This window comes from Vicia villosa, linkage group LG1, assembly GCF_029867415.1.
Source record: "Vicia villosa cultivar HV-30 ecotype Madison, WI linkage group LG1, Vvil1.0, whole genome shotgun sequence".
Lineage (NCBI taxonomy): Eukaryota > Viridiplantae > Streptophyta > Magnoliopsida > Fabales > Fabaceae > Vicia > Vicia villosa.
In genome coordinates this window covers 146,098,936-146,171,024 of record NC_081180.1, presented here as the reverse complement: position 1 = coordinate 146,171,024, position 72,089 = coordinate 146,098,936, and the positions used below count along the sequence as shown (strand labels likewise).

The 72,089-nt window shown below is 33.7% G+C and overlaps 2 protein-coding genes and 2 long non-coding RNA genes across 4 annotated transcripts in view; 2 read left to right on the top strand and 2 right to left on the bottom strand.

Moving 5' to 3' along the window:
• The first annotated feature begins 13,280 nt into the window (after nt 1-13,280).
• LOC131644432 (sulfate transporter 3.1-like) lies at nt 13,281-17,951 on the top strand. The gene is made up of 11 exons (XM_058914929.1): nt 13,281-13,839; nt 14,153-14,360; nt 14,828-15,065; nt 15,216-15,329; nt 15,708-15,824; nt 16,261-16,387; nt 16,467-16,753; nt 16,841-17,031; nt 17,132-17,217; nt 17,312-17,388; nt 17,488-17,951. Exons 1-11 carry the CDS (start codon nt 13,479-13,481, stop codon nt 17,671-17,673), a joined length of 1,992 nt encoding a protein of 663 aa, XP_058770912.1. The 5' UTR covers nt 13,281-13,478; the 3' UTR covers nt 17,674-17,951.
• A 26,212-nt stretch (nt 17,952-44,163) lies between these two features.
• Nucleotides 44,164-46,195, bottom strand: LOC131618804 (uncharacterized). Its single transcript, XR_009288918.1, has 3 exons — nt 45,960-46,195; nt 45,802-45,881; nt 44,164-44,320 (listed from the first exon to the last, which is right to left on the bottom strand). It is a non-coding gene; the product is annotated as an uncharacterized LOC131618804 (long non-coding RNA).
• A 2,836-nt stretch (nt 46,196-49,031) lies between these two features.
• LOC131618798 (uncharacterized) lies at nt 49,032-51,093 on the bottom strand. Its single transcript, XR_009288917.1, has 3 exons — nt 50,949-51,093; nt 50,791-50,870; nt 49,032-49,309 (listed from the first exon to the last, which is right to left on the bottom strand). It is a non-coding gene; the product is annotated as an uncharacterized LOC131618798 (long non-coding RNA).
• Nucleotides 51,094-68,827: 17,734 nt separating this feature from the next.
• The window catches only part of LOC131618793 (sulfate transporter 3.1-like), a 6,861-nt gene continuing 3,599 nt past the window's right edge, over nt 68,828-72,089 (top strand). The window contains exons 1-3 of the mRNA XM_058889951.1: nt 68,828-69,291; nt 69,466-69,673; nt 69,809-70,046. Of these exons, the coding sequence (XP_058745934.1) occupies nt 68,973-69,291; nt 69,466-69,673; nt 69,809-70,046 (765 nt within the window). The 5' untranslated portion in view covers nt 68,828-68,972. The remainder of the gene's footprint in view (nt 69,292-69,465; nt 69,674-69,808; nt 70,047-72,089) is intronic.

The following is a 72,089-nucleotide window of genomic DNA, read 5'->3' as shown; positions in this document are numbered from 1 at the left end:
TCATCCTTTTTCTTCTGTGTGTTTCTTTTTGTTTTTTATCTGAATCTTTTATGTTTTTGATGATATGACAAAAAGGGGGAGAAATATGTGATAAATGATTTGATTTAATCAGTTGCTTTAATAACAGAACTTGCAAAGTTCTATGTTTTTAAGTTGTGTTGTTGCAGGAATCGAAGATTCAAGATCAACATAAGAAGCAACAAAATGAATAAAGCTCTTGGATTCTTGAAGCAAGCTGAGTGCTAGGAAGCTTCAGAATCAGAAGCAAGAAGGAAGAATGATCAGAAATAGCTCTTGGATTCTTGAAGCAAGCTGAGTGCTAGGAAGCTTCAGAATCAGAAGCAAGAAGGAAGAATGATCAGAAATTCTGATAATAGAATATGATCCAAATCATTGTCTATTTGCTCTGATACATTGTCTATTGGATCTAATATATTCTATATGGCTTATATGGCTCTGATACATATTTTGTGTTCTGATACACATTTTATGTTCTAACTCATTCATGCTGACTTTTGTCGTTTAGTTTTGTTCTGTAACATTTCAGGATGTAGAGATGCTCTGATGATGCTCTGGTACATTCAACAATGTTCTGATACAATCTAGCATGAAGTGATGTAAGAAGAAATTCAAAGCTCTGAAGCTATCCGAGGGAAGCAGAAATCAGAAGCTGTGAATGTTCTAAAGATCCAGAAAACTCAAGTTCTGAAGCTGTCCTAAATGGAAGCATGAATCAGAAGCTGTGAATGTTCTGAAGATCAAAGAAATTCAAGTTCTGAAGCTGTCCTAAATGGAAGCAGGAATCAGAAGCTGTGAATGTTCTGAAGATCAAAGAAATTCAAGTTCTGAAGCTGTCCTAAATGGAAGCAGGAATCAGAAGCTGTGAGTGTTCTAGGGATCTAAAGAAATTCAAGTTCTGAAGCTGTCCAATGGAAGCAGAAGTCAGAAGCTATGAATTATCAGAAGACAGAAGCTTATGTGATCGTCTCTACCGAAATAATCAGGGAAGTCTTTTATTATTAAAGTTCTTCGAGTATTTATTTCAGGGGGAGATTATTCATCTCAGGGGGAGATTGTTAATCTCAGGGGGAGACATATTCACATGCTTATGCTATAGCTGTGTAATTTGTCTTTAGCCGTCTGCTCTTTCTGATCGCAAATTCATATCATTTATATATGTTTTTGTCATCATCAAAAAGGGGGAGATTGTTAGAACAAGATTTGTTCTGATCAATATTCTTAGTTTTGATGATAACAAGGATATGAATTTTGTGTGAGATAATGTGGTACTCCTATACATTGCAATTTCCATTTCAGGAAATATATTAAGAGTATGCACAAATCAACGCTCAGAAGCTTTGTTTCAGAAGGTTCAACATGCAACATCAGAACATGGTCTGGCAAGACATTAGAAGATGGTCAAGGCAGAATCAGAACATGGGTCTATGGAAGCATCAGAAGAACTTGAGATCAGAAGCAGAAGCACTGAAGTTCTCATGGTATCACGCTCAGAAGCACTTCAAGGTCAGAAGACAAGAAGATGCTATGCACCAAGTTGTTTGACTCTGATGATATTCAAATATTTTATTCACAAACATCAGATCAGAAGAAAGTACAAGTGGCAGGCTACGCTGACTGACAAAAGGAACGTTGGAAGCTATTAAAGGCAACGTCAGTAGACACAACGTGAACAAGGCTCGAGGTAGTTGACAAAAGCGTGAAACATTAAATGCAAAGCTGTACGGAACACGCAAAGCATTAAATGCTCCCAACGGTCATCTTCTCAAGTGCCTATAAATATGAAGTTCTGATGAGAAGCAAGGTTGACGATTTTAAAAGAACCAATTCTGAAAAACTTGCTGAAACGCTGTTCAAACTCAATGCTCAGAAACTTCATCTTCATCAAAGCTCACTACATTGCTGTTGTAATATATTAGTGAGATTAAGCTTAAACGTTAAGAGAAATATCACTGTTGTGATTATAGCTTTTCAGAAGCATTTGTAATACTCTTAATTGATTACATTAATTTGTAAGTAACTAGAGTGATCAAGTGTTGATCAGGATACTCTAGGAAGTCTTAGCTTGTGTCTAAGCAGTTGTAATTAGAGTGATCACGTGGTGGTCAGGATACTCAAAGAAAGTCTTAGCTTGTGTCTAAGCATTTGTTCCTGGAGTGATCAGGTTGTGATCAGGATACTCTAGAAGACTTAGTCGTGGACTAAGTGGAAAACCATTGTAATCTGTTGCGATTAGTGGATTAAATCCTCAGGTGAGGTAAATCACTCCGTGGGGGTGGACTGGAGTAGTTTAGTTAACAACGAACCAGGATAAAAATAACTGTGCATATTGTTTTTATCGTTCAAGTTTTTAGACTACACTTATTCAAACCCCCCCCCCCCCTTTCTAAGTGTTTTTCTATCCTTCAAATGGTAGTCCAACTCAAGAATTTTCGGTTTCTCGAGGGTTAAGGCAAGGAGATCCCTTTTCTCCTTTCCTTTTCTTGTTGGTTGTTAAGGGTTTGACGGGTATGGTGAAGGTGGCTTCTTCTCTAGGTGAATTTAAAGGTTTTAGTTTGGATGATCATAATCATTTTGAGATATTCCAATTTGCCGATGATACTATTTTAATTGGTGAGGACTCTTGGAGGTTTTGAACTTGTGTCCGGGTTGCGTGTTAACTTGAACAAGAGTCGGCTTTTTGGTGTGAATCTTGATCCGAGTTTTATTCAAACCGTGTCCTCTTTTCTTAATGACGAGATTTGTTTGTCGTCTTTTGTGTTTCTTGGTATTTCGGTTGGTATTATTCCTAGAAGATATGATTTGTGGAGGTCGATAGTTTCGAGATTAGGAAGACGAATTGGAAGACGACATAATAAACATCTTTTGATTGGTGGGAGGGTTCTACTTTTGAACTCTATTTTGTCTAACATTCCAATTTTTTCTTCTCCTTTTATAAGGCTACGAATACCATTATCAAGGAGATCATTTCGATTTAACGGTCCTTCCTTTGGGGTGGTGAACAAAACAATAAGAAGATTAGTTGGATTAGTTGAGATAAAGTGTGTCTTTCAAAAGGAGAATGGGGCTTGGTGTGAAGCATTGTGGGAAGTTCAATTTAGCGCATCTTAGCAAGTGGAAGTGGCGCATTTGAACAAAGAGAACTCTTTATGGACTAACTTTCTTTCTTGCAGGTATGGTGACATTCAAAGAGAAATGCTTACAGCTCTATCTTTTCAGTCGAGAAGTAGAGTTTTTCTTTGGTGGAAGGACCTTTTTTTGGTCGGTTGTGCAGATTCGGGATCACCGTCAAATTAGTTTAAATCTTCTATCTCTTCAAACTTGGAATAAGATTATTTTTTAAATTTTGGTTTGATGTTTGGATAGGTACAACACCGGTTGGAATTATTTTTCCATATTTATTCCTTTTGACAGATGCTCCTCATTCGAAGGTGGCGGATATGGGTAGTTGGAATGGTGACAATTGGGTTTGGTCTTTTGATTTTTCTGTGGATCAGAGGACCGAAAAACCGTGTCACAACGGAGTAATTTATTGAATCTTCTTCTCCCGGTTCATCCTTGCCGCTTACTCGAAGACCCCTTTGTGTGGTGGAGGAATATCTTTGTTATCACGGTGAGTAATGTCTATGATGCGATAATGTTGTGTGAGTTACCGAGGCCGCCTTTGGATGAATCTCTTTCTTTAGCCTTTTCTCGTTTATGGAAGTCTAAGGTTCCTAGTAGAATCCATCTTTTTGGTTGGAGGTTGATTTGGAATATTCCTACGAAATGAGAGTTTGCAAAACATGGAATCTTAATCGCCTCTCACTTGTTGGTGTCTCCTTTGTGTTGTCGGGTTGAAGAGGACTCATATCACCTTTTCCTTCATCGTGATATTGCTAGAGTTTGGTGGAGTAAGTTATCTATTTGGCTTCGGATGGATGATGCTTTTTCGGCCGAAACTATTTGGGAGTGACTTTCTTTATTGAATATTTCTTATAAGTTATCTTTTCAAATGGATTTGGGTTGGTTCTTTGGGTTGATTTTTTGTTGGGTTCTTTGGAAGTGTTAGAATGAAATCATTTTTTAAAGGCACTATTTTGTCTAAATGGGATGGGGTTGATTATATTCATCTCTTGGAAATGTTTTATGACTTTATTTAAGGTTGATTCTAGCTTAGCGTGACCGCATTGGTGTGTCGATCCGAGACCTTTCTTTGGTTATGGGCTTGTTGGTTTGTTGACCGGTTTTATCCGGGTGGGGTGTTTTGCCCTCTTTTTTATCTTCTTTTTTTCTTATGTAACTTTAGGGTTAAGCACCCCTAGTGCTTTTTAATATATCCCTTTGATTATAAAAAAAAAATCTTTAAATGTTCTATCTTCAATTAATGTGAGTAGGGATGACAATGGTCAGGGTTTGGGCAGGGTACTATAGTACCCGTCCCCATACCCCTGGTATGAAAAATCCTCGTACCCGAACCCAAACCCGTGTGGGCACCAATGTTCATATTCGTACCCATATACTATGGATAACTCAATACCCGTACCTGTATCCGTTTACCCGCATTTGAAGTGAAATTAAATCAATTAATTACAAAATATCATATAATTTGAAATTTTTTTAACAATATTAAAAAAAACTTATATTATTGTTAACCTAAGAAATAAATAAACTACTTTATTAAAATGTGTAATAGTTTAATAGGGATATATTTTATTAAAAATTGATAATTGTGCGCATTTTTATATAATAAAAAAATGAAATTATATAAATATGTAGTGCGGGTATCGGGCGGGGTCGGTAGTAAGGTTCCTGTGCCCGCACCCATATCCAGTTATTTTAATGAGTAATTACTCGTACCTGTACCAATTTTGTGGGTTTTTACTCTGTCCGTTGTGGGTATTTTTCGAGGGTACCCATAGGATATGGGCCAAATTGCCATCTCTAAATGTGAGACTTTTGGATTTTTTTAATACACCTCCTCGCGCCTAATATTCTTTTTGGACTTGGTGTCTGAATATAAATAGTGAATAACCCATAGTCCGATCAAAAAGACTTTGATACCATATTAAGGTTTTGACCTAACTCGTTCTTATAAAACCAACTTGTAAATTAAAAAATACCACTCTATATAAACTCTTACAAATACTTTATCTCAAACCAATATAAGACTTTGAAATTTTTTCAATAATTATATCCTTAGAATTAACACAAACTTCTTTTTTTTTTTATAAACAATGATATATATGTATATATTAAGAAAGAGAGTACCAACAGTACTCAGAATTACAGAAAAAGGAGTTTGTCTCCAAACAGCACCAACTCAATATAAGACAAAATATAATCCTAGACGAAATCTAGAGGACTATGATTCCATTCATAAAAATTACAATACACTTTATGTTTTGTTCCCAAAGTTAGCCACCACCAAGAGTACATCTTCACACCATGCACAATTTCCTCAATATCTCCAACAGCACTATTGAAGATGTCTGTTTCCAAACACTCCAACATAAAGCCATCCAAAAGACTTCTGCTCTCCGAATTGAACAGGAGCTCCTCATATTTTCCATCATCTGCATAAAATGACTGGGACAGTCTGTGCCTGTTACAACATTCATACCAAGCCACACCAGAATTTTCTCCCACACTTTTCTTACAATTGGGCAGTTTAGGAACAAATGTGGAGTATCTTCTATTTGTCCACACCCAAAAGCACACAAACTTACATCATTAGGCTCTATTATGCCTCTTTTGATCAGCTGTTGTTTCGTTGCTAGTCTATCCTTCAACAATCTTCAACCGAAAATTTTGACTTTCGACGCCATCCATGACCGCCATAACACATTCAGCGCTTCCTTCACGTCTGGCTGACCCTCCTCCTCCGTAACCTCCCTCAGAAGTTTGTTATAATACTCTCTGTTGGAGCGGTAAAGCGGTAAGCAACAAAAGTTTTGGAAATATTTATCCGAGAATTTATCGTGTCCACAGAGATTAGTGATATCAAACTGCCATTCAATAGTTTCCGCAGTTATGAGTTTAAATTAAATGGGTTTTAAGTAAAAATGGAAAATATAACATATGAACATAAAATAAATACATTCTTGATAGAGAATAGCTTATCTGGTTTGAATCTAAACTAATCCTCACAAATTTAGATTTATTACTCCGTTGAAGTCAATCTACAATACTCATCAGAATCACCACATACCTCTCACATCAATATCCATTTCTGCAACACCGACGAGAGTTCAACTATATTGCTCTTTCGACGATGTCTCAACCGATCGAACAACACAGAAGCATTAAACTCCGATATTATGTGGATGTTAACCCCAAATCCTATGTCTAGAATCTAGAACTAACAGGTATTCTCCTAATCAAGATTCACGAAGCATATTTCTAATACAACATAAATCCGAAGCGATTAAGCAAAAAGATCAGAAAAGCACCGATTAAGATTTGTAAAGCAAACTTTATACAACTAGTAGAAAGAGTAACAAACATCCATGTGTTTAGAGTAATTTACATACAAACTCAACAAAAGAGAAATACAAAGAAAAGAAAAGAAAAGAAGAAAACCCAACATCTCACGGTTTATCATCGTCGATTGATGAGAAATCAACTCCCGAATCATCCATTTGCAAGTCCCAAATGTTGTTTCCAAGCTAAATCTACCAAAAATGGAAGGTTGATGAGTTGGGGTTCAAAAATACCCAAAACATAACCTAAAAATTGTGTTTTTGGTCCTTAAAACGTGTTTCTGTCAGCACCGTTTCGCCCGACGGAAAAACGGCTTCGCCCGGCGGAACACACCAGAAACAGCAAAAATTTCTGCACTGTTTCGGCCATAACTTGAGAACCGTAACTCCGATTTGCGTCCGGTTCGAAGCGTTGGAAAGCTTATTCAATGATATATCTAACTATGAATAAATATCAATGCTTGAATACCTACAAAAATGAGATGAAAATAATTAAACTCAATGATATTTACACGATAACGCAATATATACACTATAACGTAAACTATACCAAATATTGGCTAAAGTTGAGGTTTATTGATGTAAAACAAATGAATTAAGTCGATGAGTGCTAATTATTCACACTCAAATTTACAACAATTTAGCACTCATCAAACTCACCCCAACTTAAACTTGTTTGTCCCTAAACAATAATTAATCAACTCAAAGAAACAAAAGCGAAAATCCAAAAATCAACAAGTTTTGAAAAAAATAGAACAAATGTATGGCTCAAATGAAAAACGGTACACACAAAGAAAATATACTTACCACTAATTACGACGACAACATAAACATTACACAAATTCTAAATACAAAGAATATGCCAAACATTCCAAAACAACACTAGTTCGCAAATAAATCACACCTAGCACACAATCATCGGTAGATGAAAAACACAAAAGTGGGGTATTTTCACTCATCCAACAATCTTGCAAACAAAAAACTAAATTATGTAACCATCCAAAAATCATGTTGAAAACATAAAAACAAGAATCACAAGGACTTTTCAAGGTTGTAATGTGGTCGGATGAACAAACAAGGGATAATTCCTAAGGCTAATCGAAACAAAAACTTGCCCAAACCTAAGGGAGTGATCAACTCACAAAAGTTCAAACATAAAATTTCAATGAAACTTCTTCATAATCCCAAATTTCTCAAACCAATCACCTACTTATTAACACAACATTATTCCATACTCTTTTTATTTTTTTCTTTCAAAACTTTTCTCTTTTTTTCTTTCTTTTTCTTTTCACTTCTTTTTCACATTTTTTTCTTTTCTCTTTTCTTTTCACGACCTCATAATCAGTCAACCAAAAAGCAAGTAAACATTCTCTCCCTAACTTGAATTCAACCATATTATCAAAGTGTGAATACTCCCTACTTTCTAAGGCAAGGCAAAAATTCAAACCAAAAATCATGGTTGAGGGTTCAAGAAAACAAAGAATCAATGTCCATACAAAAAATGAGAACCAAACACTCATAGACAAGCATTTTGCAAAAAAAAAACATGGACATTGACAAAAAAGGGTCAAAAGGGATACTAATGATCACACACTCACAAGGTGAATTGATTATTTGGCCAAGGTAGTTGTGCTCAAAATGGAACAAAAATGCCTTGATCACTTTCTTGCATTTAAATAGTCAACACAAACAAAAGATTAAGCATAATAAAATCCAGTTAGAACAAGACTTGTGGTCTCCAGCATATGTGAACAATGGAAAGCTACCTCGCAAAAAGGGTAGGAACTAAAGTGATCCACAAACGAACAAGTATACAAAAGAATGAATGGCATAAAAGTTGTAAAAAGCCTAAGTATCAAGAATATGCTAAAGTCTAGAAAGCGATAAAAACATACCTTGAATGTGTACAAAACTTAAACAAAATCATTACCATACACTCGCAAGTCAAAACGATCAAACTTGGAAAATCACCTCAAATTCCTCAAGCTACTCAAAACAAGCTCAAAGACAAACACACAACTATTAATATACACAAACTAAAAGACCATATGAAATTGTCTAAACAAATTTAAAAGTGAAGATTTGAAATTTAAGAACCGGTCCGATCTAAATTTGTTTAGACAATTGCATCACACTACCTAAACTAAACAAAAACTAAAAAGAATACACATGCTTGTTTTACGTCGTAAGCTCGACGCCTGTTATTAAAGAAAGTTCCTTCAAGTTACTTCCGTCCGGCTATTCCTAACCATACAGAAGCAAACATGAAAAAAACAAACAATGATATAAAAAATTCACAACTATAAGTATAAATATAAACAAGAAAGACTATACAATATGTGCGATATATACAAAACTCAAAACAAAAGAAACTATTGCGATGCAAGTTCAATATAACACCAGTCCCCGGCAACGGCGCCATTTTGTTAGAGCGGTAAAGCGACAAGCAACAAAAGTTTTGGAAATATTTATCCGGGAATTTATCGTGTCCACAAAGATTAGTGATATCAAACTGCCATTCAATAGTTTTCGCAGTTATGAGTTTAAATTAAATGGGTTTTAAGTAAAAATGGAAAATATAACATATGAACATAAAATAAATACGTTCTTGATAGAGAATAACTTATCTGGTTTGAATCTAAACTAATTCTCACAAATTTAGATTTATCACTCCGTTGAAGTCAATATACAATACTCATCAGAATCACCACATACCTCTCACATCAATATCCATTTCTGCAACACCGATGAGAGTTCAACTATATTGCTCTTTCGACGATGTCTCAACCGATCGAACAACACATAAGCATTAAACTCCGATATTATGTGGATGTTAACCCCAAATCCTATGTCTAGAATCTAGAACTAACAGGTATTCTCCTAATCAAGATTCACGAAGCATATTTCTAATACAACATAAATTCGAAGCGATTAAGCAAAAAGATCAGAAAAACACCGATTAAGATTTGTAAAGCAAACTTTATACAACTAGTAGAAAGAGTAACTAACATCCATGTGTTTAGAGTAATTTACATACAAACTCAACAAAAGAGAAATACAAAGAAAAGAAAAGAAGAAAACTAAACATCTCACGGTTTATCATCGCCGATTGATAAGAAATCAACTCCCGAATCATCCATTTGCAAGTCCCAAATGTTGTTTCCAAGCTAAATCTACCAAAAATGGAAGGTTGATGAGTTGGGGTTCAAAAATACCCAAAACATAACCTAAAAATTGTGTTTTTGGCCCTTAAAACGTGTTTCTGTCAGCACCGTTTCGCCCGACGGAAAAACGGCTTCGCCCGGCGGAACACACCAGAAACAGCAAAAATTTCTGCACTGTTTCGGCCATAACTTGAGAACCGTAACTCCGATTTGCGCCCGGTTCGAAGCGTTGGGAAGCTTATTCAATTCCCTATCTAACTATGAATAAATATCAATGCTTGAATACCTACAAAAATGAGATGAGAGTAATTAAACTCAATGATATTTACACGATAACACAATATATACACTATAACGTAAACTATACCAAATATTGGCTAAAGTTGAGGTTTATTGATGTAAAACAAATGAATTAAGTCGATGAGTGCTAATTATTCACACTCAAATTTACAACAATTTAGCACTCATCACTCTCCCGCCACATACACACCCGAATTCCCACCAGGCCAAACAAACTTATCCTCACCGTTTCTAAGCGGAGCAACTTCTGTTAGAATACAACATAGTTCCTGCAGCTCCCCCTTTGCCTCTTGGTCATGTTGTATGTTATACTCGTGCAGCCCCCACAACCAATTGTTTGCCTCCCACCTGCCCATTTCTAAAACGCTCGAATTTTTATTCTCGATCACCTAGTACAAAGAAGGAAAACTGCTGCGCAGGGGTCTATGCCCAATCCACCTGCCAATCCAAAAAGGAATTTTAATTCCCTCACCCAACTTAGTTGTAATTGTTTCCACAAAGCATACTTCCCCCTCATTATCTACCATTTTCATTAAATCTCTCCACCATATAGATTTAGATGCCAAATTTCCCTTTTTTTATCTTAAACATGATCTTCTCATACAATAGCCCATATCTTCCCTCGAGTATACCTTTCCATATTGAGTCTTCATCATTCAAAAATCTCCATAACCACTTTGTCAAAAGAGCTTTGTTAAACAACTCAAAATCTTTAACACCAAGTCCTCCATCTTCTTGTTTCTTGCATATCATATTCCAACTTATCCAAGCCACACCCTTTTTCTCCGCGCATTATGCCATACAACTTGCTCTTCCACATATTCACTCTTAGTCCTGATACCATCTCAAATCCACGCAAAATCACTTTTATAGCCCACAAATTACTCCATGTAGGCACCAAGGCAGCCATACCTTCCGCGACAATCGTATACAAAAATGGAGAGAGTGGATCCCCTTGGCGCAAACCGCGACCAGCTTTGAACTCATCCGTGGGGCTGCCATTCACCAGGATTGACATGTTGCTACTAAACACCCCCGCTCTCATCCAGTTCATCCATCTCACCCCAAAACCTAATTTGACCAGCATTTCTTTTAGGAAATCCCATTTAACACAATCATACGCCTGAGCAAAATCTACTTTAAACAATAGGCAACTCTTTTTCCTTCTTCGAGCATAATCTACAATCTTGTTTGTAATCACCACTCCATCTAAAATCTGTCTACCCGAGACAAAAGCCGTTTGAGTTTTTGAAATCAAACTTCTTTAATTTACTTATTTTTCATAGAAGAGTCTTGGACATAAAATTGACAAATCTACCTAACCCTATCGTCAACACATTTCTTATAAACTTCCCATCCATATCTCATAATTGACAAGTAAATAGTTCAATGATTGCAAGGATTCAAGAAATGAGAGTTGGCAAAATGTGGAATCTTAATCGCCTCTCACTTGTTGGTGTCTCCTTTGTGTTGTCGGGTTGAAGAATACTTGGATCACCTTTTCCTTCATCGTGATATTGCTAGAGTTTGGTGGAGTAAGTTGTCTATTTGGCTTCGGATGGATGATGCTTTTTCGTCCGGAACCTATTTTGGAGTGGCTTTCTTTATTGGATATTTCTTATAAGTCATCTTTTCAAATGGACTTGGGTTGTTTCTTCGGGTTGATTTTTTGTTGGGTTCTTTGTAAGTGTTAGAAGGAAATCATTTTTTAAAGGCACTATTTTATTTAAATGGGATGAGGTTGATTCTAGCTTAGCGTGGCCGGATTGGTGTGTCGATCCGAGACCTTTCTTTAGTTGAGGGCTTATTGGTTTGTTGACTGGTTTTATCCGGGTGGGTTTTTTGCCCTCTTTTTTATCTTTTTTTTCTTATGTAACTTTTGGGTTAAGCACCCCTAGTGCTTTTTAATATATCTCTTTCATTATAAAAAAAATTCTTTAAATGTTCTATCTCCAACTAATGTGAGTAAAGATGCCAATGGTCAGTGTTTGGGCATGGTACTATAGTACCCATCCCCATACCCCTGGTATGAAAAAATCTCCGTACCCAAGCCCAAACCCGCGTGGGCACCAATGTTCATATTCGTGCCCATACTCTATGGGTACCTTAATACCCGTACCCGTGCCCGTTTACCCGCATTTGAAGTGAAATTAAATCAATAAATTACAAAATATCATATAATTTGAATTTTCTTTAACAATATTAAAAAAAATTATGGATATTATTGTTGACTTAAGAAGTAAATAAACATCTTTATTAAAATGTGTAATAGTTTAATAGGGATATATTTTTAAAAAAATTGATAAATGTGTGCATTTTTATATAATAATACAAATGATATTAAATAAATATGTAGTGCGGGTATGAAGCGGGGTGGGTAGTAAGGTTCCCGTGCCCGCAGTCATACCCACTTATTTTAATGTGTAATTACCCGTGTCTGTATTCATTTTGCGGGTTTTTTCCCTGCCCGTTGTGGGCATTTTTTGCGGGTACCCATGGGGTATGGGCCAAATTGTCATCCCTAAATGTGAGATTTTTGGATTTTTTCAATACACCCCCTCGCGCCTAACATCCTTTTCGGATTTGGTGTCTGAATATAAATAATGATTAACCCATAGTCCGATCAATAGACTTTAATATCATATTAGAGTTTTGACCTAACTCATTCTTACAAAATCAACTTATAAAATAAAAAATATCACTCTATATAAACTCGTTCAAATACTTTATCTCAAACCGATATAAGACTTAGAAATTTTTTCATCAATAATTATATTGTTAGAATTAACACAAACTTCTTTAATTTACTTATTTTTCATAGAAGAGTCTTGGACATAAAATTGACAAATCTACCTAACCCTATCGTCAACACATTTCTTATAAACTTCCCATCCATATCTCATAATTGACAAGTAAATAGTTCAATGATTGCAAGGATTCAATTGAAATGAAATGAAACCATAGTATTCCAAACAAGCTCAAATCAAGATACGTGAGCTTCATTGATTTTGCTTCCACATGTAATTCGGTAGACAAATCATAAAACTTTATCTGACTCATTCATATTACAAAGAACAAAATAAAATTAATATAGCACAAGGTGGCAGATCCAAAATTTCCATTACTATTCAAAGAATACAAATGTGGGATGTTTGGGTATCCTCCCCACTAACCACCCTTACTCCATGACTTTTTTGGGACCCCCACACGCACTCAAAATTTCAACACACAAATAAATTAAATAAAAAAATATATTTACATAATATTATTAGAATATAATAAATAAATAAATAAAATATTTCCAATGCTAATAAAAACCATTATATAAAGCCATGTTATGAAGAACAACCAAAGTGTCTCAAACTCTCAACACCACCTTCATCTTTTTCATTAGCTTCTCTCTATTCCTTTTTCCGTATCAGTTCTCATTCACTTCAACATTGTTCACAAAAACACCATCTGCAACCTATAGATACAAACTATATCATATTTTTCACAGCTATTTTAATTGTGCATATAGTTGTTTGAGAAGATTATGGGTAACGTGGACTATGATTACCCTCGTTCAGGTATGAACATGAACAACGTTGGTGAGAACCATGTTCAACACCGTGTGGAAATTCCACCTCCACAACCATTTTTGAAGTCTATGAAATATGCAATGAAAGAGACTTTCTTTCCAGATGATCCATTGAGAAAGTTTAAGAATCAACCAGCTTCAAGAAAGTTGGTGCTTGGTTTTCAATATTTATTTCCAATATTTGAATGGGCACCAAGTTACACTTTTCAGTTCTTGAAATCTGATATCATAGCTGGAATCACTATTGCTAGTTTGGCTATTCCTCAAGGCATTAGCTATGCCAAACTTGCCAACCTCCCTCCAATTCTTGGATTATGTGAGTATCACAAGTATTAATTTCTTACTTTATAGTAGTCAATATATAATTTATTTCATTTTAATAAATAAATAAATTAATTAATCACTAAAATTAATAACATGTTATGAAAATCAAATCCATCATCATATGATCAGCATGTTTAAACTACTTGAACCAAAGTGAAAGTTGCATGATTAAAATTTTCAAATAACTAAATCATAGATATGCTTATACCACTAGCTTAACCAGAAGTTCTGTATTCGAACCTAACCTGAGCACGTAACAGTGTTAAATTATTTATCAGTAAAATTTATTGTTAATTTTTGTGTAGATTCGAGCTTTATACCGCCATTGATTTATGCTATGATGGGAAGTTCAAGAGATTTGGCAGTTGGGACAGTGGCAGTTGGATCTCTTCTGATGGGTTCCATGTTGGCCAGTGAAGTTAATCCAAACCAAAATCCAAGTCTTTATCTCCACCTTGCTTTCACAGCAACATTCTTTGCCGGTGTTTTGCAAGCTTCGTTGGGCTTCTTCAGGTAAAAAATTCTAATCATTAACAACTAATTACTCCTCTAATAATAAATAGTAATATGTTGAAAAGTGTACCATGTTGTCATAAAGTAAACTACAACTAGTGAAATGATACGTTAGTATATAAGATACTAGATACGGAAAAAAAATAAAATAATAGGAATATCATAAAAGTAAGAATATATATATACTATCCTAAGCATGACCATATCTTCTGCCATTCTTTGTGTTTTGTCTTGTACAAAGATATTTGCCATTTTGCACTATGCAATAAGATTCGCCTCGTTTCACAATCAATTATCCAATGTTTTTGTACAACTACCAACTGAGCTGGTTTATTTGAAACTATCACAGATTAAATGTAGCAAAATTTTGTCGAATTTGTACATTTTTATGAATGATGTTGACAAAGATGAATTAAAATATTTTGTTTAATAATTTATTAATGCTAATACATGAGGTGGTGGTGCAGGTTAGGGTTTATTGTGGATTTTCTGTCGCATGCGGCGATTGTAGGGTTCATGAGCGGAGCAGCCACGGTGGTTTGTCTGCAGCAACTGAAACCAATGCTAGGTCTTGAACATTTCACCCATGGTGCTGATCTGATATCAGTTTTGCGTTCTGTTTTTACGCAAGTTCATCAATGGAGATGGGAAAGCGCTGTTTTAGGATGTGTCTTCATTTTCTTTCTCCTTATCACAAGATACTTCGTAAGTCAAATCTTAACATATATTCATAAAAAAAATTAACATATTTATTTCTATGAACTATAATAAATGCTAGGTAGTGTTAAATAATAAATAATTTTAATTAATTAATTGTTATCTTGGTTAATTTGTGATGTTAATTGATTAATGCAGAGCAAAAGACAACCAAAATTCTTTTGGGTATCAGCAATGACGCCGTTAGCGTCCGTTATATTGGGAAGTTTACTGGTTTATTTCACACATGCAGAAAATCACGGCGTTCAAGTGGTGAGTCACTATTCCTTCAATTATATTGCATATTATATTATGACTTTATTCATATTTTTCTTCAATTATCAACTGAATTTAATTATGATTTTATCAAATAAAAATAATTAAATAGTATATATTTCGTCACAACGCACTCACAGGAAAGAGCCAAACACTGTGAAATGCTGTTGGGTCGAAAACGATACCATCCATATTCAATGAGTACTTTTTACATGGTAGGACCTGCCAATGAATCATTCATTTTTCTAAAATCATGACTACATATATACGGTTCACATTTTTTATTGCATCAAATTATATATGGAATTATAAAATCTTTATTTGAAGTAAAATGCTACTATTAATTGGCAATTGCCAAATTGACACATTTTTCAGATTGGAGAATTGAAGAAAGGACTAAATCCAATCTCAGTCACAGAATTGGTATTCGTGTCTCCTTATATGACCACATCTATCAAGACAGGACTTATTGTTGGCATCATAGCTCTTGCGGTAACTAACTCAATGTTTTCTTCCTTTATTGCCTAATAGTAATAAAGACACAACCCAACTCTTAAATGTCACATCCTTGAGTAAAGAACAATGAAAATAAACTAGACAAGGGGTTGAGGAAATAACTTTATTATTGGTGTATTTGCATTTTTTGTCAAATAATACATATATTTGGATATAAGTCAAATTCTGTCTTCAAGAGACAAAATTACTTTAATGCACACCAGATCACATGTCCTTCACCAAAAGCATTATAAGCATAAGTTAATATTTAGTGCATAAAGAAAAATTATTGGTAGTGAAAAGACATGTACATCATGGGATGGCTGTTACTTTTTACTATAAGATTTAAGTATAAAGAGTTGCACTTATTATACTTTTTTACAATATCAACATGATCTTGAATGTTAGATATTTATGATATAATATTGTTCAGGAAGGAATAGCTGTGGGAAGAAGCTTTGCAATGTTTAAAAATTACCATATAGATGGCAACAAAGAGATGATAGCTATTGGAACCATGAACATAGTTGGTTCTTTCACCTCTTGTTACCTCACAACAGGTAAACTAAACATCATCATCAAATGTATACCAAAATGTCTATGTACCTTTTCTTAATCAATTAATGATGACTCTTTCAGGACCATTTTCGCGTTCGGCCGTGAACTATAACGCTGGATGCAAAACAGCAGCATCAAACATTGTGATGGCAATTGCTGTCATGTTAACTTTGTTATTTTTAACACCTTTGTTCTACTACACTCCTCTGGTCGTACTAGCTGCCATAATTGTATCTGCAATGCTTGGACTTATCGATTATCAAGCAGCCATCCATCTTTGGAAGATTGACAAATTCGACTTTGTCGTCTGCATTAGCGCATATTTCGGTGTTGTCTTTGGCAGTGTTCAAATGGGCTTAGTCATAGCAGTATGTATCAATAACCACTTTGATCTCACATTTCTGACTCTGATAAACAAGTTTACAAAATTAATATGTTCTTTTATGAATATTTAGATTGTGATATCAGTACTTCGGTTACTGCTATTTATCGCACGGCCAAGGACATCTGTTTTAGGAAACATTCCAAACTCTGCAATATACAGAAACATTGAGCATTATTCAAATGCAAATCGAGTTCCGGGAATTCTAATTCTAAAGATTGACGCACCGATTTACTTTGCAAATGCAAGCTATTTAAGAGAAAGGTGAGCTACCTGATATTATATGGATTTTTGCCCTTTTTAGTATGTAAAAAATTTTGGTTGAGAATAACTTGTCATACAAGAAAACTTTTATTGTTTATAGGATCTCAAGATGGATTGATGAAGAGGAAGACAGAATTAAATCTACAGGAGAGACAAGTTTGAAGTATATTATAATGGATATGAGTGGTGAGTAATACAAGATCATATTTACAACATGTAATTACTCAAAACATGGTTATTAGAATTTCTAGTCTAACTTGCAAAGCAATTTTATTTGCAGCTGTTGGGAATATTGATACAAGTGGAATAAGTATGCTTGAAGAGATTAACAAGATTTCTCAAAGAAAAGAACAGCAAGTAATTATTTCTCTCATGTCATTTTCTAATCATGAACCAAAATTTTGTTGTAGCACTTTTTTTTTCAACCTTGAAATATTTTCATTCCTGTGATTGCAGCTTGTGTTGGTGAACCCTGGAAGTGAGGTGATGAAGAAACTAAACAAGTCCCACTTTCAGAAGGATATGGGAGGAAATTGGATCTATCTGACAGTAGAAGAGGCTGTTAGAGCATGTAACTTCGTGCTCCATGCATGCAAAACGAATCCCAAAAGAGATGAATCAGAGGGTTGGAACAATGTGTGAGCTATAGATCAATGCATAATTTCAAGAGCTTGGAAGACTACTTGTTTTCTTTTCAGTTGTGTAATTAGCATTACAACGTGACATGAGAGTTTGTGAATCATGCCACTAAATATTTAGAGCCATAGGAAAATGAAAGATGTATGAGTCTTCAACTTTCATTTTACTTGCATCCTAATCCATAAGTTGGAAGAAATCTCCTACATAGGTTGTTGAATCTTTGTGCTACATGTACAATATGCTTGTTAATCTCTTCAAATGCGAAACATTTACCATGAGAACTAATATTGCAATTTGAAGATTTAAGAAAGAAAGGATATGAAGAAATTCTTTTTATTAATCAGATAATATCTAGGGAAAAGATGGATTACTTCACTAATACATAAAAGACTACTATCGTCCAAATAAGATGTACTTGTGAAATAGAATAAAAGAGGAAGAATATGCTTGGTTGAAATAGACACAATAGACTAGAGTTTGACGAAATTAATGAATGAATATCTAAGTTTTGAGGTTGGAGTATTTATTGATGATTCCTTGGGTCGAGCACTAAGGAGAGAGACAATATCCCTAACTTCCTAGTGGATACGCGGGAGTTGGGGATGATAGGTTTTTCCTCAAATCTTGGAGGGACTGTTACCTTCTCTTCTACCATGACTTAAGTCAATTTCATCTAAACACCTCATACGCCACGTTGAAGGTGCGAGAAACACAAAAAATGGGAGTTTGAATTGGATAGCACCAAATATAATATTTTCGCAACTTAAACACAAAGTTAACAAGTGAATAAAAATAAACGAACCATTATTTTTATCCTGGTTCACTGTTAACTAAGTTACTCTAGTCCACCCTGCAAGGTGATTTGCCTTATCCACAAGGACTTAATCCACTATAATCAACTAATTACAGAAAACCATATTAAGTGTGATCAACCTTGTTGACAACTCCAACAAGTCCGTCGATCCTTATTGCCAAGCCACAGACAACCACAATTAGTCTGATCAACCTTGTTGATAACTCCAACAAGATTGCGATCCTTATTGTCAAGCTGCAGACAACCACAATAAGTTTGATCAACCTTGTTGACAAGCCCAACAAGTCATTTGATCCTTATTGCCAAACCACGATGACCGCAGGAAAAGTCTTCTTGAGAATCCTGACTACACCTAGTCTCTCAAGGAACCTATCAACAACCGTTGAATACAAAGATGTGTATACAAAGATGCTTCTAACAAGCAGATTACACAATGTTTAAGTACAACAACACAAAAGTGTAGATAGCAAGATATGAACAAAAGCTCCTTTCTAAAAATACAAAACTATACAAAGAATATCTAAAAATAGTTGGTGTAGCGCTTTAGCGTAATTTTGAAAACCGGTATATTGATTTCAAATTCTTCCAAGTTCTCCTCTTATAGCTGAGAAATAGATCCGTTGGAGGGTAGAGTAGGAAATATAAAACCAATTGTTTTGTCCCCAACGGTCATGGTGGAAATGGTAGACAACAAGTACCAAAAGGATTGTCCTTACGCCACCTTATTAGAGTAGAGGTCACAGTGTACTTCATACTTTTATACTCACCATCTCACGCAAGCCAGTCTTGTTTTTTATCTTCAATTTTTCCAAATGCTTCTGATGTATGTTGATTGAAGTATGTTGTAGAAGGATCAGAATTTGAGTCTTCTTAACCTAAATTTGGAGTCTTCAGAACTTGTTCAGCAGAACCTTGTCTTCAGAGTCTTCAGTACTTGGTCTTCAGAAGTAATGTTTTCAGATCTTCAGAACTCGTTTAGGAGAAACTTGCCTTCAATATCTTCAAAACTTTGGGCAACAGAAGGAAAGCTTTAGAAAGCCTCCAAAGCTTCCTTGCAAAGTCACGATCAGAAGCTCTTGTACTAACATTCCTTAGAACCGTTGCATAAGAAGAATTCTAGTATCTTGACTTAAATTTGTAACACACCAAAGGTATTCTTCCAGAGTGTTGAGTTCAGAATCTAATGACATCACACGCCTTCTTACCAGAGTCAAAACCTGTTTAGCAAAAGCTGCACACCAGACAAAAACCAATAGAGTACACAGTTGTTCTCTAAGATACCATGTAAATTTATCATCAAAACTCAAGGCCATATGTAGAACCAGTCTTGTTCTTACAATATCCCCCTTTTTTATTATGACAAAACCATGTATTTTCAGAAAAGACAACTGTCTTAATTTGAATCACTAACCTTTCACTTTCCTGACAACTCATTTAATGAAGTAAACTCTTCAGTTCCCAACGGACAGAGGAATTTTCAAGAGAATATTTTGACCATGGATACTTCTGATTAGGGATGGCAACGGGGTGGGTCGGGGACGGTTATTACCTCCCCCAAACCTGAATCCCCAAATGGAGATGGAGAATTAAAACCCAAACCCGATCCAAACGGGTTCGGGTATCCCCGCCCCACCACCATCCATTTAGTAAAATCAATTTTTTTAATACAAATAATTATTTTTTCCCCATAATTAAATTACTTTATAAATAATAAAATGAAATAGTTTCAAAAAAATTCATACATACATTTCAAATATTTGAAATAATAAATACGAATTAAAATAGCAAAACTTTGGCCACATATATAATATTCTAAATGAACAAAAATATATAATAATATACACAATGAAATAAATGGGACGAGTTCGGGGTGGGTAGTAGTATCTCCATTACCCGACCCGTCCCCATATTTTGTAATCGGAGAAAACCCGAACCCATACCCAGTCAAAATAGGTTTTCTCCGTCAACTTCGGGGTGGGTTCGGGTGGATACCCGCAGGTACGAGTTTTGTTGTCATGCCTACTTCTGATATATGAGAACTTCACTAGTATGAAGTATCACAATCCATAAGCCAACGAAAAGAAAGATACGTACCATAGACATTCATACATCAGTTTGAAGGGCTACACGCTGAGAACACGTCTTTTCCATACAAGCCATCATTTTTTGAGAAGTGATTGAGTTCTTCTTGAATAGCCAGAATCCAATCTTTGTCCAGGAGCTCTTTAACAATAGATGTAGCCTCTTTTAGAGACACCAAGCCCATAAGAATTGCTTCATATGGTTTAAAAGACTATTAGGTTCTTGCTGGTTCAGTCTTGTCACCCAGAATCAGTTCCTCAGAATGTCATGATCCTTGTCTTTGCTTCCTTAGATGTGTTTGTGCTTCAACAGCGTCTGGTTAACCATCTTCTGAGTCCATGACCTCTTATTCTTTTGTAGCAGCTTCATTACCTTCAACGCCTTAATAGGTAATCTCAGATCTGCAAATTTTCAATTAGTTTTGACTTTTCAAGGTCAAGCTTATCATCAAATCTAACATTGGTTGATTCTTAAACAATAAGTGTTTCATTGTTGTATACTTTAAATCTTTTTGAGCTTTTAGAATATCCTAACATGATACAACTTTGAGCTTTAGAATCAAGCTTGTTAAGATTCTCTTTAGTGATCAAGATAAAACAGGAGCATAAAAAATGAGGGTAAGAAAAATAGATTTCTTGTTCTTCCACAATTCATATGGAGTCTTTTGTATAGACTCTGTTTTGAATGTAATGCAAAGTATGACTCATCCTTGTAACCAAGAAACTTCACCCATTACCAACTGTTCTAGAGCCTATGATCTTTCACTTCTTATAACCTCGGAAAACCACGGCGCCTCCAGGCTTAAGTTCCAGAATTTAGAATATATGCCTTCTTCCCGTCATGTGTTGCAAGCAACCAAAGTCTAGGTACCATGACTGGTGTTTCAACTGTGCTGCTAAGAATATATGCAACATAGATTATTTGTTTCTTGTGTACCCACAACTTCTTGGGTCCTCTCTTGTTAGTTCTCCCAGGGTTCTTAATAACTTTGGGTTTAGCAACAGAATAATCATATTTACAAGTATTAAAGCGAGAAGGTTTTGCCTTAGGTTTAGAAGCATATTTCTCTTTTTTTCCTTTATCTTTAGGCACAAACCCAACAGAGACAAAATAGGAATGAAGAGTATTATATTTTTCTTCCTTATCAAAATTATATTTGCCATAGGAACTATAGCCAACACCATTTGTCCCATTTGTGCTCACACCATAGATCATAAAATCCATCACGCTTCTCCATATGCTTCTGGCTCGAAACTTTTGAAAAGCTTTGTCATATTTCATAATGACATCATCAATACTCTCAAAAGCTTATGGAAAAGTTCTCGTTGAAGGATAGAAAAACACTTAGAAAGGGGGGGGTTTGAATAAGTGTAGCTTTAAAACTCTTAAGATAAAAACAATTTGCACAATGATTTTTATCCTGGTTCGTTGTTAACTAAACTACTCCAGTCCACCCCCTTGGAGTGATTTACCTCACCTGAGGATTTAATCCACTAATCACACAAGATTACAATGGTTTTCCACTTAGATAACCTCTAAGTCTTCTAGAGTATTCTGATCACAACCTGATCACTCTAGGAACACAATGCTTAGATACCCTCTAAAACTTTCTAGAGAATCCGATCACAACTTGATCTCCTCTAGTTCTTTACAAATGAATGTAAACAAATTCTTACAAGAGTATTACAATGCTTCTTAAAAGCTATAATCACAACTGTGATATTTCTCTTAAAGTTTAAGCTTAATCTCACTAAGATATTACAACAGTAATGAAGTGAGGTTGAAGATGAAGTTTGAGAGCTTTTGAATTTGACAGCGTTTCTGTGTCTTTGCGCAAAGAGTTGTATTCAGCTTCTCATCAGAACTTCTATTTATAGGCGTTTGAGAAGATGACCGTTGGGAGCATTTAATGCGTTGCGTGATCCGTACAACATTGCATTTAATGTTTCACTCTTTTGTCAACTACCTCGAGCCTTGCTTTTCCTGCTTTAACTGACGTTGCCTTTAATAGCTTCTAACGTTCCTTTTGTCAGTCAGCGTAGCCTGCCATCTTGTACTTGCTTCTGATCTGATGTTTGTATAAACAACGTTTGAATATAATCAGAGTCAAACAGCTTGGTGCAGAGCAGCTTCTTGTCTTCTGACCTTGAAGTGCTTCTAGCGTGATACCATGAGAACTTCAGTGCTTCTGCTTCTGATCTCAAGTTCTTCTGATGCTTCAATAGACCATGTTCTGATTCTGCTTGACCATCTTCTGATGTCTTGCGAGAGCATGTTCTGATGTTGCATACTTGAACCTTCTGAGTCAGTGCTTCTTGCGCTGATTTTGTGCATATTCTTTATATATTTCCTGAAATGGAAATTGCATAGGATTAGAGTACCACATTATCTCAAGCAAAATTCATATACATTGTTATCATCAAAACTAAGAATATTGATCAGAACAAATCTTGTTCTAACAATCTCCCCCTTTTTGATGATGACAAAAACATATATAAATGATATGAATTTGCAATCAGAATATCAGACGGCTAAGACAATTACACAGTTATAGCATAAGCATATAAACATAGTGTGTGAATATGTCTCCCCCTGGGATTAACAATCTCCCCCTGGAATAAATACTGGAAGAAATTTATAATTAAAAGACTTCCCTGAGTATTTTCCATTTCAGTTGAGACGATCACATATGCTTAGAACTTCACAACATTCAGAGCTTCTGCTTCTTGCTTCCATAGGACAGCTTCAGAGCTTTGAATTTCTTCTTGAATCATTGCATGCTAGATTGTATCAAAACATTGTTGAATGTACCAGAGCATCATCAGAGCATCCCTACATCCTGAAATGTTTCAGAACAAACTAAACAACAAAAGTCAAGGCATGAATGAATCAGAACATAAAATATGTATCAGAACAGATAGTATGTATCAGAGCACAAAAAAATGTATCAGAACATATAAGGGATAAGAATGTGTTGGAGCATATTCTATCACAAGAATATCAGAAGATTCTTCCTTCTTGCTTCTGATCTTGAAGCTTCACAGCACTAAGCTTGTTTCAAATCCCATGAGCATGTTTCTATATAGAATTGCTTTTCCCCATGTCTTTGCTTCTCATGTTGAGCTTTTTTCAGAATGTCTTCAATCCTGCAAAAATCTCAAAGACATAGAACTTGCAAATTCTGTTAGAAATGTGGAGACTTACTCCCAGCAACTGATAATATAAATCAGATCATTTATCACATTTTCTCCCCCTTTTTGTCATAACATCAAAAAACATAAAAGATTCAGATGAAAAAAACAAACAATATGAGAGAAGAAGAAAATTTTCATTGATTTCATTAGAAGAATTATCAGAAGATACAAGAAACAATGCAAGAAGACAGATGCAATAACAAGAGACGACTAAGACTCAAAAGACTACGACTAGCCTAGCTTAGACATGATCTTGGCCAGCATGTCGTGAATCCCTGCAGTGCTTTCATTCTGTTTCTTCATGAAGGCTCTGAATTCTTCATGTGCTTCATCATGTTTATCCAGGTGAGAAGCAATGACAGCTTGATTCTGTTGAAGAGCCTCCAAAGTCTTCTCCAGTTGAGAGGATTCACCAGAAGTTTCACCACCATCATTCAGTGGAATAGCATGTCCAACAGAGGCATCCAATGTAAGAACATCTTCTTGAGTTTCCGGAACAGGACTTTTCTCAGAAGAATGATTCTCAACATCTTGTTTCTCAGCATCAGCTTCTTCCATAGAAGCATCTTCATCATATTCTGGGGTAGGAAGATCAGAATCTCCATTCTCTAGAGCTTGAAGAATCTCAGCCAGATTCTTTGGAGGAATGGGAGCAGTAACGACTGGATGATAGACAACCTCAGGAACAGCCATGGTAGGTGCCTGCTCAGAAGAATTCGCCCTAAGCCAATGGAATAGCCATTGGGAATCTTCAGTCAGAACATGAAACTTAGGCTTCCACACAACAATCTCCCAAGAGTGTGCTTCTTGTTCAGCTTCTGAAGCTTCTGCCAGTTCATCAACAAAAGCTTTCTCTTCAAAACAGTACCTGCCTCCAAGGGGACTGTAAACTCGGTTTTTGCGAACTGACTCCTTGCTCTTTTTATTTTTATTTTTTAATTAATTTTTTTTTATTTTTTGCAAGAGTCGCCACCGACTTTTATTTTATCCAAAAAGGAAAGGCATAAAAGAACAGGAAAGACCTTTTGACAGATTTTGGGTTCGGGGGGTTGGTTATACAAAGGGAAGGTTTTAAGCACCCTTTGTATCCATGGTTATCCATGGGCTCTTAGTTTTGCTTAGATCACTTTTGCTCTTGTTTGATTTTTAAAATAAGCTCGGCAAGACATTAAGCCTTGTGCCTACATACCTCCTCGGTGCAATGGAGAAGTCAGAGCTAATGTAGTTCCGCTTTTAAAAAACGTTTGAAAAAAAACATAAACACGTTTACCATCGTCGGAGCGAATACTCAGCCATTGATCTTGATCATGAGAACAAATAGATTCTTTGCATCACAAATGAAAGAAGGGCTCCAACTCGGATGAAAATCAACGAGTATGACACTATCTCTTTCACGTGGAAAAGATTCCATTATATCAATCAATCTCAAAATCGTGGGGTATCTCAACTCACTACAACACTTAATCGTGTCTAAACTTTGAAAGAAAAGCCACTAAGGGCAAAAGGTATTTTATAAGAAAAGATTTTTAAAAGAGGTTTTACAAACATAAGAAGATTTTGGAAAAAGGGAGAAGATTTTGAAAATTTAAGAAGTGGGAGGAGATGAAGAGGCTATCCTAGTGCTTAAAATAAAAGTTTAAGGAGAGAATGATCTAACCAAAATAAGAAACCAACAGTTGGCCGACGCATTACCACTTGGGGATCCAGATGAACTTATTATCTTTAGCACCACTTTGCATTAAGCACATTAAAATTCTGATGAAAATCGGGCAGAGTAACGGCTGTTTTCGGGTAAAATTCTTATCTCAATGCCTTGGAATTAACCATCAAGGACTTTCAAGGAAATACCTGCATACACAAACAGACAACAATCCAATGCCAGACAGACAGAACAACCATAGAGTAATAACAGAATAGGGGTCCAGAGGCACTAAGTCCATAAGTCCAAATCTCCAAAATGCTAGGGATAGTAACCAGTAGTCCAAGAGAGAACCTTAAGCGTTTTTTAGATTTTTGTTGTTTATTAGCGTTTTAGCATAAAAGTAAAGTATGGTCCAAGTGGACAAAAAGAAAATAACGGAAACATAAACAATGCGTCCAAATGGACAAAGAAAAAAAAAATAGCGGAAGCATAAATAATATGTCCAAATGGACAAAGAAAAAATAGCGGAAACATAAATAATATGTCCAAATGGACAAAGAAAAAATAGCGGAAACATAAATAATATGTCCAAATGGACAAAGAAAAAATAGCGGAAACATAAATAATATGTCCAAATGGACAAAGAGAAAATAACAGAAACATAAATAATATGTCCAAATGGACAAAGAAAAAATAACAGAAACATAAATAATATGTCCAAATGGACAAAGAAAAAATAGCAGAAATATAAATAATATGTCCAAGTGGACAAAGAAAAAATGACAGAAACATAAATAATATGTCCAAATGGACAAAGAAAAAAAAAATGACAGAAACATAAATAATATGAATGATAAAATAAAGTATAAAGCAAGAAATATAAAGAACAATATAATAAAATGCGGAATTTAAAGTTAATTGTTAGATGTTAAAGATAACCATCTTGAAACTTGTCAAGTATGTTATCAAAGTTAGTAATAAAGATTGATGGTGAGTGAAGGATGTTCTCGGATTTAAATTCAATGGAACTTTATCAGAAGCTTGATAAAATCATAGCGACTACACGATAAAATTCCATAAGTCTTAAATCAAGCGCATACAATTCTCTTCCATGTTTGATCTTTTTTTATCCCAATTCAAGACAAAGAAAAAGATAAGAAATAATATCAAATAATAAATAAAAATAAATACAAAACAAATTAAGCTTAATATTTTTTGTGATTTTCTTGGAATTGATTTTTAGTTAATTAACAAACTAATTAAACAAATAATTATACAAATAATTAAACTTAACAAAAAATATTCTTTTTTATGTCAAAAATTAGATTATAAAAAAAATAAACCTAAATCTAAAAGGAAAATATTTTTGGAGTTTTTTGATTGGTTAAAAATAATTAAAAAAAGCAATATTTACATAATTACTAATTAATTAAGCAATATAAATTAATTATGAAAAGAAATAAAATATTTTTATGTTAAAAATTAAATAAACATTTTATCAACTTAAAACTAAAATTAAAACATCTTTTTTGAGAAATTGAAAATATGCATAAATATGGAGTTTTTAATTCATGAACTCCTAACACTACTACATATTAAAAATTACATTGTACTTACTCTATGATGTTCCAAGAGTGGAATAGAGTGATTGAAATTGATTGAAAGTGGCTATTTGAATGAGCCTTGATTTTTACAAGTTTCTTGAAACTTTTGAAAAATATAAAACTTATGCTATGCTTTTGGAGTGTGTTGTTATTCTTCTCTTGTTCCTCCTCCTCTTTTTTCTCTCTTTGAATGAAGAAAATGAAGTTCTATTTATAGGCAAAGAGTTTGATCTTGGAAGCCTTGCAAGTGGAAATTGTCATGATTGATTTTGTGGAAAAAATATGATAATGGAATATTTTCAATGAGTGTATTTCTTAACCATGGTTAAAACACTCAAGTATTATTCTCTTCAATCTTGCAATAATATATTTAAGCATCTTGAATTGGTCTTGATTGGCAACCATAAGCATCTTTGATAATATCTTTGAATTATCTCACTTTAATTAAACTTTAAATGAATAAAATTTAATTAAAATGAAATAAAAATGTTATGGATCATGGATGGGTCGTGGATTCCCCTTAGACATATGGGAATCAAGATTGAATCACAAAAGAATTGGCCTTTTTGAAAAAGAATCAAATTTTGGTCATTACTTGTTTCATGCATTTTTCCAAAAAAGGTCAACTTCATCAAGGCATATCTCCCTCAATTTTGATCCTATGAAAGTGTTCTTTAACTTTTTGGAAAGCCCAAGATGTCCTCTACAAGCCACTTTGGAAGCGTTTTTGCATTTGGAGAAGTTATCTTGATGATATGGGTTTTGACAAAAAACTGCTTTTTGTTGACTTTGAAAATGACCTGTAATGTTTTGGCTTATATCTCTTAGGCGGAAGCATTTCTTGACCTTGGTCCCAACATCAAAGTTGTAGAGAATTGAATTTCCTTGAGAATGAACTTTGTTTGGAATTTTTCTGATAAATTATGAGAGAGTTATGGTCAGTCAAAGTTCAGTTGACTTTTAGCTAAAAAACTCTAATTTTGCAATTTTGAGTTTTGTCGATTTCTGAACTTTTCTTGATGAATTATGATCAACCATTGATCACATGATGAATCTTTTGAAAAAATATGGATGTTGACAAAAAATTGCATTTTTGACTGTCTGTTGACTTTTTGGTCAAACTGGTCGTCTGTTGACTGTTTGAGCTGTTGACTGTGCGTCTGAGCGAATCGAAGTTTGAAAATTTGTCTGGTGGTACTTTGAGATGTATGTAGATCCATGAAATCCATTTGAGGTCTCAAAAACTCGTTCTCCTGAAAAAAACAAAAAAAACCTAGTTAGGGACTGTTTGTGTAGGAGACAGTTAGGCGTACCTGATTTTTGTGCAGTGTTGAGTCTCTGTTGACCATGTGATTATCAGAAGACTTCTAGAACAAAATCTTGGAAATTTGAAGTGCGAAAAATTGATTTGACTGATGGTACAAACACGGAGAATTGCGCTGATAGCGGGTTTGACTGGTAACTAGCTGTCCGGGTATTAACATAACAGTTAAAGTGAAAATTCAACAGTTTAAAGTTAATTTTTTTCTTTTTGTTTTTGTTGTGTTAATGGTGAAAAATTTATTTACCTGAGCTGTTAGAAAAACACAAACATAATAAATAAATAAAATATACTGTACGCGAACGAAAATACCGATAGTAACCTTGAAAAAAAATATTTAATGCACAGAAAAATAAATATTTAACACACATAATATTATCTTGATAATTAAACTACCGTACGACAGATAGTACAACATTTAATACTAACAGTACAAATATTACATAATATAATGAACAGTACGATAAATAAAATAAACGGTACACTATTTGAAAGCGACAGATACAACAAACTTTAAAAATGACGATTAATAATCCATGCTATGAACAACAGAAAATAGATGATCGGAAGTGTAACCATCGCAGGTCCGCATTTTTCAGGACTATGTAGACAGAAGAAGGACATGATCACCGTAAAAATAGTGATGACTATAAGAAAAAGTGTATCCATCCACTTTGCCATTTTTGCCGAGGAAGAAGAGAAAATAATTATGAGATAGAAGTTTGAGAAATTTGGGAGATGAGTGAAATTTGATGTGAGAATTTATCGAAAAAAATGAGGAGTATTTATAGAGTGAAAAGAGAGAGATAGAGTCGTTGGGATTGGAGTGTTACCGTTTTGAATAGTAGTAGGATTTGAAAAAAAGTATGGTAGGTTTTGAAAAGAAAAGGGGTGTAGAATAAAGCTAGGATTTGAAAAGAAAGAAAGAGATTTTAAAAAAAAATAATATAGTATAAAAATAAAAATTAGTGGGAAATAAAACCAATAATAATTTAATTGTTACCAGTATAATCTGAAACCCGGACTCCGCGCCTGCAAATTTTAATTCTGTACCAACTGCGTCAGCATTATTTATCTGAAAATAAATCTCAAATAAACAGTGTATGAAGTGATAAACAGTATTTGGCGTTTATGTAAGAATAAATTTAACAGCGAACCAAAATACTGTATAAAAAATTCTAAAAATTGAGTATTTATAAAATCAGGATATTTATGAAATAAAAATCCAAGATTGTATAAAACTCCAAATTTTTAGACAGAAGTCTGTTGATTTCTCTTTTTTTTTTTAAAACGCAGGCAAATTTTGGGGTATAACAATAATGATCATAACACTTAGAAAATGATGGGATCTCAGAGGTCAAAAATTGGGGTGCAACAGATGCCCCTATTTAAGTTTCTTCTATCCGGAGACACGATGATTGAAGAGACTTAAATATATATAAAAACACAATTTTTGAACCTGAGATGCAATGTAATGCTTATGATTATGAATGCATATGATTTCCACGAGATGGAAACAGGACACCACTGGGGAGAAGTAAACAGACTCCGTTGGGGAAAAGGTATACGTCATCTAGGAATAGAATCAGACTTCACACAAGAAAGAAACAGTTGACAAAAGCTTTCAAGATAAAACATGATTGAACTTTGAGAAGAGAATATCTGAGGCATACATGAATGTGGCTACATAAAATGAATATCAAGGTAAAACATGATTGGACAACATCAAATGACAATCAAGGTAAAACATGATTGGGCAACATCGAATGACAATCAAGGTAAAACATGATTGGGTAATCATCAAATGACAATCAAGATAAAACATGATTGGGTAATCATCAACGGACAATCAAGGTAAAACATGATCACAGGTCCATCAAGGTAAAACATGATTGGATGTCATTAAGGATAATCAAGGTAAAACATGATTGGATAATCATCAAATGACAATCAAGGTAAAACATGATTGAAAAATACCAAATGACAATCAAGGTAAAACATGATTAGAGAATACCAAGTGACAATCAAGGTAAAACATGATTAGAGAACACCAAGGTCAATCATGGTAAAACATGATTTGAACTTTAAGAAGAAAATATCAAAAGTGTTTTAAGATAAACCATGAATGCAGCAGCATCAAACGACAATCAAGATAAAACATGATTGAACTAAGAGACATTCAAGAGTGACATTGAATGAGGTAATAACACTTTATTGGGAATTGGGACATCCATAGAAGCTTTGAATAAAAGGTGACAAAGTTCTGAAAAATTGTCAGAACAAACAAGACATATCATGAAGAATATCAGATAGATACAAACAAAACGAATCAAAAGGATAAATTTGTTTTGGTAGGTGCCAATAAGTTGGACTTTGATCTCAAGGTAAGATGTTGACAACAACAGGACCTTGGAAGAATGTTAATGAGCATGATTTTGTTTCTATGCATGATGTTAAAGTTTTCTATGCATGATGAATGCTCATTGCAATGTAGTTATTTATGACAACTGGGATTGACTCTTTTGTGAGGCAAGATTGGAGCTTTGATTCCTCAACACAGGAACTCTAAAAAAAATCCGCTTGGAAAGAAGATGCATGAACAAACTTCTTGTCACACTGATAACTGTATCAAACAAATGATCCTTTGAGAAGTACTGATAAATTGTGCTTGGGGATTGCTGAAGAAGATTTCCCCAGTATAAGTCTTGCAGAGGATATTCTGATCAACAAATCTTGATTTAAACATCTGAACAACAGGATCTTGAAGTAATGTGCCCCTAACAGGATCACTGATCAAGTTTCTCTACTGGTTGAACTTCCTAGAAGATGAGTGCTTACTTGCAAATAAAATGTTTATTCAAGAATGGTAATTTTAATGCAATGCTCAAAACATATTTTTGAAATCAAAGTCACTTTGTAAAGAAAATGGAATCACTTGTCAAAACACAAAGGTTAAGACAACCAAAGTAAAAGATAAAGAAAAGATATGGTATCAACATAAATGATTGGTAAATCTCTTGGGAGTCAGCTTACGCAACCTTGTTGTAGTATGCTTTCAAAACAAACCTTGCTTCAATTAGGGCTTTTGAAGGTTGTAACGTGGTCAGGTTCACGGTTTAAAAAATAAAAGGTATAAGGCTCAAATTTTTTGTAACCCACCCCATCTTCGTGATGATCTTCATTCCTAAACCCAGTTAATTCAAAATATGCATTCAGGTTCTAAGAGACTTCTGGAATTTTACCTGTTGTAATGATGAAAGTTCACAAGCCAAGAAAACTTAGAGATGGCAGTCACTTTTTCCTTTTGATAGTCACAACATTTTGTGGTTCAAGAGTTTATTGACTTATCTCTTCTTTTTTCCTTCTTTTGATATCCCTAACTTTTGCCTGAACTGTTTATTTTGAACTTACAGTCAGCGGGATGCCTTAATTTTTGCCTAAGTCATTTTTGATTTTGACTTAGCAGGCTTTTCGTCGATTTTCTTTTTTGATACTTTTTTTTCTGAAAGATAGTGACTACCTTGCTTAATGATTATAATGAACCATCATCGACTTTTGCTCGGCATCTCCAACATTTCTTTCATGTATGTGGAGGAAAGCTTGTGATTAAAACACTTGTTGAAAGGTGTATTGAATGATTCTCTTAAAATAGAATGCATAACCGAATTAACTGGGAACTACCCTGCCCCGGGTTAAAATGTGGGTTATTTAATACAGAAAGAAACACCAACTTCTAGGCTCAAAGGGGGTGAACGAGGGATTAACTTCCTTATTTCTCCAGTGTTTGGGAATTGAAACATTGCCTGTACATCGTCAGCAAAGTTTTATTTGAAAGCATACAGTTCAACAACCTGGGTATTTTGTTGTCATCATCCTCCCTCCAATCTTTGCATAAAACACAAGTTTGATAGAGAAAGCAAAATAATTTTTTTTTTTGTAAAAGAAGCATAAACATAGACATAGTAGATGAAAATGAATTCAAAAATACGATGCTCATTTCATTAAAATTAACATTCTGGAATGAAAAAAGTTTAAAAGCAAACAATATAACTGAAGAAATGCAAACAGTAGGGAAACATCTTTCTAAATCATGGCCTGCTGCCCCTTGATGGAAAGGACAATGAAGATCAGACCTAAAACCTTCTGGAAGTGGATTCCGAGGTGGAAGAATCAGCTCGATGGTAGACAGACAACTTCGAAGATGGAGACATACAAGGATAAGTTTCATGGATAAGCTGGATGTATGTATGCAAATGATGCATTTGTTGTTTATATTATTTGAGTTTTAAAGAACTTAAGATATTAATTTGCAAACATTCAAGCATTGGATTAAAACATTGATTAAGTTATCATCAAAATCAATCATCCATTTTGGTGGATTAGAGTTTTCACCCCATCAACACCCAAGATCCATTGAGTTTGATGAAACTTATGATGTTTACAAAAAAAGACCTCTGAGTTCATTGGAAATCAAAGGAAAAGATTTTTATGAATGCATGAATGTATGTATGCATGGATGTATGAATGCCATATATACAGACATGGTAACATAAACATGGTGCATATAAGATAGGTTCAAAAGTTCAACGTCACGAGCATGAGGTCAAAGGACCAAACATGGGATAGTACTAGGGGTTAATCACCTGCATAACATGTTCTACTGATACGTCAGAGTCCACATTCTTCTTTCGGATATTACCGGCTTGCACAACTGAACTTGTGAGCTAGCAATATTCTCAAGAAAAACTCGTCTGAGTGTGGCTCTCCGCATGACAACCAATCCAAGTCTTCACCTGAATAGTTTCTGCGCCACAACCTAATAAGGCCAGGATGGGTTGGGGTTCTACGGCCAACTCAGCTTCTACAGTTCAATGAAAGCAATAATGTCTTCGCTACGAAACATGCTAAACATATATTACCAACAAGGAACCTCCACTGAGCGGAAGGATTCTCACGTACGCCTGTACATGACTATACCCTCCACCTAATTCTTATGTGTACTTAATCCGGGTTAGGATTTGTCCATAATGTATCACTTGTGACAGAACCACACATATATCCAGAATAGCAAAAAATAATAAAATAAACAAGTATAAGCAAATATTAAAGTGATCAAAAACTCTAAGGTAACCCCTCTTTTAAAAAGATTTTTCAAATCCCCAGCAGAGTCGCCAGTTCTGTAAACTCGGTTTTTGCGAACTGACTCCTTGCTCTTTTTATTTTTTTTTTAATTAATTTTTTTTTTATTTTTTGCAAGAGTCGCCACCGACTTTTATTTTATCCAAAAAGGAAAGGCATAAAAGAACAGGAAAGACCTTTTGACAGATTTTGGGTTCGGGGGGTTGGTTATACAAAGGGAAGGTTTTAAGCACCCTTTGTATCCATGGTTATCCATGGGCTCTTAGTTTTGCTTAGATCACTTTTGCTCTTGTTTGATTTTTAAAATAAGCTCGGCAAGACATTAAGCCTTGTGCCTACATACCTCCTCGGTGCAATGGAGAAGTCAGAGCTAATGTAGTTCCGCTTTTAAAAAACGTTTGAAAAAAAACATAAACACGTTTACCATCGTCGGAGCGAATACTCAGCCATTGATCTTGATCATGAGAACAAATAGATTCTTTGCATCACAAATGAAAGAAGGGCTCCAACTCGGATGAAAATCAACGAGTATGACACTATCTCTTTCACGTGGAAAAGATTCCATTATATCAATCAATCTCAAAATCGTGGGGTATCTCAACTCACTACAACACTTAATCGTGTCTAAACTTTGAAAGAAAAGCCACTAAGGGCAAAAGGTATTTTATAAGAAAAGATTTTTAAAAGAGGTTTTACAAACATAAGAAGATTTTGGAAAAAGGGAGAAGATTTTGAAAATTTAAGAAGTGGGAGGAGATGAAGAGGCTATCCTAGTGCTTAAAATAAAAGTTTAAGGAGAGAATGATCTAACCAAAATAAGAAACCAACAGTTGGCCGACGCATTACCACTTGGGGATCCAGATGAACTTATTATCTTTAGCACCACTTTGCATTAAGCACATTAAAATTCTGATGAAAATCGGGCAGAGTAACGGCTGTTTTCGGGTAAAATTCTTATCTCAATGCCTTGGAATTAACCATCAAGGACTTTCAAGGAAATACCTGCATACACAAACAGACAACAATCCAATGCCAGACAGACAGAACAACCATAGAGTAATAACAGAATAGGGGTCCAGAGGCACTAAGTCCATAAGTCCAAATCTCCAAAATGCTAGGGATAGTAACCAGTAGTCCAAGAGAGAACCTTAAGCGTTTTTTAGATTTTTGTTGTTTATTAGTGTTTTAGCATAAAAGTAAAGTATGGTCCAAGTGGACAAAAAGAAAATAACGGAAACATAAACAATGCGTCCAAATGGACAAAGAAAAAAAATAGCGGAAGCATAAATAATATGTCCAAATGGACAAAGAAAAAATAGCGGAAACATAAATAATATGTCCAAATGGACAAAGAAAAAATAGCGGAAACATAAATAATATGTCCAAATGGACAAAGAAAAAATAGCGGAAACATAAATAATATGTCCAAATGGACAAAGAGAAAATAACAGAAACATAAATAATATGTCCAAATGGACAAAGAAAAAGTAACAGAAACATAAATAATATGTCCAAATGGACAAAGAAAAAATAGCAGAAATATAAATAATATGTCCAAGTGGACAAAGAAAAAATGACAGAAACATAAATAATATGTCCAAATGGACAAAGAAAAAAAAATGACAGAAACATAAATAATATGAATGATAAAATAAAGTATAAAGCAAGAAATATAAAGAACAATATAATAAAATGCGGAATTTAAAGTTAATTGTTAGATGTTAAAGATAACCATCTTGAAACTTGTCAAGTATGTTATCAAAGTTAGTAATAAAGATTGATGGTGAGTGGAGAATGTTCTCGGATTTAAATTCAATGGAACTTTATCAGAAGCTTGATAAAATCATAGCGACTACACGATAAAATTCCATAAGTCTTAAATCAACCGCATACAATTCTCTTCCATGTTTGATATTTTTTTATCCCAATTCAAGACAAAGAAAAAGATAAGAAATAATATCAAATAATAAATAAAAATAAATACAAAACAAATTAAGCTTAATATTTTTTGTGATTTTCTTGGAATTGATTTTTAGTTAATTAACAAACTAATTAAACAAATAATTATACAAATAATTAAACTTAACAAAAAATATTCTTTTTTATGTCAAAAATTAGATTATAAAAAAAATAAACCTAAATCTAAAAGGAAAATATTTTTGGAGTTTTTTGATTGGTTAAAAATAATTAAAAAAAGAAATATTTACATAATTACTAATTAATTAAGCAATATAAATTAATTATGAAAAGAAATAAAATATTTTTATGTTAAAAATTAAATAAACATTTTATCAACTTAAAACTAAAATTAAAACATTTTTTTTGAGAAATTGAAAATATGCATAAATATGGAGTTTTTAATTCATGAACTCCTAACACTACTACATATTAAAAATTACATTGTACTTACTCTATGATGTTCCAAGAGTGGAATAGAGTGATTGAAATTGATTGAAAGTGGCTATTTGAATGAGCCTTGAATTTTACAAGTTTCTTGAAACTTTTGAAAAATATAAAACTTATGCTATGCTTTTGGAGTGTGTTGTTATTCTTCTCTTGTTCCTCCTCCTCTTTTTTCTCTCTTTGAATGAAGAAAATGAAGTTCTATTTATAGGCAAAGAGTTTGATCTTGGAAGCCTTGCAAGTGGAAATTGTCATGATTGATTTTGTGGAAAAAATATGATAATGGAATATTTTCAATGAGTGTATTTCTTAACCATGGTTAAAACACTCAAGTATTATTCTCTTCAATCTTGCAATAATATATTTAAGCATCTTGAATTGGTCTTGATTGGCAACCATAAGCATCTTTGATAATATCTTTGAATTATCTCACTTTAATTAAACTTTAAATGAATAAAATTTAATTAAAATGAAATAAAAATGTTATGGATCATGGATGGGTCGTGGATTCCCCTTAGACATATGGGAATCAAGATTGAATCACAAAAGAATTGGTCTTTTTGAAAAAGAATCAAATTTTGGTCATTACTTGTTTCATGCATTTTTCCAAAAAAGGTAAACTTCATCAAGGCATATCTCCCTCAATTTTGATCCTATGAAAGTGTTCTTTAACTTTTTGGAAAGCCCAAGATGTCCTCTACAAGCCACTTTGGAAGCGTTTTTGCATTTGGAGAAGTTATCTTGATGATATGGGTTTTGACAAAAAACTGCTTTTTGTTGACTTTGAAAATGACCTGTAATGTTTTGGCTTATATCTCTTAGGCGGAAGCATTTCTTGACCTTGGTCCCAACATCAAAGTTGTAGAGAATTGAATTTCCTTGAGAATGAGCTTTGTTTGGAATTTTTCTGATAAATTATGAGAGAGTTATGGTCAGTCAAAGTTCAGTTGACTTTTAGCTAAAAAACTCTAATTTTGCAATTTTGAGTTTTGTCGATTTCTGAACTTTTCTTGATGAATTATGATCAACCATTGATCACATGATGAATCTTTTGAAAAAATATGGATCTTGACAAAAAATTGCATTTTTGACTGTCTGTTGACTTTTTGGTCAAACTGGTCGTCTATTGACTGTTTGAGCTGTTGACTGTGCGTCTGAGCGAATCGAAGTTTGAAAATTTGTCTGGTGGTACTTTGAGACGTATGTAGATCCATGAAATCCATTTGAGGTCTCAAAAACTCGTTCTCCTGAAAAAAATATAAAAAACCTAGTTAGGGACTGTTTGTGTAGGAGACAGTTAGGCGTACCTGATTTTTGTGCAGTGTTGAGTCTCTGTTGACCACGTGATTATCAGAAGACTTCTAGAACAAAATCTTGGAAATTTGAAGTGCGAAAAATTGATTTGACTGATGGTACAAACACGGAGAATTGCGCTGATAGCGGGTTTGACTGGTAACTAGCTGTCCGGGTATTAACGTAACAGTTAAAGTGAAAATTCAACAGTTTAAAGTTAATTTTTTTCTTTTTGTTTTTGTTGTGTTAATGGTGAAAAATTTATTTACCTGAGCTGTTAGAAAAACACAAACATAATAAATAAATAAAATATACTGTACGCGAACGAAAATACCGATAGTAACCTTGAAAAAAAATATTTAATGCACAGAAAAATAAATATTTAACACACATAATATTATCATGATAATTAAACTACCGTACGACAGATAGTACAACATTTAATACTAACAGTACAAATATTACATAATATAATGAACAGTACGACAAATAAAATAAACGGTACACTATTTGAAAGCGACAGATACAACAAACTTTAAAAATGACGATTAATAATCCATGCTATGAACAACAGAAAATAGATGATCGGAAGTGTAACCATCGCAGGTCCGCATTTTTCAGGACTATGCAGACAGAAGAAGGACATGATCACCGTAAAAATAGTGATGACTATAAGAAAAAGTGTATCCATCCACTTTGCCATTTTTGCCGAGGAAGAAGAGAAAATAATTATGAGATAGAAGTTTGAGAAATTTGGGAGATGAGTGAAATTTGATGTGAGAATTTATCGAAAAAAATGAGGAGTATTTATAGAGTGAAAAGAGAGAGATAGAGTCGTTGGGAGTGGAGTGTTACCGTTTTGAATAGTAGTAGGATTTGAAAAAAAGTATGGTAGGTTTTGAAAAGAAAAGGGGTGTAGAATAAAGCTAGGATTTGAAAAGAAAGAAAGAGATTTAAAAAAAAATAATATAGTATAAAAATAAAAATTAGTGGGAAATAAAACCAATAATAATTTAATTGTTACCAGTATAATCTGAAACCCGGACTCCGCGCCTGCAAATTTTAATTCTGTACCAACTGCGTCAGCATTATTTATCTGAAAATAAATCTCAAATAAACAGTGTATGAAGTGATAAACAGTATTTGGCGTTTATGTAAGAATAAATTTAACAGCGAACCAAAATACTGTATAAAAAATTCTAAAAATTGAGTATTTATAAAATCAGGATATTTATGAAATAAAAATCCAAGATTGTATAAAACTCCAAATTTTTAGACAGAAGTCTGTTGATTTCTTTTTTTTTTTTTAAAACGCAGGCAAATTTTGGGGTATAACAATAATGATCATAACACTTAGAAAATGATGGGATCTCAGAGGTCAAAAATTGGGGTGCATTAGATGCCCCTATTTAAGTTTCTTCTATCCGGAGACACGATGATTGAAGAGACTTAAATATATATAAAAACACAATTTTTGAACCTGAGATGCAATGTAATGCTTATGATTATGAATGCATATGATTTCCACGAGATGGAAACAGGACACCACTGGGGAGAAGTAAACAGACTCCGTTGGGGAAAAGGTATACGTCATCTAGGAATAGAATCAGACTTCACACAAGAAAGAAACAGTTGACAAAAGCTTTCAAGATAAAACATGATTGAACTTTGAGAAGAGAATATCTGAGGCATACATGAATGTGGCTACATAAAATGAATATCAAGGTAAAACATGATTGGACAACATCAAATGATAATCAAGGTAAAACATGATTGGGCAACATCGAATGACAATCAAGGTAAAACATGATTGGGTAATCATCAAATGACAATCAAGGTAAAACATGATTGGGTAATCATCAACGGACAATCAAGGTAAAACATGATCACAGGTCCATCAAGGTAAAACATGATTGGATGTCATTAAGGATAATCAAGGTAAAACATGATTGGATAATCATCAAATGACAATCAAGGTAAAACATGATTGAAAAATACCAAATGACAATCAAGGTAAAACATGATTAGAGAATACCAAGTGACAATCAAGGTAAAACATGATTAGAGAACACCAAGGTCAATCATGGTAAAACATGATTTGAACTTTAAGAAGAAAATATCAAAAGCGTTTTAAGATAAACCATGAATGCAGCAGCATCAAACGACAATCAAGATAAAACATGATTGAACTAAGAGACATTCAAGAGTGACATTGAGTGAGGTAATAACACTTTATTGGGAATTGGGACATCCATAGAAGCTTTGAATAAAAGGTGACAAAGTTCTGAAAAATTGTCAGAACAAACAAGACATATCATGAAGAATATCAGATAGATACAAACAAAACGAATCAAAAGGATAAATTTGTTTTGGTAGGTGCCAATAAGTTGGACTTTGATCTCAAGGTAAGATGTTGACAACAACAGGACCTTGGAAGAATGTTAATGAGCATGATTTTGTTTCTATGCATGATGTTAAAGTTTTCTATGCATGATGAATGCTCATTGCAATGTAGTTATTTATGACAACTGGGATTGACTCTTTTGTGAGGCAAGATTGGAGCTTTGATTCCTCAACACAGGAACTCTAAAAAAAATCCGCTTGGAAAGAAGATGCATGAACAAACTTCTTGTCACACTGATAACTGTATCAAACAAATGATCCTTTGAGAAGTACTGATAAATTGTGCTTGGGGATTGCTGAAGAAGATTTCCCCAGTATAAGTCTTGCAGAGGATATTCTGATCAACAAATCTTGATTTAAACATCTGAACAACAGGATCTTGAAGTAATGTGCCCCTAATAGGATCACTGATCAAGTTTCTCTACTGTTTGAACTTCCTAGAAGATGAGTGCTTACTTGCAAATAAAATGTTTATTCAAGAATGGTAATTTTAATGCAATGCTCAAAACATATTTTTGAAATCAAAGTCACTTTGTAAAGAAAATGGAATCACTTGTCAAAACACAAAGGTTAAGACAACCAAAGTAAAAGATAAAGAAAAGATATGGTATCAACATAAATGATTGGTAAATCTCTTGGGAGTCAGCTTACGCAACCTTGTTGTAGTATGCTTTCAAAACAAACCTTGCTTCAATTAGGGCTTTTGAAGGTTGTAACGTGGTCAGGTTCACGGTTTAAAAAATAAAAGGTATAAGGCTCAAATTTTTTGTAACCCACCCCATCTTCGTGATGATCTTCATTCCTAAACCCAGTTAATTCAAAATATGCATTCAGGTTCTAAGAGACTTCTGGAATTTTACCTGTTGTAATGATGAAAGTTCACAAGCCAAGAAAACTTAGAGATGGCAGTCACTTTTTCCTTTTGATAGTCCCAACATTTTGTGGTTCAAGAGTTTATTGACTTATCTCTTCTTTTTTCCTTCTTTTGATATCCCTAACTTTTGCCTGAACTGTTTATTTTGAACTTACAGTCAGCGGGATGCCTTAATTTTTGCCTAAGTCATTTTTGATTTTGACTTAGCAGGCTTTTCGTCGATTTTCTTTTTTGATACTTTTTTTTTCTGAAAGATAGTGACTACCTTGCTTAATGATTATAATGAACCATCATCGACTTTTGCTCGGCATCTCCAACATTTCTTTCATGTATGTGGAGGAAAGCTTGTGATTAAAACACTTGTTGAAAGGTGTATTGAATGATTCTCTTAAAATAGAATGCATAACCGAATTAACTGGGAACTACCCTGCCCCGGGTTAAAATGTGGGTTATTTCATACAGAAAGAAACACCAACTTCTAGGCTCAAAGGGGGTGAACGAGGGATTAACTTCCTTATTTCTCCAGTGTTTGGGAATTGAAACAATGCCTGTACATCGTCAGCAAAGTTTTATTTGAAAGCATACAGTTCAACAACCTGGGTATTTTGTTGTCATCATCCTCCCTCCAATCTTTGCATAAAACACAAGTTTGATAGAGAAAGCAAAATAAATTTTTTTTTTTTGTAAAAGAAGCATAAACATAGACATAGTAGATGAAAATGAATTCAAAAATACGATGCTCATTTCATTAAAATTAACATTCTGAAATGAAAAAAGTTTAAAAGCAAACAATATAATTGAGGAAATGCAAACAGTAGGGAAACATCTTTCTAAATCATGGCCTGCTGCCCCTTGATGGAAAGGACAATGAAGATCAGACCTAAAACCTTCTGGAAGTGGATTCCGAGGTGGAAGAATCAGCTCGATGGTAGACAGACAACTTCGAAGATGGAGACATACAAGGATAAGTTTCATGGATAAGCTGGATGTATGTATGCAAATGATGCATTTGTTGTTTATATTATTTGAGTTTCAAAGAACTTAAGATATTAATTTGCAAACATTCAAGCATTGGATTAAAACATTGATTAAGTTATCATCAAAATCAATCATCCATTTTGGTGGATTAGAGTTTTCACCCCATCAACACCCAAGATCCATTGAGTTTGATGAAACTTATGATGTTTACAAAAAAAGACCTCTGAGTTCATTGGAAATCAAAGGAAAAGATTTTTATGAATGCATGAATGTATGTATGAATGGATGTATGAATGCCATATATACAGACATGGTAACATAAACATGGTGCACATAAGATAGGTTCAAAAGTTCAACGTCACGAGCATGAGGTCAAAGGACCAAACATGGGATAGTACTAGGGGTTAATCACCTGCATAACATGTTCTACTGATACGTCAGAGTCCACATTCTTCTTTCAGATATTACCGGCTTGCACAACTGAACTTGTGAGCTAGCAATATTCTCATGAAAAACTCGTCTGAGTGTGGCTCTCCGCATGACAACCAATCCAAGTCTTCACCTGAATAGTTTCTGCGCCACAACCTAATAAGGCCAGGATGGGTTGGGGTTCTACGGCCAACTCAGCTTCTACAATTCAATGAAAGCAATAATGTCTTCGCTACGAAACATGCTAAACATATATTACCAACAAGGAACCTCCACTGAGCGGAAGGATTCTCACGTACGCCTGTACATGACTATACCCTCCACCTAATTCTTATGTGTACTTAATCCGGGTTAGGATTTGTCCATAATGTATCACTTGTGACAGAACCACACATATATCCAGAATAGCAAAAAATAATAAAATAAACAAGTATAAGCAAATATTAAAGTGATCAAAAACTCTAAGGTAACCCCTCTTTTAAAAAGATTTTTCAAATCCCCAGCAGAGTCGCCAGTTCTGTAAACTCGGTTTTTGCGAACTGACTCCTTGCTCTTTTTATTTTTTTTTTAATTAATTTTTTTTTTATTTTTTGCAAGAGTCGCCACCGACTTTTATTTTATCCAAAAAGGAAAGGCATAAAAGAACAGGAAAGACCTTTTGACAGATTTTGGGTTCGGGGGGTTGGTTATACAAAGGGAAGGTTTTAAGCACCCTTTGTATCCATGGTTATCCATGGGCTCTTAGTTTTGCTTAGATCACTTTTGCTCTTGTTTGATTTTTAAAATAAGCTCGGCAAGACATTAAGCCTTGTGCCTACATACCTCCTCGGTGCAATGGAGAAGTCAGAGCTAATGTAGTTCCGCTTTTAAAAAACGTTTGAAAAAAAACATAAACACGTTTACCATCGTCGGAGCGAATACTCAGCCATTGATCTTGATCATGAGAACAAATAGATTCTTTGCATCACAAATGAAAGAAGGGCTCCAACTCGGATGAAAATCAACGAGTATGACACTATCTCTTTCACGTGGAAAAGATTCCATTATATCAATCAATCTCAAAATCGTGGGGTATCTCAACTCACTACAACACTTAATCGTGTCTAAACTTTGAAAGAAAAGCCACTAAGGGCAAAAGGTATTTTATAAGAAAAGATTTTTAAAAGAGGTTTTACAAACATAAGAAGATTTTGGAAAAAGGGAGAAGATTTTGAAAATTTAAGAAGTGGGAGGAGATGAAGAGGCTATCCTAGTGCTTAAAATAAAAGTTTAAGGAGAGAATGATCTAACCAAAATAAGAAACCAACAGTTGGCCGACGCATTACCACTTGGGGATCCAGATGAACTTATCATCTTTAGCACCACTTTGCATTAAGCACATTAAAATTCTGATGAAAATCGGGCGGAGTAACGGCTGTTTTCGGGTAAAATTCTTATCTCAATGCCTTGGAATTAACCATCAAGGACTTTCAAGGAAATACCTGCATACACAAACAGACAACAATCCAATGCCAGACAGACAGAACAACCATAGAGTAATAACAGAATAGGGGTCCAGAGGCACTAAGTCCATAAGTCCAAATCTCCAAAATGCTAGGGATAGTAACCAGTAGTCCAAGAGAGAACCTTAAGCGTTTTTTAGATTTTTGTTGTTTATTAGTGTTTTAGCATAAAAGTAAAGTATGGTCCAAGTGGACAAAAAGAAAATAACGGAAACATAAACAATGCGTCCAAATGGACAAAGAAAAAAAAATAGCGGAAGCATAAATAATATGTCCAAATGGACAAAGAAAAAATAGCGGAAACATAAATAATATGTCCAAATGGACAAAGAAAAAATAGCGGAAACATAAATAATATGTCCAAATGGACAAAGAAAAATAGCGGAAACATAAATAATATGTCCAAATGGACAAAGAGAAAATAACAGAAACATAAATAATATGTCCAAATGGACAAAGAAAAAATAACAGAAACATAAATAATATGTCCAAATGGACAAAGAAAAAATAGCAGAAATATAAATAATATGTCCAAGTGGACAAAGAAAAAATGACAGATGTAACACCCCAAATTCTACCCAAAAATATCATGCGAGAAATCAGAGTATTTTAAAAACTATCAACAATGCATTTGGGATATCACATTTACTTCCTATAAACAACTCATAACCAGATACATAGCACTTTAATCTCAGAGAAGCACAAAACAACCTATAACAGCTCTTAGACAAACCAACTTCATTTTAATATGCAGCGGAATCATAACATTTGAATTTATAAACAAATCATCTTATTTAATCGGAAACAACTTCAAACATCATAGTACTTCTCATTATCCAATTTGGAACTCAACAACTAAAACATGAACAACATAGAAACAACAATATAGACAACCCCCGAGTGCTACGTATCAGAGCGACACACCAACCAGACACGGTGAATCTACAAACTTCCACGGCTATACTTGAGTACCTGCCCATTTCCCATGGTAGGGGAAACATCAGCAGAAGGGGTGAGATATCAAACATTATAAAGGAAAGTATGATAATACATATAGCAAAGATAAAATCATACACAACTCACCACTTCTCAATATAAGCAATTTGCATCACAACAATAATGTTAACTATCAACTATAACAATGTATTCAAGTTTACAAGTATGTCATTCAAGCACATAATAACATATACTTCATAATCACAACGTAAATTAATACAACTATCAACAATGGCAAAACATGGTTCATATATTCCACATATATACATTTATCATTAATACATATATATATTTGCATTCTCATCATATACGTTTCATTTACATATATCACCAAAATCATGTATCAAACATCACCAAATTTAATTATCACATCTCATGCACACATAACAATCACCTAATCACATAATTACATATATTCAAACATCACATAACTCCAATGTAACTCAATGCAAGACATGTGACTCTATGCATGTGGTACCCAATATGGACCCAAAGTTCCACCGCTTCCGATTCATATAGAATCTAGCCACGCTTCAGATCCGGACAAGACCAAAGCCACCAAATGTAAACATATAGTTTACCGCTTTCCGATTCACTCTAGAATCCAAGCCACGCTTGTGTTTCAAAGCAATTCCACCTATGTTTCAAGGCACACTATGATATGAATGTATGTACAATCTCACAAATATATGCAATTAAGATCATCTCTACCATCTTAACTTTCCACATATCACAATAATTCAACTCTATGAATTATCCACCAATTGTACACAACATTCACAACACACACATATCATTCACATATGAGAGGCCAATTAATCAATTACGATTCACACAATCCAATTAACATTAGTAATCATACTATCTCATGTTAATTCTCATTTTTGTCAATTATACATGAACACACATTTTCAACATCAAGCAATTAGTCATTAGAATTAATGCTAACCAACTAACCATAAAGAATCAATATCAAAACAACATCATTGGCATGACAATATATATTTCTCAACATACATATTCAAGCCAAAACACAATTACAAACAATTTCTCAAAATACCGTAATTTACCGATAAATCGAATAATTGGTCCAAGTTCAAGTATATTCCAATCACATAGACTTATTGGAATCAATTCAACTAATAATTTAACTATCCAATTAATAATTAAACTATATTAATTTCAATTCAACTATTATATTTCTATTCCATTATTTTCCAATTCTATAACAAAACCCATTATTTCACTATCAATGGTTTACTCACAACAAACATAACAATCTAATACACATAGATTATCAATTGCACACAACTTATCACATTTATATCATCACATTCCAACAATCATCAAATACCCAAAATTGCAACATAGAAGAACATGGATATCAAAGTATATAATTAAACCCACTATAACATACTATCATACAACCCTTTAGCATGAAAGAACCCCACCCTTACCTTGGCAAATATGAAATCTTTCACCATAGCTCTAAGCTTTTCTCCAAAATAAATCCTTCAAACATAATTTGGAGACACACCTAAAAACCAGTTCGGAAATCAGCTTATCAGACGAACTTAAAATCCTCAAAATCAAAATCGCTCCGGTCAGAACTTACCTCTATGAGTCAGGAACGTTGTGTCAAAACCACGCGGCGATCCAACGGTTGGATTGAGAGATACATCCGTTTTGCTAAGGTGACTCAATGCTGAAACTTGCTGCGAAAATGAGGTTTCTTCTAGCTTTTCTCTTCCACCATTGTTCTCTTCCCTTTTGCCTCTTTTCTCTTCTTCCTATCTTTTCCCCCAAATGAAAATAGTAACCTCTAAAACCCTAACCTTCTCTTACTATCTCACTTATGTCAATTGGGCTTAACCCACCAATCCATCCATTATGTTTCTATCACTTAGGCCCATTTAGTTATATCTCTCTAATAACTCAATTAAGTCAAACAACACAAACACTCACATAATTAAATACTTAAATAATTATTATATCACATAATAACTAAATAAATAAGTTATTATTAAAAACACCAAACAATATAATTACTAATATAATTAATAAAAATATTAATAAAAATCGGGATGTTACAACTCTCCCCCACTTAGAATATTTTCGTCCTCGAAAATACCATCGACACAACCATCTCATCTCCAAAACTACACTTACTCTCCCCAGAATCACACGAACACAAAGGCGTTCCACACCTTCGACCATACAAAGCTTCAAAATACAAGCTCTCAAAAGATCCTCAAGTTACTGAATCGTCTTCTCCGTTTGACCATCAGCTTGCGGATGATAAACAAAACTCAAACACAACTTAATAATCAAAGTACTCTACAAAACTTTCCAAAATCTAGAAGTAAACTTCGGATCTCTATCAGAAACAACACTCGATGGAATACCATGCCAACTCACAATCTTTTCAAAATACAACTTTGCAAGTCTCTCCATCGGATAATCCCTGCTTATCGGAATAGAGTGAGCAAAATTCGTCAATCCATCTACAATGACCCAAATTGCCTCACAATTAATCGATTTCCTAGAAAAACCCAAAACAAATCCATAGAAATGCTATCCCACTTCCACTCAGGAATGGACAACGAATGCATCAAACCAGACGGTTTCTGATGTTCAATCTTTGACTTCTGACAAGTCAAACACGAATACACAAATTCCGCAATATCCTTCTTCATACCTCGCCACAAAAATAACTTTCTCAAGTCTTGATACATCTTAGTAGCACCAGGATAATTACTCAACCACTTTGATGCCCTTCATCCCAAAAATTCTCTTTTTCAAATCCGAAACATCTGGAATACAAATTCAATCACGACATCTCATGACACCGTTCTCGTCAATCCCAAAATTATCACCTTATCCTCAATCAATCAATTTCATCTTGTCAACCAATTTCAAATCCGATTTCTGACCTTCTCTAATCTCATCAAGAATACCACAAGTAAGCTTCAACATACCAAACTCAAATCTCGAAATTATTCCAACAATTCCAATTCTTGAATCATCAACATAGACATATGCAATTATTTCCTACTCAATGCATTGGCTACAACGTTCGCTTTTCCCGGATGATAATTCAAAGCAAAATCCTAGTCCTTCAAGAATTCCAACCACCTTCTCTGTCTCATATTCAACTCTTTCTGATCAAGCAAATACTTCAAACTCTTGTAGTCACTATACACATCGAATCTTGATCCAAATAAGTATTGCCTTCAAAGTTTTAAAACAAAAACAACGGCGGCCAACTCAAAATCTTGCGTCAGATAATTTCTCTCATGAATCTTAAGTTGCTTTGGAGCATAAGCTACAAGTTGTCCTTTTTGTTTCAACATAAATCCTTTCAAAACCTTCCTTCTTCTTAACCAACAAAAACATATGCACCTCTAGACGACACACTCGAACGAATCAACCTCTCCTCAAACAAGTCTTCAAGTTGACTCTTCAACTCTTTCAACATCATAAGCAAACATCCTATATGGAGCCCTCGATACAAGACTAGTTCCAGAAACTAAATCGATCGAAAACTCAACTTTTCTTTCTGACGGTAAATCACTTACATCTTCAGGAAACACTTATGCAAATGCGCCAACTATCGATAATCCCCCAATCGTTATTTCCTCATGAACATCCAAAGTTGCAAACAACCTAAACAACATCGCACCATCTTGCACAAACTTATTCACTTCCAATATTATCAAGCTGGTAAGACAAGTCTATCTCATTCCAATACGATTCCTTCTACTATCAACAAGAGATTAAGGGTGATCAGTTCCTCAATTTGTCAATAGATAGCCGACAACCATAATGGTAGCGTAAACCATCGTTACTTAACTGCAATAGAATCCTTTACGTCACCAAAAATACCATACTTCATTAACTCCCAAAATCATCTGAACATGCTAACACACACCTTGTGATAACATTAGAACATAATTTCTTTACACCACTATCAACACTTTTTATTCTTGGAATCATACTCGTCCCTTCGCATTTCTAACTCCGACTTGAACGTTCCAACAACTTCGACAACTTTTCCAATCTCTTGCCAAGGATCCCTTGACAAGGTCTACCGTAATCCGTCACTTAATCATTATTCTTAAGTCAACATCCTACGCAACGGTTACTTAAATTGATAACTTCACAGTCCACTAATAATGCTGAATATGGCAACTTCCTAAATTCCATCTTATAACAATTATCCTTATTCCAAGATGATCCGACTTGTTAAACAAACAAAATCTTAAATCCATGTTACCTTCGAATTCGGAAACCAACAAACTTCTACATTGCCTGCTCTGTCTCCTTAAGAAATATATTGCACCAATAACTTACAACTGAAACATATCCAAGAAGCACAGCTTCTTCCCTACTTCGCTCAAACTAACCCTGCAACAAAACGAACAAGTACCAACAGTGTTTCACACACATGTCGCGTACTAAGGAATAAAACACTAACATCATTCAACTGTCACACAACTCAACTGACTCGACAACTTGGCCGGACGGACCGACCTGCTCTGATACCACTAATGTAACACCCCAAATTCTACCCAAAAATATCATGCGAGAAATCAGAGTATTTTAAAAACTATCAACAATGCATTTGGGATATCACATTTACTTCCTATAAACAACTCATAACCAGATACATAGCACTTTAATCTCAGAGAAGCACAAAACAACCTATAACAGCTCTTAGACAAACCAACTTCATTTTAATATGCAGCGGAATCATAACATTTGAATTTATAAACAAATTATCTTATTTAATCGGAAACAACTTCAAACATCATAGTACTTCTCATTATCCAATTTGGAACTCAACAACTAAAACATGAACAACATAGAAACAACAATATAGACAACCCCCGAGTGCTACGTATCAGAGCGACACACCAACCAGACACGGTGAATCTACAAACTTCCACGGCTATACTTGAGTACCTGCCCATTTCCCATGGTAGGGGAAACATCAGCAGAAGGGGTGAGATATCAAACATTATAAAGGAAAGTATGATAATACATATAGCAAAGATAAAATCATACACAATTCACCACTTCTCAATATAAGCAATTTGCATCACAACAATAATGTTAACTATCAACTATAACAATGTATTCAAGTTTACAAGTATGTCATTCAAGCACATAATAACATATACTTCATAATCACAACGTAAATTAATACAACTATCAACAATGGCAAAACATGGTTCATATATTCCACATATATACATTTATCATTAATACATATATATATTTGCATTCTCATCATATACGTTTCATTTACATATATCACCAAAATCATGTATCAAACATCACCAAATTTAATTATCACATCTCATGCACACATAACAATCACCTAATCACATAATTACATATATTCAAACATCACATAACTCCAATGTAACTCAATGCAAGACATGTGACTCTATGCATGTGGTACCCAATATGGACCCAAAGTTCCACCGCTTCCGATTCATATAGAATCTAGCCACGCTTCAGATCCGGACAAGACCAAAGCCACCAAATGTAAACATATAGTTTACCGCTTTCCGATTCACTCTAGAATCCAAGCCACGCTTGTGTTTCAAAGCAATTCCACCTATGTTTCAAGGCACACTATGATATGAATGTATGTACAATCTCACAAATATATGCAATTAAGATCATCTCTACCATCTTAACTTTCCACATATCACAATAATTCAACTCTATGAATTATCCACCAATTGTACACAACATTCACAACACACACATATCATTCACATATGAGAGGCCAATTAATCAATTACGATTTACACAATCCAATTAACATTAGTAATCATACTATCTCATGTTAATTCTCATTTTTGTCAATTATACATGAACACACATTTTCAACATCAAGCAATTAGTCATTAGAATTAATGCTAACCAACTAACCATAAAGAATCAATATCAAAACAACATCATTGGCATGACAATATATATTTCTCAACATACATATTCAAGCCAAAACACAATTACAAACAATTTCTCAAAATACCGTAATTTACCGATAAATCGAATAATTGGTCCAAGTTCAAGTATATTCCAATCACATAGACTTATTGGAATCAATTCAACTAATAATTTAACTATCCAATTAATAATTAAACTATATTAATTTCAATTCAACTATTATATTTCTATTCCATTATTTTCCAATTCTATAACAAAACCCATTATTTCACTATCAATGGTTTACTCACAACAAACATAACAATCTAATACACATAGATTATCAATTGCACACAACTTATCACATTTATATCATCACATTCCAACAATCATCAAATACCCAAAATTGCAACATAGAAGAACATGGATATCAAAGTATATAATTAAACCCACTATAACATACTATCATACAACCCTTTAGCATGAAAGAACCCCACCCTTACCTTGGCAAATATGAAATCTTTCACCATAGCTCTAAGCTTTTCTCCAAAATAAATCCTTCAAACATAATTTGGAGACACACCTAAAAACCAGTTCGGAAATCAGCTTATCAGACGAACTTAAAATCCTCAAAATCAAAATCGCTCCGGTCAGAACTTACCTCTATGAGTCAGGAACGTTGTGTCAAAACCACGCGGCGATCCAACGGTTGGATTGAGAGATACATCCGTTTTGCTAAGGTGACTCAATGCTGAAACTTGCTGCGAAAATGAGGTTTCTTCTAGCTTTTCTCTTCCACCATTGTTCTCTTCCCTTTTGCCTATTTTCTCTTCTTCCTATCTTTTCCCCCAAATGAAAATAGTAACCTCTAAAACCCTAACCTTCTCTTACTATCTCACTTATGTCAATTGAGCTTAACCCACCAATCCATCCATTATGTTTCTATCACTTAGGCCCATTTAGTTATATCTCTCTAATAACTCAATTAAGTCAAACAACACAAACACTCACATAATTAAATACTTAAATAATTATTATATCACATAATAACTAAATAAATAAGTTATTATTAAAAACACCAAACAATATAATTACTAATATAATTAATAAAAATATTAATAAAAATCGGGATGTTACAACAGAAACATAAATAATATGTCCAAATGGACAAAGAAAAAAAAATGACAGAAACATAAATAATATGAATGATAAAATAAAGTATAAAGCAAGAAATATAAAGAACAATATAATAAAATGCGGAATTTAAAGTTAATTGTTAGATGTTAAAGATAACCATCTTGAAACTTGTCAAGTATGTTATCAAAGTTAGTAATAAAGATTGATGGTGAGTGAAGGATGTTCTCGGATTTAAATTCAATGGAACTTTATCAGAAGCTTGATAAAATCATAGCGACTACACGATAAAATTCCATAAGTCTTAAATCAACCGCATACAATTCTCTTCCATGTTTGATCTTTTTTTATCCCAATTCAAGACAATGAAAAAGATAAGAAATAATATCAAATAATAAATAAAAATAAATACAAAACAAATTAAGCTTAATATTTTTTGTGATTTTCTTGGAATTGATTTTTAGTTAATTAACAAACTAATTAAACAAATAATTATACAAATAATTAAACTTAACAAAAAATATTCTTTTTTATGTCAAAAATTAGATTATAAAAAAAAAAAAAACCTAAATCTAAAAGGAAAATATTTTTGGAGTTTTTTGATTGGTTAAAAATAATTAAAAAAAGCAATATTTACATAATTACTAATTAATTAAGCAATATAAATTAATTATGAAAAGAAATAAAATATTTTTATGTTAAAAATTAAATAAACATTTTATCAACTTAAAACTAAAATTAAAACATTTTTTTTGAGAAATTGAAAATATGCATAAATATGGAGTTTTTAATTCATGAACTCCTAACACTACTACATATTAAAAATTACATTGTACTTACTCTATGATGTTCCAAGAGTGGAATAGAGTGATTGAAATTGATTGAAAGTGGCTATTTGAATGAGCCTTGATTTTTACAAGTTTCTTGAAACTTTTGAAAAATATAAAACTTATGCTATGCTTTTGGAGTGTGTTGTTATTCTTCTCTTGTTCCTCCTCCTCTTTTTTCTCTCTTTGAATGAAGAAAATGAAGTTCTATTTATAGGCAAAGAGTTTGATCTTGGAAGCCTTGCAAGTGGAAATTGTCATGATTGATTTTGTGGAAAAAATATGATAATGGAATATTTTCAATGAGTGTATTTCTTAACCATGGTTAAAACACTCAAGTATTATTCTCTTCAATCTTGCAATAATATATTTAAGCATCTTGAATTGGTCTTGATTGGCAACCATAAGCATCTTTGATAATATCTTTGAATTATCTCACTTTAATTAAACTTTAAATGAATAAAATTTAATTAAAATGAAATAAAAATGTTATGGATCATGGATGGGTCGTGGATTCCCCTTAGACATATGGGAATCAAGATTGAATCACAAAAGAATTGGTCTTTTTGAAAAAGAATCAAATTTTGGTCATTACTTGTTTCATGCATTTTTCCAAAAAAGGTCAACTTCATCAAGGCATATCTCCCTCAATTTTGATCCTATGAAAGTGTTCTTTAACTTTTTGGAAAGCCCAAGATGTCCTCTACAAGCCACTTTGGAATCGTTTTTGCATTTGGAGAAGTTATCTTGATGATATGGGTTTTGACAAAAAACTGCTTTTTGTTGACTTTGAAAATGACCTGTAATGTTTTGGCTTATATCTCTTAGGCGGGAGCATTTCTTGACCTTGGTCCCAACATCAAAGTTGTAGAGAATTGAATTTCCTTGAGAATGAGCTTTGTTTGGAATTTTTCTGATAAATTATGAGAGAGTTATGGTCAGTCAAAGTTCAGTTGACTTTTAGCTAAAAAACTCTAATTTTGCAATTTTGAGTTTTGTCGATTTCTGAACTTTTCTTGATGAATTATGATCAACCATTGATCACATGATGAATCTTTTGAAAAAATATGGATGTTGACAAAAAATTGCATTTTTGACTGTCTGTTGACTTTTTGGTCAAACTGGTCGTCTGTTGACTGTTTGAGCTGTTGACTGTGCGTCTGAGCGAATCGAAGTTTGAAAATTTGTCTGGTGGTACTTTGATACGTATGTAGATCCATGAAATCCATTTGAGGTCTCAAAAACTCGTTCTCCTGAAAAAAATAAAAAAAACCTAGTTAGGGACTGTTTGTGTAGGAGACAGTTAGGCGTACCTGATTTTTGTGCAGTGTTGAGTCTCTGTTGACCACGTGATTATCAGAAGACTTCTAGAACAAAATCTTGGAAATTTGAAGTGCGAAAAATTGATTTGACTGATGGTACAAACACGGAGAATTGCGCTGATAGCGGGTTTGACTGGTAACTAGCTGTCCGGGTATTAACGTAACAGTTAAAGTGAAAATTCAACAGTTTAAAGTTAATTTTTTTCTTTTTGTTTTTGTTGTGTTAATGGTGAAAAATTTATTTACCTGAGCTGTTAGAAAAACACAAACATAATAAATAAATAAAATATACTGTACGCGAACGAAAATACCGATAGTAACCTTGAAAAAAAATATTTAATGCACAGAAAAATAAATATTTAACACACATAATATTATCTTGATAATTAAACTACCGTACGACAGATAGTACAACATTTAATACTAACAGTACAAATATTACATAATATAATGAACAGTACGACAAATAAAATAAACGGTACACTATTTGAAAGCGACAGATACAACAAACTTTAAAAATGACGATTAATAATCCATGCTATGAACAACAGAAAATAGATGATCGGAAGTGTAACCATCGCAGGTCCGCATTTTTCAGGACTATGCAGACAGAAGAAGGACATGATCACCGTAAAAATAGTGATGACTATAAGAAAAAGTGTATCCATCCACTTTGCCATTTTTGCCGAGGAAGAAGAGAAAATAATTATGAGATAGAAGTTTGAGAAATTTGGGAGATGAGTGAAATTTGATGTGAGAATTTATGGAAAAAATGAGGAGTATTTATAGAGTGAAAAGAGAGAGATAGAGTCGTTGGGAGTGGAGTGTTACCGTTTTGAATAGTAGTAGGATTTGAAAAAAAGTATGGTAGGTTTTGAAAAGAAAAGGGGTGTAGAATAAAGCTAGGATTTGAAAAGAAAGAAAGAGATTTTAAAAAAAAAAATAATATAGTATAAAAATAAAAATTAGTGGGAAATAAAACCAATAATAATTTAATTGTTACCAGTATAATCTGAAACCCGGACTCCGCGCCTGCAAATTTTAATTCTGTACCAACTGCGTCAGCATTATTTATCTGAAAATAAATCTCAAATAAACAGTGTATGAAGTGATAAACAGTATTTGGCGTTTATGTAAGAATAAATTTAACAGCGAACCAAAATACTGTATAAAAAATTCTAAAAATTGAGTATTTATAAAATCAGGATATTTATGAAATAAAAATCCAAGATTGTATAAAACTCCAAATTTTTAGACAGATGTCTGTTGATTTCTCTTTTTTTTTTTTAAAACGCAGGCAAATTTTGGGGTATAACAATAATGATCATAACACTTAGAAAATGATGGGATCTCAGAGGTCAAAAATTGGGGTGCAACAGATGCCCCTATTTAAGTTTCTTTTATCCGGAGACACGATGATTGAAGAGACTTAAATATATATAAAAACACAATTTTTGAACCTGAGATGCAATGTAATGCTTATGATTATGAATGCATATGATTTCCACGAGATGGAAACAGGACACCACTGGGGAGAAGTAAACAGACTCCGTTGGGGAAAAGGTATACGTCATCTAGGAATAGAATCAGACTTCACACAAGAAAGAAACAGTTGACAAAAGCTTTCAAGATAAAACATGATTGAACTTTGAGAAGAGAATATCTGAGGCATACATGAATGTGGCTACATAAAATGAATATCAAGGTAAAACATGATTGGACAACATCAAATGACAATCAAGGTAAAACATGATTGGGCAACATCGAATGACAATCAAGGTAAAACATGATTGGGTAATCATCAAATGACAATCAAGGTAAAACATGATTGGGTAATCATCAACGGACAATCAAGGTAAAACATGATCACAGGTCCATCAAGGTAAAACATGATTGGATGTCATTAAGGATAATCAACATAATCCTGAGTTCAACATAATCCATCCTGGCATGATGTGCTGCCTTCAAAGTCTCTAAGTCTGTCTGTAGTCTCAGATTTAACAGTTCAAAACATACACCAACAGAAAATTCCCAGTGGGATTTGAGTCTGGTGATGGCAAAATCTGGTCTCGAAAGGAAATAGGGTTAAGGTTCTCTATCGAGACAAAGAGATGATTCTGCTTCATTCTCAGAGTCTAACACCACTAACTCAGGTTCAGGACGAGGCTTGGGTGTGTAGTTGCAATCACGAAGCAATTGCTCATGTGATGCAGAATCTGGAAGATCAGAGATGGAAGGATTATTTTGTGAGGGAGAAGGAATGGGTTCATAGTTAGCATGAGGAAGAGGTCGAGAAGTGGAGATATTTGAGTGAGGGGGAAAGAGAGTTTGAAGGGGTTGGATATCAAGAATGAGGGTTTCAAGGGGATGGTCAGAAGCAATGTTGGTTGTGGGTGGAGAGGGAGGAATGAGAACTGTTGTTTGGGGAGAAGAAGGAGGTGTGAGAATATGGGTGAGTTGAGGTGATTCTGATGGGGCTGTTTCTGGTAGAATTTTTGGTTGAGGGGTAACCGGAACTTCTGTTGGTACATATTCTGAATTAAAAACAGAGACAAAGACAGGTTCAGAAATATGTATACCTTTGGACATATTCTGAAGAGCTTCAAATTCAGCTTCATGTCTTTTCTGCTTCTTCTTCTTCTTCTCATACACACTCTTCGCCTTCCCAAGAGAAATTTCTCTTCTTCAGGCAGTTTCCAGTCTTTCTTTCTCTCTATCCACAGCTTCTTGTTCTTCAACTTCTGGAGTTACTACTTCTTGATTTTCTTCTTCTTGCTGATTCACAGCTTCTGGGATCTCTTCTTCTTCATCCGAGTATTCTATTATTAATTTTCTTTTCCTCTTCTTCTTCTTTTTTACTTCCTTTCCATCTTCTACATTCTTATTTTTCTTCAACTTTATCTTCTTCTTCTTCCTTATCTCAGCAGCTTCTTGTTCAGTATTTTCATTTTCAACTACAACTTCCAAATTTTCTTCAGCAATAACTTCTCTTTCAGCAACATTCTCATCAACTACTGCAGGAGCTTCTTCTTCAGTTTCCTTCTCCTGGCTGACAGAAGGACGATCAAACTTACGCTTTGTCCTTCTTTCTTTATTTGCAACAACTTCTGGTGCAACTTCTGAAACTGCAGGCCTGGAAGTGGAAGCTTTCTTGCGACCACCTTTAGCAGGAGCATCTTGAGCACCACCTTCTTTGAGAGTGTCAAGATATAGAGCCCTAACTTCTGGAAGCCCACTTCGGAAGAACGTTTCAAACTCAGCAAGAACAGGACTTCTTCTGCTTCTTGCTCCAGGGAGAGGTTCAGGAATGACTCTAACAGCTTGAATAAGATTCATCTTTCTCAAGGTGTTGGCATTCAAGAAAATTCCTGTAGTCATAACAGGATCCTTGATGATTCCTTGAACTTTCAATTCTTCAATAGTCTTGGAGTGAACCAGAAGATTGGTAATTATTCTTCCAAAAGGAATAATATCACCTTTCTTCGTTCTGAAAGCATTTCTGGAGTCCCTTACAGCATTCCACATATGATTGAAAATTATGTAGATAATATCAACCTTCTTCTGAGTGGCAATGCAGTACACAATATATTGCTGCTCTTTGTTGAAAAAACATGGGGAATGGGTTGATTTTCTGTGATAGAAACACCCTAGAAGAATCTTGGTCCAGACTTTGTAAAGATCCTTCATATCTTTGACACACTTTGTTTTCTCTACATCTGTGTATAGAACAGTCAGAACGGCATCCCAATCTGTTCTCTGATCAGATTCAAAGACTCCTTCAGGGTTTCTTAAATCGAACATCATCCTCAGAATGTTCTCAATGATGACAACCATTCTTTCATGAACAAAAGATATAATAGCTTTAGAGGCTACTACAGCATGAACCCAAAAATCCTTTACCAGTTCTGGGTAAACCGGTCCACAGAACTCAGAAAACAATGACGTCCACCCTTGAAAAAGCATGTCATCCTTGATATGAAACTCATGTTCTTCAAGACTATCAAAGTCAACAACTAGTTCACAAATCACTTCCAACTCATTCCTAGGAATCGAGCAAGTGACTACAGGAACAATCTGTTGATCTTCTCTTTGTTGACGTTGCTGAGAAGATGAACCAACGACTTGAGATGAAGAAGCACCCATTCTAGCACAACTGAGATTACTGGATTTCTTTTTGGTTTTGTGTTTAGGGTTAGAGAAGAGGGCAAATAAGTTGCAGAAATGCATGCAAGAAGAGAGAGAATGAGAGCGGAAAAGATAAACGTTATGATTTGAAATGAATATATAGAGGCGGATTCGAAAAAGAATGCAATAAATTTATAAGAATGAACAGTTACAGAATCAATTGAAATCAAATGCATTCAATGATGAGTAACGTTAGGTGAGAGAACGTGATATTTGAAATGATTTACACAGTTACCTAGGGCGGCATCCCATCAGTCTCACGCACGCTTTTACCTATCGTGTGAACACGTGTTCACCATCAGAAAGAACTTGATGACAGCTGTTACAGAATTTGCTTCTGATGAAAGATAGAACTTCTCATCTTCTGATTCTGATCAATTGTTCTGACTACCATTCTTTAGAAAAGATCTAGTTCTGATAGGATCATCCTTCTTTCCCAGAATGACATCTTCTGAGTGAGCAGATATGAGTCTAGAAGATCTTCTGAATGTTGGCTCTTCAGAAATTCTGAGATTCTCTAAAGACGCAACAACTTGATCTTCTGATCCTTTGCTTCTGAGATCTTCAGCTTCTGATACTTTGCTTCTTGGTTCTTCAGCTTCTGATATATCAATATCTAAATCTGCAAAATTCTCAAACTGTTTTGGCTTTTCAAGACCAAGCTTATCATCAAATCTGATATTGATTGATTCTTCTACAACCAATGTTTCAGTATTGTATACCCTGTAGCCTTTAGAGCGTTCAGAATATCCAAGAAGGAAACACTTTTGTGCCTTAGAATCAAACTTACCAAGATGATCTTTAGTATTCAGAATGAAACAAACACATCCAAAAGGATGAAAATATGAAATGTTAGGCTTTCTATTTTTCCACAATTAATAAGGAGTCTTATTTAGAATAGGTCTTATAGAGATTCTATTCTGAATATAACATGCAGTATTTATTGCTTCTGCCCAGAACTGCTTAGCCATATTGGTTTCATTAATCATGGTTCTGGCCATTTCTTGTAGAGTCCTATTCTTTCGCTCTACAACTCCATTTTACTGTGGAGTTCTAGGGCAAGAGAACTCATGGGCAATACCATTTTCTTTGAAGAACTCCTCAAAGAATTTGTTCTCAAATTCTCCACCATGATCACTTCTGACCTTTATGATTTTGCACTCCTTCTCAGATTGAATCTGAGTGCAGAATTCAAAGAACACTGAATGAGACTCATCCTTGTGTTTTAAGTACTTTACCCATGTCCAGCAGGTATAATCATCTACGATGACTAATCCATATTTCTTCCCTCTGACAGATGCTATTTTGACTGGTCCAAACAGATCAATGTGCAGAAGTTCTAGCGGCCTAGAGGAAGAGACAACATTCTTAGATTTGAATGCAGGTTTGGAGAACTTGCCCTTCTGACATGCTTCACAAAGAGCATCTGATTTGTATTTCAGATTTGGGAGTCCTCTGACCAGATTTAGTTTGTTAATTTGAGAAATCTTTCTCAAACTAGCATGGCCTAATCTTCTGTGCCAGACCCATTGCTCTTCAGAAACAGACATAAGGCAAGTCACCTTCTGCTTCTCAAGATCAGAAAGATCAATCTTATAAATGTTGTTCTTTCTCTTGCTTGTAAATAGGATTGAGCCATCCTTCTGACTTACAGCCTTGCAATATTTTTGATTGAAGATTATGTCATAACCATTGTCACTTAATTGACTTATGGACAATAAGTTATGCGCTAATCCTTCTACAAGAAGTACATTAGATATGGAAGGAGAGTTACCAGTACTTATGGTTCCAGAGCCAATAATCTTGCCCTTCTGATCTCCTTCAAACTTGACTTCTCCACCATACTTAAGCATCAGGTCTTGGAACATAGACCTTCTTTCCGTCATGTGTCGCGAGCACCCAGAGTCCAGGTACCATGACATGTTGTGCTTTGTCTTCTTTGCTGTCAAGGATATCTGTAATAGAAATTATCTTCTCCTTAGGTACCCACAACTTCTTGGGTCCTTTCTTGTTAGTTTTCCTCAAGTTCTGATTGAACTTGTGTTTAGCATAATAAACAACAGGAGGTACAGCATGATATTCCTTAGGTTTAGCGGCATGATATTTTCTAGGTTGTGTCACATGCTTCTTAGTGTGTGTAGCATGAAAGCTTTTGGCATGTGAAGTTAGCCTAATATCATGTGAGTGGCCATATTTGAACTGATCATACAATGACTTGTATGTGATTTTCATATCATCTACAGGTTCAAATTTGTGTGGGGTATCACCCTCATAGCCAATGTCAATCCTTTTGTTTCCAGAAACACCATATATCATATAAGCAAGATGACTTCTGCCAATACTTCTAGATAAAAACTTTCTGAAGCTCGAGTCATATTCTTTCAGAATATGATTGAGACTAGGAATGGATTTTTCTAATTCAGAAGGAGATCCAATATCTTTGGATAATTTTAAAACTTTTTCCTTCAGCTCAGAATTTTCCACTTCCAGCTTCTTAGTTTCAGAATCAAATAGCTTTTTCAGCTTTTTGTATTTGATACTAAGATGAGCCTTGAGTTCCAGAAGTTCTGTTAAACTGGAAACTAACTCTTCTCTAGATAGTTCAGAAAATACCTCTTCAGAATCTGATTCTGATGTAGATTCTGATCCATCATCAACTGTGGCCATCAGTGCAATGTTTGCCTGCTCGCCTTCAGAGTCTGATTCTGATTCTGAATCTGAATCATCCCATATTGCCATAAGACCTTTCTTCTTATGAAACTTCTTCTTGGGATTCTCCTTCTGAAGTTTTGGACACTCATTCTTGTAGTGACCAGGCTCATTGCATTCATAGCATGTGACCTTCTTCTTGTTAGATCTTCTGCTTCCAGAATATTCTCCCTTTTCAAGCTTCTTAGAACTTCTGAAGTTCTTGGACTTCCTATGCTTGCTTTTCTAGAGTTGGTTTACCCTTCTGGAGATCATGGACAGTTCATCTTCTTCTTCTGATTCTGATTCTTCAGAATCTTGTTCTTCAGCCTGAAAAGCGTTAGTGCATTTTTTACAATTAGATTTTAATGCAATAGACTTACCTTTCTTCTGAGGTTCATTAGCATCCAGCTCTATTTCATGACTCCTCAGAGCACTGATCAATTCTTCAAGAGAGACTTCATTCAGATTCTTGGCAATTTTGAAAGCAGTCACCATAGGACCCCATCTTCTTGGAAAGCTTCTGATGATCTTCTTGACATGATCAGCCTTGGTGTATCCCTTGTCAAGAACTCTTAATCCAGCAGTTAGCATTTGAAATCTTGAGAACATTTTCTCAATGTTTTCATCATCCTCCATCTTGAAGGCTTCATATTTCTGGATCAAGGCAAGAGCTTTGGTCTCCTTGACTTGGGTGTTTCCCTCATGAGTCATTTTCAGTGACTCATATATATCATAGGCAGTTTCCCTGTAAGATATCTTCTCATATTCAGCATGAGAGATAACATTCAGCAAAACAGTCATACATTTGTGATGATTTTTGAATAGTTTCTTTTGATCATCACTCATCTCTTGTCTTGATAGCTTTACACCACTAGCTTTCACTGGATGTTTGTAACCATCCACCAGAAGATCCCATAAGTCACCATCTAAACCAAGAAAGTAACTTTCGAGTTTATCTTTCCAATATTCAAATTTTTCACCATCGAATACTGGTGGTCTAGTGTAGCCATTGTTACCATTTCCATTGTATTGCTCAGCAGAGCTAGATGTAGATGTAGGTGTTGGAGTTTCACCAGCCATCTTGACTTAAGCGTTTTTCTCTTCTTGAATCTTTTCTAAACACGGTTAAGTGCTTGCACCTTAGAACCGGTGCTCTGATGCCAATTGAAGGATAGAAAAACACTTAGAAAGGGGGGGGGGGTTGAATAAGTGTAGCTTTAAAACTCTTAAGATAAAAACAATTTGCACAAAGATTTTTATCCCGGTTCGTTGTTTACTAAACTACTCCAGTCCACCCCCTTGAAGTGATTTACCTCACCTGAGGATTTAATCCACTAATCACGCAAGATTACAATGGTTTTCCACTTAGATAACCTCTAAGTCTTCTAGAGTATTCTGATCACAACCTGATCACTCTAGGAACACAATGCTTAGATACCCTCTAAGACTTTCTAGAGAATCCGATCACAAATTGATCTCCTCTAGTTCTTTACAAATGAATGTAATCAAATTCTTACAAGAGTATTACAATGCTTCTTAAAAGCTATAATCACAACTGTGATATTTCTCTTAAAGTTTAAGCTTAATCTCACTAAGATATTACAACAGTAATGAAGTGAGGTTGGAGATGAAGTTTGAGAGCTTTTGAATTTGACAGCGTTTCTGTGTGTTTGCGCAAAGAGTTGTATTCATCTTCTCATCAGAAATTCTATTTATAGGCGTTTGAGAAGATGACCGTTGGGAGCATTTAATGCGTTGCGTGATCCGTACAGCATTGCATTTAATGTTTCACTCTTTTGTCAACTACCTCGAGCCTTGCTTTTCCTGCTTTAACTGACGTTGCCTTTAATAGCTTCTAACGTTTCTTTTGTCAGTCAGCGTAGCCTGCCATCTTGTACTTGCTTCTAATCTGATGTTTGTATAAACAACGTTTGAATATAATCAGAGTCAAACAGCTTGGTGCAGAGCATCTTCTTGTCTTCTGACCTTGAAGTGCTTCAGCGTGATACCATGAGAACTTCAGTGCTTATGCTTCTGATCTCAAGTTCTTCTGATGCTTCAATAGACCATGTTCTGATTCTGCTTGACCATCTTCTGATGTCTTGCGAGAGCATGTTCTGATGTTGCATACTTGAACCTTCTGAGTCAGTGCTTCTTGCGCTGATTTTGTGCATACTCTTTATATATTTCCTGAAATGGAAATTGCATAGGATTAGAGTACCACATTATCTCAAGCAAAATTCATATACATTGTTATCATCAAAACTAAGATTATTGATCAGAACAAATCTTGTTCTAACACTCGTACCTTTAAGGGCAGAGTTCTCATTTTTAAGAAAAAACCTTTCTTTATTAATAATGAAGAGATCTTCCTTAAGCTTGCTATTTTTAGAAGATGTGGATTCATGGGACCTTATAAGTTCTTTAAATTCAATCTTGAGTAACTCTTGTTTTTTCAAAATTTCAAGTAAAGAAGAAGTTAATTCAAAATGAGTAAGGTTAGAAAATACCTCTTTAGAGAATACCTCTTATGTGTCTGAATCAGAGTATGCTTCATCTTCTGGAGGGATCTTTGCGTCATAAGTTCTAACATGAGCCATCAACGCCACGTTAGCATATTCTTCTTCTGAGTCGTCTTCTGAAGAATCAGAATCATCTCAGGTGGACGTCATCCCTTTCTTCTTTCTCTTGAGAGCTTTATTTTTGGGTTTGTCCTTCTAAATTTCAGGACAATCATTCTTGTAGTGTCCTGGCTCGTTGCACTCAAAACAAGTGACTTCTTTTCCACTAGACTTCCTTTGACTAGAAGTAGACTTAAAGCAAACATAATTCCTTCTAGTACTTCTAAACATGTTACCTTGATTTCTATTCCAAAGACGCTTAACCCTTATGGACAGTAGAGATAACTCATCTTTCACTTCATCAAAATCTTCTTCTAAATCCTCAACCACTTCAGCTTGAAGAGTTTTGGACTTCTCAGATCTTTTGATAGATTTGAGCACAACATTTTTTCCTCTCTTCTGAGGTTCATCCTATTCTATCTCAATCTCGTGACCTCTCAAAGAAGTCACCAGTTCTTTTAGAGAAGTGTTTTTCAGGCCTTTGCAAGCTTGAATGCAGTTACCATAGGCTTCCATTTGGATGGCAAGCTTCTGGTAATCTTCTTCACGTGATCTGACGTTGAATATCCTTTGTTCAGAGCTCTCACTCCTGCAACCAAGGTTTGAAACCTTGATAACATGGCGTAATCCCCAGCATCCATTTGGTCAAGGAGTGAATGCGCTTGAGTGGTTGAGATCAGACTTGGAGAATGGTCCTTCTTCTTCTTGATGTTGAACCGTAAAAAACAATGTAACAAATATCCATTAAAAAATCCAAAATTCTCAAAACATAACGGATTTTTACAAACTAAAATACCATTTCGATCTGCAAAATGTGACTTACAATAATCTAAGCTTAAAATCATTAAACAAGCAACAAATAGTTCATGAAAATCAACAAAATTGTATGATCCATTTTTGTTCGATTCGACCATTTGAGTATCTTTCATGGCAAAAGAGTTATTGATTCTTGTTCACTGATACATTACAAAGCTATTAGTGTCATTATTTGTTGAAAACAAGTAATAATTTATGATTTACCATTTTTGCTCATGGAGGTTTAAGAACCCTTAAAACTTTGATTTTCTAAAATGCAAATTAATGGAGTTTTTGTGCCTATCAGTGATAATTATGATACCAATTAAGTGCATGAACATAAAAATGCAATGAAATTCAATAAATGGGAAGCATTAAAGGCTACCTAAATGAATTCACTCAAGAACACGAAAAATGCGATGAACTTTTTTTTGGCCGAATTTGAATGAAAATATTTGTATAATGTAGAGATGATACTCTTAGTATTGAATTTGGAATTTCTTCATTAACAAGAAGAGATTCATAACTCAACTTAGAATTTCAATCTATTTTTTTTCAAAGTTTTTTAAAGATGAAGAAACTTGAACTTTGGAGTGATTTGTGCAAAGCTTTTGGACTATTTTTGCATATGATTATTGGTGTCATTTATGAATGTAATGGTTGAAATTTTGGAACTTGCAACATAGATGTCAAGACAGATGTCTCAACACACACAATGTCAGGATATATGTTATAACATCACCTGTTGACAGAAAACAGATTGTCCTGAATAATAAATTGCATAAAGATAAACAATCAATTGCTAATCCAGCTCGGTGCATCTGTAGGCTATCAATCCAGAAAGGAAATCCACTATAATAGTATCCTTTTATAGACTAAAAAGACCCCTAAAACCTACACCCTTATTTGCACTCACGATTTCCCTTTTGTGAATGCTTGCTATACTAGGTTTAGCAAGTATCCTTTTATAGACTATTGCACTATGGGTTGGATTTCTGAAACAAATTCAATCTTCTTCTCTTCAATCAGCTGTAAGATCTTCACAAAAAATAGGAACAAATCAAATTAAATCAAATTAAATCAAATCTTAGTTCCCTAAAAAAGTCTAAAAGATCTTTTTTATAAAACCAAATCAAATCTGCATTTGTCCTAAAAACTCCTTGATTGGTTGCGCCTGTATGAATGTTTGAATCTTCCAGAAACTCATATTTTTCTATCAAATATTCAAGGATTAAAATACAGCCTGAACTGTCATGATGTTCTAGTATAGCATGTCACAACATCTGTAAAAAGTCATGATAGTAGAACCTGTCATGACAGTTGGTCAAGATGTTACAACATCTTGCTCAACATCATAAGAACCATGTTTTAACAACATTTATACCAACCATAAAACCATGGATCTAACCATGGGGTCAATTCATAGGCTCTAATATTAGGGAAAATGGTGGTTTATGGATTATGAAAAATGTAAAAAGTGAGTGAATTTGAATGAATTTAAGTGCATTTAAATGTGAATTTGAACTTAGCATGAAAATATCTTAATTCTAATCTAAAATTTAGATGCATTGTGTAATTGGATGAGATCATATGAGGTGTAAATGAGAAGTGTGATTAGGGATGTCAACTTGCCTCCGTTAGCGGGATCCCCGTGGAGATTCCCCGTTTGGTGCCCCCAAAGACGGAGAATTTTCCCCCCGCGGGGACGGGGATGGGGAACAAAGTCTCCCCGAAGGACTTCGGAGACGGGGGTGGCGTAAATATCCCCCGCCCCGTGGAGTCCCCGCCCTGCATAAAATAGTCAAATATCCTTAATTTATTATTATTATTATTATTATTATATATATATATATATATATATATATATATTTTAAATTATTAAGTAAGTCTATTTGTCATTTCATATAATTAATCTTATACACAAATTTAAAATATATATGCATTGTTAGTAAAAGAGTGAGATCTAAATGATTATTTCAAGTTTATTTTAAGTTTGAAATTTTGGTGGTCATGACACTCAATATTATAGATTAAATATTGTTAGAAAAAACAATATATTTATCGTAAAGGAATAATTTATAAATTTCTCGTGGTTACTTTTTGAAGCTTTTACTGTTAATTTGGTTTAAAAAAATAATAATCATGTCTATGGATCTCCGCATGGGGATTCGTGGGGACCCGTGGGGATCCGCGGGGACGGGGATGGGAGACGAAATCCCCCCGTTGCGGGGACCCGAAGCGGGGATGAGGAATAGATTCGATGGCGGGGATTATGATGGAAATGTATCCTCCGGCCACGCCCCGCCCCATTGACATCCCTAAGTGTGATGAGGCAAAACAAATGTGATCATTTTTTTGTCTTTTAGTGCTATATTCATGACTTTTTGAAATGAATTAAATGAGAAATAAAATAAATCAAAATGATGAAGAAATAAATTTTCTTTTTTTGAAGAAAAATAAAATGATGATGAAATAAAAATTTATTTTAAATAATGAATACAATACATAAGATATAATTAGAGTATAACACCTTCATTAATGAATTTGTAATTCATTTTAATATGAATTTGTAATACATTTTTGTTGTTTTTCTCTACAAAATATTTACTACATTTAATTTAAGAAGATATTTATGGTTCAAAAGTAGCCTAACTTGGGCTCAAATTGCATTAATGTTTAATCAATATTTTAATCTAAATAACTAATATTTTAATTTTTGAACTCAATTGCTGGTCCAATTAGAGCCTTGGTAATAAGCATATACACAAAAAAGGAAAAAGTTTAGGGGGTTATATATTAGCGCTTAATTTTTCACGTGCTCAATAGTCATTCTAAATTGAATTGAACTGACTTTAATACCGGTCTCGTTTCAACTCAAATTTGAAAAACGAATATCTAAACTGAACGAAATTTGAGTCTTTTTATTAAACCTAAAAGTTAATTCACTTTGATGATTTGGGCATGAACCGAACCAAATCATCACCCCTAATAGTAATCTTATTTGGCCACAAGATATTGATATATCTTGATGATCAAAATTGAAAATGGGCTCAAATATATTTGTAACGAAGTATTCAAATGTCAAAAAATAAATTTATCATGGCCAAAGAATTCCGCATCACTTAACGGAATTTTTTATTGCACCTATATATAAGATGAAACACACTTCCTAAAAATTCTAAAATACTCTTCAAATATGCATATTCGAAGATATTCTAAAAAAATTTGAGATTTTGATTAATTCGGATATGGAAATACGAATTTACCCCAACGTAAATTTATGATATTGATTAATTCGGATATGCATATCCGAATCAACCAAAATCCCAAATCCCAAATTTCTTTTGATTTTATTTTTAAAAAATATTTATTTATAATATAGTTATAATATAATTAAAGTGAGTTATTATTAATAAAGAATGACTTAAATACAAATTGTTATAAATAAGGAATAAAGAAATTAAATAAAATTTCAATTTCATAATAATTCATTTGTCATAAATTATAAAAGTAATTATATTTTAAATAACTACAACATTTTGCATTATAATCAATGAAATTATCATGTTAAAAATATCCTCCTATTAACATTATAACTTTTAATTTATATTAAGTTTTTTCTTTAATTTTATATAAAAATATTGTGTTGATTTAAATATTTATTAGACTAATATTATTATTATATCTTAATTATAATGGTATATATTTAATTATATATTTTGATTAATACAATTAAATATACTATTAATTGTATTGATTCACCTTGATTTTAATTTTTGTAATAAATATTAGATTATTTCGGATATATATGAATATCCGAAAAATCCCAACGCCAAACATTTAAATATTTTGGATATGCATCTCCGAAGTCGTCTTAGATATTTTGGATATTTTGAGGTTTTCACTGCGGGTGTGAAAAGGCATATGCGTGCAATGAGAATTTCCGTCACTTAAAATCATGTATCAACACGTATAAGAAAATTAAGTACTTTTCGGTACCGAAACAAAGAAAAAAAAACAAATGACAAACATAGGTTATTTAGTGGTTTTTCTTCAATCTAAATCGTTGAGAATCTCTTATCTCATTTCTTAGGGTTCTTACACATCATATGCGTTTTCAAAAATATCTCATATTTTCGAAGGTGTATATACGAAAACACATTTTTTTACTCAATATATTGATTTGTTACTAGGTGCATCTACATAACCATCTCTTAACTGAATTATTTTGAAGTTTTTCTCAATATTTACCAGTTTAAATTACCCGTAGATGTAGTTTTGAGAAAACTCAAATTTAAGTAAAAAAAAATATACTTCCTGATGTGTATTTTCGAAAATGGATGACAACACATTTTTTTACTCAATATATTGATTTGTTACTAGGTGCATCTATACAGAACCATCTCTTAACTGAATTATTTTGAAGTTTTTCTCAATATTTACCAGTTTAAATTACCCGTAGATGTAGTTTCGAGAAAACTCAAATTTAAGTAAAAAAAAATATACTTCCTGATGTGTATTTTCGAAAATGGATGACATTTAAGTGCCTAGTATCAAGGGGTGGATTGAGATATTCTCAAATGTTTTATGTTTTAAGTCTCTTATAATAGGAGAGAAAATGCAATTTGCATTAAGTCCATGTGATGAGTTCTCATTATTTAAAAATATATTAATTAATTAAAGAAATAATTATTAAATTGAAAATTTAATCAATCTTATTACTTAATTTGGCAACTAATAAATTAAAATATTTAATTAATAAATATTTAACATAATTAAATAAAAATATGTATTTATATAATAATATAATATTAATAATAATAATAATAATAATAATAATAATAATAATAATAATAAATAAATAAATAAAATATTTCCACGCCCAAATGCTAATAAAAACTATATAAAGCCATGTTATGATGAACAACCATAGTGTCTCAACTCTCAACTACCTTCATACTTTTTCATTTGCTTCTCTCGATTCCTTTATCCCATATCCCATTCTTCTTAATTTTCTCCATTTTTGTTAGTCAACATTGTTCACAAAAGCACCCTCTTCATAGTAGGCACCTTATATATACAAAGTATCATATTTGAGAAGATTATCAACATGAATAACGTTGATGAGAGCCATGTTGAACACCGTGTGGAAATTCCACCTCCACAGCCATTTTTGAAGTATATGAAATATGCAATGAAAGATATTTTCTTTCCAGATGATCCATTGAGAAGGTTTAAGAATCAACCAGCTTCAAGAAAGTTGGTGCTTGGTTTTCAATATTTATTTCCAATATTTGAATGGGCACCAAACTACACTTTTCAGTATTTGAAATCTGATGTCATAGCTGGGATCACTATTGCTAGTTTGGCTATTCCTCAAGGCATTAGCTATGCCAAACTTGCCAACCTCCCTCCAATTCTTGGATTATGTGAGTACCACAACTTCTATGATGTTTTAAAATAAATAACTTATTAAAATTAGAAATTTAATGTTTTAGAAACCTAACATTGAATTAGCGTGTTGTCCAAGTAAGTTAACCTATTTTATACGACTCAAACGAGAATGAAATTTGCATGGTTAAAATATGTTGCATGTTGTGCAGATTCCAGCTTCATACCACCGTTGATTTATGCTATGATGGGTAGTTCAAGAGATTTGGCAATTGGGACATGGGCAGCTGGGTCTCTTCTTTTGGGTTCCATGTTGGCCAGTGAAGTTGATCCAAACCAAAATCCAAGTCTTTATCTCCACCTTGCTTTCACGGCTACATTCTTTGCCGGGGTTATGCAAGTTTCATTAGGCCTCTTTAGGTAAAAATTCGGATATCCCAGCATAACTAACAATTGGGTTGGCTTAACACGACACATTTTTATTACTGTAACAAACGCGAATTAAGTTTTTTTTAAATAATTTATTAGTAAAACTAAAGCATGAGAGGGGTGCAGGTTAGGGTTTATTGTGGATTTCCTATCCCATGCAGCCATAGTAGGGTTCATGGGAGGAGCAGCCACGGTGATTTGTCTGCAACAACTGAAATCAATGCTAGGTCTTGAACATTTCACCCATGGTGCTGATCTCATTTCAGTCATGCGTTCTGTTTTTACACAAGTTCATTTATGGAGGTGGGAAACTGCTGTTTTGGGATTAGTATTCCTTTTCTTTCTCCTTTTCACAAGATACTTGGTAAGTAAGGATCTATTCCATTTCTTACACGCCATTTCTTTTTCATTACTAAAGTTTTGTGTGCATAAAGTTAAATAAATAATAAATATGTGTCACATGTCTTAGAAATACGTGTAATATACAAAAAAAAACTATAGTAATAGTAAAGAAATGGAGTGTAAGAAATGGAGTGGATCTTTACTCGTCATACTCAATTACTATCACTACCTATATAACACTGCATGATCTAGATATATAACTTGACACTTATTTTGTTTTTTCCATTGATTAATGTGGTAGGTGTTTCTGAAAATGGAAATTTGAAGTCAGTTTTGATTAAATTTCTTCTCTACTTTACCTATAGTAAATGGTGGCAAAACATGTCGCCTGCCCCGTCTTATACACGTAAAAGATAGAGCTGGGCGGACAAGCCCGCCAAATCGAAATGGGCTTAAAAATCAAACTCGCCCCGTCAAGGTGGCGGGTTGGCGGACGGCTGACTTGCCCATCTATTTTTATTAATTTTTTTATTTTTTAATAAATTAATAGACTTTTTTTACCTATTAATTAAATTTTTCACGTATTTTTTTAAACAACTTTTTATAAAACATCTCTTTAACAAAATTTCCTTAAAAAATGTTGCATATATATTTACAAGTAAATGTATAAATTAAACTATCAAGAATTAGAATTAACTAAAACAATGTCAAACTTAAGGCGAGATAGACGGAACGAATAGGTGAGGCGGACTTTGACGGGCAGCGGATTTTGGCCAAACGAACATTGGCCGGTGGTGGGTTTCGGCGGGGCGGATGTTGGCGGATGTTGGCGGACGGCTAACCAAAATTCCAACCCAATCCGTCATTTTATAGCAGGTGTGCGGACCACAACCTGTTTTGCCACCCCTACCTATAGCTAATATATACTCTATATAAGATAGACAATAACATTTTCTTAGCAACAATTAATTGGATTTAATTAATTAATTATATATATATATATATATATATATATATATATATATATATATATATATATATAATATTAACACACCTCTTTCTAACACTTGTCAATAGGGTATTAAAAATAAATATCTTATATATAAAAGTAATTAAATTATTTAAAAATCTGTCACCAGAATTAGAGTTAGGCTCTTTTGATGAAAATATCGATTTGTTAATAAGTTAGTTGATAGGTTATAATTTATAATAAATGGTTGATAACTGATAGCTTATAACTTATGACTGGTAGCTTATAACTTATGGCTGATGACTTATAGCTAATAAACTAATTGAAGTGTAAGGTAAAATTAACGATTCAATTAGTTTATAAATTAAAATGACATAAAAAATTTAATTTATAATTTTTTTGTTTTAAATTAAAATAAATTATAAATGATCATAGTAAATTTTAGTTAAAATAATAAAGATTAAAATAGAAGAAAAAATAATAAGATATAAATTAAAATACTATTTGAAATAGCGTTTGAAAAATAAACTAGAAGCTAATAAAATAAACTATAAACTCGTGATGAAACGATCAAAACCGATATTTTATTGTCATACAAGCTTATAATTATTTATTAAAAACTATTTTTTTCTACAAATTAACCATATAGTTTTTTAATGTGTACAAAAGATGTTTAAATTACTAAAACAAAATTAGTTTAATAATTTCCCAAGTTACTCTTATTATTTAACTTTTAATTAGCATAATTTTTATAATTTTCTCCCACCAAGAAAACTCATCACCCGCTCCTTTCATTTAACATAACATCTCTTTTCATTTTTTAAATTGAAACTTTTAATATTTATTAATTAAGAACTATTTTTATTAAAAAGGTAAATCAAGTTCAATATTAACATGTCATACTTTATTATGTTATTCATTTTTTTTTTATGAAAACTACTATTATTAATTTCTTATAAATATTATCTCAAATTATCATTATATATTTTCTGTGTTTCTTTTTTTTAATTGTTATAATTGTTCATCATAAGTGTTAATTTAAAGTATTTATCCATGTATATGTTGAACTTTAACTATATTGCTTAAGTCGAGCCC

Coding starts and splice junctions, on each gene's coding strand:
- LOC131644432 (XM_058914929.1), top strand. CDS start 13,479: ATGGGTAACGTGGACTATGATTACCCTCGTTCAGGTATGAACATGAAC. Junction 15,825..16,260: donor TTGGCATCATAGCTCTTGCG/GTAACTAACTCA, acceptor AATATTGTTCAG/GAAGGAATAGCTGTGGGAAG. Junction 17,218..17,311: donor TATTATAATGGATATGAGTG/GTGAGTAATACA, acceptor TTTTATTTGCAG/CTGTTGGGAATATTGATACA.